This window comes from Rhinolophus ferrumequinum, chromosome 19 (assembly GCF_004115265.2).
Source record: "Rhinolophus ferrumequinum isolate MPI-CBG mRhiFer1 chromosome 19, mRhiFer1_v1.p, whole genome shotgun sequence".
NCBI lineage: Eukaryota > Metazoa > Chordata > Mammalia > Chiroptera > Rhinolophidae > Rhinolophus > Rhinolophus ferrumequinum.
Window position 1 is genome coordinate 44,083,403 of NC_046302.1, and position 71,831 is coordinate 44,155,233.

Here is a 71,831-nt window from a genome sequence, read left to right on the forward strand (position 1 = left end):
TCTTCCCATCAGTGCTCTAGGTAGCTAATTAGCTGTATTAAATCAGTCTCTTCCTGCTTAAAATACCTAGGTGGTTTCTGTTCCACAGTATTCTTAGAATGACACCAAGTTCTAGTTCATTTTCTTAAAAATCTACTTGGACTTATACTATCTGTATTAAACCCATTTTATTAGTTCTGTTTTTATTTTACTTATTTTAACATTTTTTATTCTGTATTAGGTAATACAAATGTTTGATTTCTTTGTCTTACTATTTCTGCTGGCAACTTATTGAAGCTGGCCCTTTTCCTCATGTGTCCTGTGATTTTGGAGTGTGGGTTCACATTTGCTGGGCTTTATTGTGGGACTCCTATAAGGTCTGGATACAATGTGTCTCTTCAGATTATATTTGCACTTGATTCTGCCAGTATTCAGAACCTTGGACCATTTTAATTTCTCACCTTGAAAGTCAAACCCTAGATCTGGGTAGACTGTTGACATGGATTCTCGTGGTATATTCCTATTCCCTCCCCTCACACCATTAATTTGTCTTTTATTTTGTAAGTGGATTATTTTTTCTAGTTCATCATTTTACTGAGAGAATAGTCCTTCGAGGTTCCTGATTAGTCTCATCCCAGTTACCTGGTCTGGGTCCAAGTTTTCATCTTCTGTCTACAAACTTAGATTTAATTATTTTGTTTTTCTTATTTATCATATTTCTCTCTCTTCCATATTACCACCACTTATAAATAAATTATTGAGTGGTGCAGAATTCACTCTCATCCTGTTACCCCACAGTATTATCTACTTTTTTTTTTTTTCCTGGAAGGAGATGGAATTTCCATATATAACCTTGTTCTCCTATAAGGTTGATTCATGTTAATGATGTTTCTCTTTCAGTTCTCAGAGTGCTGCTTTTGATATGCAGAGGTGCTAAAATCCTTTGAGAAAACTATAAACTTTCAAATGTTGTTTCTATCAGGAAAATGGAACCTCTGTAAATATTTTAAGCAAGAAGAGATTTAATATAGGGAATTAAATGGATACAAAATCATGGGGGAGCTGAAGGTGCGGGTTCTAGGCGTGGACTCCAGAAACAAATCTGAGAACTAGACAAAACCAGTCCACCAGGTAAGTTGTCTCTTTTGAAGCCCTTGGTGACACTGAATTCCAGACGCTGGAATCCATACGCTGTCACCACTGCCACTTCTTGACATCTAGAAGACTGGAGAACAGTTACCCACAACTGGCCCAGTAATCAGGAACCAGGAATCAACAAGGCTGCTCACTCTTGTCGCTGATGCATGCATCTCTTGGCACATGAGAATCTGGCAAGTGGACACTGGTATAGAAAAAAGCCTCACTTGTCCTCGTCCTTGAGAGCCAGCAGAAACAAACAAAAAGGAAAAATGGCCTCTGCCCCACAACTCTCAACAAGACTTCATCCAGTGGGTGTAACCTAATTTGCAGCCAGAAGACTAGGTGCAATCAATCGCTGGGATGCGTGTTTTCCTCAGCTTTCCAACCTCTAATTAAAAGCAAGGAAGAATGGAAATAAGCAAGCCAGTACACAGAATTTGTCAAATACATGTGTGTGTGTCTGTGTGTGCAAATGCACATATACCGTTTCCCCAAAAATAAGACCTAGCCGGACCATCAGCTCTAATGCATTTTTTGGAGCAAAAATTAATATAAGACCCTGTCTTGTATTTTATTATATTTATACTATATTTTAATATATAAGACTGGGTCTTATAAGAATATAATATAATATAATATTAATACCGGTCTTATATTAATTTTGGCTCCAAAAGATTCATTAGAGCTGATGGTCCGTCTAGGTCTTATTTTGGGGGAAACACGGAGTATAAATTACTACGTATTGGATTTTTTTTTTTTTTAATTTTATTGGGGAATATTGGGAACAGTGTGCTTCTCCAGGGCCCATCAACTCCAAGTCGTCGTCCTTCAATCTAGTTGTGGAGCTCAGCTCCAAGTCCAGTTTTCAATCTTTAGTTGCAGGGGGCGCAGCCCACCATCCCATGCGGGAATTGAACCAGCAACCTTGTTAATTGAGAGCTCGCACTCTAACCAACTGAGCCATCCAGCCACCCCTCCTGCAGCTCAGCGGCAGCTTGTCTTCAATCTAGTTGTGGAGGGCGCTGCTCACTGGCCCATGTGGGACTCAAACCGGCAACCCTGTTGCTTAGTGCTTGCGCTCTAACCAACTGAACCATCTGCCTGCCCCTACTATTGGATTTTTAAAAAGTGGTTACTACCATGTATTTGTGCCATAGTGGCAATTTCTTTTTGTCTCATATTACAAACTTGTAATAAATTTCACCCAGCATTTGATTTATCTAAAGTAATGTGGATACAGATCTACTGGGGTAGAAAAATTTGAGACGTTGATAGAATCTTTCATCTATAGACTTAGCCAGACTACAGTATTCTAGTTCAGTGTTAGCAAATCTTTGGTGTAACACCCTAGCACTGAATTGAATTAGGAGGTATACACTCCTAATATCTGGATATTTAGGGATACACCAGTTTGGCTTTAGCCTTGATATTCAGCCAAATTCAGTTATTTGGCTTTCGGATAGCTGAATAATCAAGTAATTCAATATTTGTGGCATCACTGAAATTGTGTATGAAATTACCTGGTTATGTAGGCTACCAGCAGATCTAATCATTGTTAATGATTCCAGTCATAAACATACGGCATTACATTTAGATTATTAGCATCTGGGTATTCACTTTCAAATAGAGGTAAGCATTCTAGATGAAACCAAATAAATCTCATGAGCTTTCTCAAATAATTCCATTCATCAAAGTATAAATTTGTAATTATTGCAAAATGAAATGTTGCAGTAATTGATCATGAAAGCTATTTTATGTAGAAAACAATGGTTAACACTCCTAATACTGCGTAGGGAAAGGGATTGACAGTTAATAGGAATATTGAGAGAGTAGATGCTTGATAACTTTATGATGAGGATGTGTGTGTGTGTGTATTCTTTTTGAGTCAAGAAAAAAATGTGTGGTTGTTTTGTGGCATTATTTTTGTAATAGATAACTGTAGGTACAAAAGTTGGTACCAAGTAGGGACCTATACAATAAAGAATCTAAAATAATATGGTATTGGCTTTTGAGCAGTAGAGAGTTGAGAAAACTGTTTGTAGAGGATGGAATCATGGTGAGGAAACTGTTTTATTAAGACGCTGCTATGAAACATTCTATACAGCTGCCAGTACTACCTTGGGAAACAAAATATGCCTAATGAACTTTTTTGGCTTTGGGCAAGGATAGTTCCAGGCAAAATGTAGACACCGCCACCTGGTGGCTTTTAGCGGCATAGGCTGAAGTACTACCAAAAAAGAGTTGAGTTTAAAAAAAAAAAGCTGATTGGGTTGTAAGCAGAAGTTAAAGGTAATATATGGAGAGCCAGAGCTACTAAATTAGAAAATAAAACTGTTGTCTTATCTCCAGCCACCCCAGCTATCAGTGTCAAAGTAAGATACGAGCACACGTCAAACATCAAGATTGTGACTATCAGATATTTTGATAAAACTTCTGAGTTAAGATAGTGCTGAGTGGATCTCAAGTGGATGAAAGCCTAAGGGTTTGGTCTCTCAGAAGCCTGATCCAAAAGTAGCAGTGAAAAAATCTAGAGAAGTGTATGTTGGTACCAATTATAGGTATGGCTGTGGAGTGTGTAATGGACCATAACCAGGTAAAGAAAGCTCAAAGTAGTAAAGAAAGGTACTAGCAAGAACACCAACTGCCTGACTAAAAGATCAGTGAAGCTATAAAAATGCCTGCTCTGGGTCCTTGACTTTCTTTGGATAGGAAGTAGCCTGAGAAATTTACTCAGCTGCAAACAAGGGTCATTTCTTCAGAAAAAACAAAGGAAAAGGATGGGGAAAGGAGGACATCTCAGGTAGTGTAACCAAAAGCTGTGGTGAAGAGGGAGTCAAGGAGCAACTCCCAGAGAGCAGGATTGGGGTTTAATCCGGGAACATTTCCCCATTGCCAAAATGGGAGGCCCAGTGTGATATCAGAATTGTTATGAACTAGTGACTGTGCTTCCAAGCTTTCCCTTTCCGATGGGACTGCTTATTGTGGTCATCCTGTTCCTTTTTTCTTATACTGTGTGTGTGTGTGTGTGTGTGTGTGTGTAGGCAGAGGGGAAGGTAACTTGTCTTTTTACTTCATAGGTCTCTGGATCAAGAGGAACTGCATTAGCACTTACCACATAGCACAACATTCTAGACTTAAAGGCTGACACTGGGTCCTGATGATACCAAGGCAGGCGTGGGGAAGTGGAGTGCTGACTAGCCCCTTGTCCCACTACCTTGTTTCACCTTGTTGACGCCAGGTGGGAATGGAGGCCCAGCTCCCCACTGAGCCCTGCCCACACACCAAAGGTGTATTAGTTTCCTACAGCTACTGTAACAAATTACCCCAAATGTGGTGGCTTAAAAAAAGTTTCATTCTCTCACTGTTCTGGGACCAGATGTCTGAAATCAAAGTGTCATTAAGACCACCCTCCTTCTGAGGATTCTAGGGGAGACTCATTGCTTTGTGTCTTCCAGCTTCTGGTGGCTCTACGTGTTCCTTGGTTTGTGGCTGTAGAACTCCCATCTTTGCCTCTGTCCTCACATGGCCTTCTCTTCTCCACCTGTGTCCCCACCGTCTATCTCTTATAAGGACATTTGTGATTAGATTTAGGGTCTACCCAGATAATCCAGGATCTCTTTTTTTTTTTTTTTCAGGATCTTATTTTGAGGCCCTTGACTTACATCTGCAAAGATCCTTTTTGCAAATAAGGGCACATTCAAGGTTCCAGGGATTTGACAGGGACATACCTTTTAGGGGCCACCATTCAACATACACAGGGAAACCACGGGTGCTAGGTGGGAATGGAGGCTCAGCATCCTGCTGGGCCTTGGTGACCCCAGGGATCAGGGGAGGGCAGTGGAGTTGGATGGTGACTAGCCCTTCTTTGCACTAACTAGTTCAGTTTTGTTGCTGCCAGGTGAGGTGGAAGCTCACTTTCCCACGGGACCCCACTGGTACTACCCCAGTAGGGATATCAGAGCACTGTGCTGGGTAGATGACAGAAAACCACCTCCCTGCTTGCTCAGCCTGCACCACCTGGAAGGTAATTAGAGTGCTGTCGGCTTTTGCCAGGTAGAGGATGGAAGATGAGCTCCCTGCTCAACCTTGCCGACACCACAGGGTGGGGTGTCAGAGCACCACCACCTGCTTCTGTGGGACAGGGACGAGGGGGGGGGGTCACCTCTCTGCTTTGTCCCACTGAAACCGGAGCAGGAGGTCGGTGTAATTTTTAGGTTGCTGTTCAGCTGGTGTAGGCTGGGTATCGTCAGAAAGATTTTTATTCTGTAGGCCACCCTTTTGTTAGCAGCCACTCCTATGGCTTGGAAGAACAGGCTTTTTTTTGAAGCTTTTGCTCTTTCTGCCTGTTGGTGGTTCCAGGTTGGAAGCTTCTGCAGCGCCCCGTCCGGAGCCTACCGGAGGCAATAAGGAAATGACTCACCACTATGTCATTTCTCAAGTGTCAAAGGTCCCAGGAAGTTTGCCTTCTTTCTACCTCTGCTTGTTTGTTGTGTTCTGTGCAGGGTCCTTGCGAGGAATGAGCTACTGCATGTTGGCCAGAAACCAGAATTGATTCATGACTCGTTCCATTTTAAATTCTAGATATCTTTGGTCATAATTCTAGTGGCATTCTTTTCAAGTTTTACGTTCATGTTTCCTACAATTATCAATCTAAACAGTAAGTGAAGGAAAAACAATTTAAAATGTATTTTTAACTTCAATTAATGTTGACCTGACCATACATGCTTTCTTATTGATTCTTTTGCAGAACAATTTCCAGGGAAAAAAGCAAAAGACAAAAGTGCATTAAGAACACTTGTTACTTAACATCATTCTTCTGTGGGATTAAAAACTATATTTAATGCTGTTCTTTTATACAACTACGGGTTCTTATTTTCACAAAGTACCTTCCGTAACCTGTACAAGAATCCTGCCCAGAATAGTTTAACAGCGTTGATGCATCTTGACTTAGAAGCAAACTGCAGCAGCTGCCACATATGCGTTCATGTGGCCTCATTTCTTCTTTGGGAATGATGAATGACCGCAGTGCTGATGTCTGTGTCCCGAGGCAGCTTTGTATGTCTTTATTCCATCTTTTGCATTGAGGATGAAGCTCACTAAATTGGAAGGCATGGTTGCTTCAACTATCGAAGGGGATAATTTTCCTCTCATTTCTGTCTGGACAAACATCACTAGTTTGGAATGTGCCGGGTTCCTGTGAACAAAGGAAGAGGTAAAAATATAAAGAGTTTTTAGACTTATCTGTTAAATGTACAAGCTAATAGAAAGCAGGAGTCTTGTCTTATTCACTTCTAAGTACCTCCACAGTACTCATGATAGGATACGTGGTTACTGAAGGAAGGAAGGAAAAAAAGGTGGAGTGATTTTCACTCATAAACATTTTACATAAAAATGTTAAGTAGTCAGATTATGTCTTAAAGTCTTCAGTTTAGTCTGCTTTTTCTTTTTGTCATATTGACTTTTTTTAAATTACAAAAGTAATATATGCTTATGAAAATTTAAATACACAATTTTTGTAATTATTGTACTTATTCTGTTCCCCAGAGATAATCTAGTTTTGACTATATCTTTTCAGACTATTATCTATGTATATACAGATAGCATACATATGTACTCCACATACACATTTTTGTTTTTACAAAAATGAGATATTTTTCTGTAACTAATCTTATTTTTTTATTTTGTTACTGTTAAAGTTGTACATATTTTTAAATTGATAATGTAATGGTGGGTTTCAAGTTGTTATGGTGTTTGGAGTCTACTGGATAGCTTTATAAGCGCACTATAACTATAACAATTTCTAAAAAGTGTTAATATTTAGAGTATGTCAAACATTGCACCCTCTTAATTTAATCCTGTGAAAAATTTTAATATCAATATTAAAATATGCAAGGTACCATATAGTTCCACAAAATGAGAGAGATGACCACTGTTCCAACAAACCACGTGAGCGTCCCTTTTCTTCCCCCCTCCTCTGCAGAGCTTAGACTATTCTTAGGGTGCTGCATATGGCTGAAGTGAGAATACTCGCTAGCAGTTTGCATGGTCTTAAATGTCTATTTGAGTTTACTAGGGCTTTACACACTTAAGAAAGCCTTTCCAGTGTTTACTGGAGACTACCTTTACTACTGATAATATGTTTTATAAGTTTACTACACGACTTGTTTACAAATGTTGGCTGTCCAAAATGTTGGGTTGCAAGGCAAGAGAAGGCACAGAAGAATCACTTTTTTGTCAGTGCCTTTTTCTGAAACAATGAATGAGACAATATCTTTTCTCCAGCAGGATGCTAGGCAGAGTTCCCACACTAGATGGAAGATCTGGATCAGAGCTTTTGTCCCGTTTTTTGCAGTGGTAAGGGAAAGTGGACAGGAAAGTGGTAAGGGAAAGTTTGCCTGTGAAGTCCAGTGTCAGCTGTGCAGCTTCCCTATCCGCATGCCTGCCAGCCCATTTCACCCCTCTGATTTGGAGTGGTAATCCTTCCCTTGTTTTGCTCTCTCCTGCTGTGGCCAATAAAGTCTTGGCCCTAGATTCACACACCATCGTCTTCTGCACTAATGACCCTGTCCCTTAATGCAAATGATTGTGAATTTCTAGTAGTTCTCTAATTTGGTGGTGAAAACATGAAGGAATGCAAGTCTAAAATGTGATTTTATTTTGATTACCTTGACTTAAATATTTTCTTTCTCATATTGAGAGGTTTGTATCTGACCAATATAAAGTTTTTACATCTGTTTTTATGTGCCAGCATCTTTTACTGAATATAAAATCATTTACAATAATTAAAACTTAAGGAATTTGTGAAAGGATACACACTCAATTAATGTATATGCATTTACAGAATGTATATTGTATGTTACCATTTTATTATCCCTAGGCTGGCCATCTGTAGGCAATGGCTCATCTCTGATTTCTCCATCTCTCCCCTTAATCTGAATTTACCTATTGGATGTCTCATTTCTGCAGGTATCTGTTCTCAGTAGTTAGTCTATTGGAAAGAATTCATTCAAAATAAAACATTCATTGCTGAGAAACGTAAGTGTATTATAATTCTAGGGAAATTTATTTTTAATTCACAAAAATTCTTTAATAAGTCACAGAAGTGACTGTAATGGAGAAATATGAAACACCAGGTTAGGGTTAACCAGTGTGTGTGATTAGTCCCAGAAACCTCTAATCATACTTTATAGGGAATTATCTTTTCTGGTTATACTTAAAATGAAAATACGTATAAAAATTATTTTAAAGATCACATTTAGGGGCATTTTTTTCCCCCAATAGAATATGCTGATATATATTTCTACCGATGAATTAGGAATCCTTTGGTTAACAAATCACAACTTGAACTAAAAAACTGTTAAAATAAATGCAAATAACACTTACTCTTGCAGCGGTGAACATACATAGCCACAAGCATGGTTATAACCACGGATATAATTTGACGACGGAGGATATGCTGGAAAATCCACACTTCTGGCTAAGTGATTTAAAAAAAAAATTAAAATGAAACCTATTTCACAAAGGTAAAAAATTCTATTTCCAGTAGCACATTTTTAAAAATGTATGACAAAGCTTTCAATTTAACCTATTATCAGCATTGACATTAATTTTATACATATGCATATGTTTGTACATATCAATGTGTACCAAGGTCAAAACTGAGAAAACACCAGTCTGAGCACAATTGTCCTCTCAAACTTTTTCATGCTAGTATTTCTAAAGATGCTATTACCTTTTCCATACAGGAAAAAATGTTAAAAGTATCATTTAATTTCTTTCTGAGATTTGAAGGAAAAGAAGAAATCATACAGAAAAAGGATTATTCTATTAGGGTTTATAGATTTTTTTTATTGTTAATAATTTTTAAAATAAAATATTTGATGTGTTTATTTGGTCGGTCAATATAGTTTAAGTGCTCTTTTCTGCTAGTTCCCTAACTTCAAAGTATAACTAAAAATCAGTAGAATTTGTTTTAGGAGTTATGCAGTATAACTGTATTGTATATGAATGTAGAAGGGAGGTCATTTGATTATGGTTAAGTTTATGATAATTATATACTCTTTCTAAAAAATATTTTAAAATATATTTATTCTGTGCAACTGAATCCTCTTGTCAAATAAGATGGATTTTCCTATTAATTTTAACATAAGCCATCAATTCTGTGGGAAGTACAGTGTTAAACACTCGCTTAAGCCTAGCTTAGAAGACAGATGTGGTTGAATGAATTTTCCATTTTCATGGCCTGTTTCATCATCTCAACAAAGCCTATTAGGTTGGCATAATTGTATTGCCAGAAGTGATATTAACATATATTTTCTCTGTTTAAAATGTGGAGATTATGTTTGTCTTTAAAACAAAATTTGTTATATTCTAAGAACAAATATGAGTCCTCTGGGAGGCATATTGGGTGGTAGCACAGATTTTGAAAAATCAGAAAGATTTGAGTTTTAATTCTGGCTCAGCTGCTTACTGCTACGTAACTTATTTTCTGTGAACTTCAGTTTACTTACTAAGTGAGATAAAGCATGCAAAACATTTAGCTCAAAGGAAGGTGCATAGTAAGCTAAACAAAAGCAAAAGAAACATTAAGAAGAAAACTATCAATATTTATTGATAATTCATTCAAAGAAATTGCTTAAAGCAATTTAAGTACTGAACACTGAATGAGTGAAAAATTACTACTATTTGTTCATTCTTAACTTCCATACTTCTTTTTTACCACTAAAAATGAGACAGAAATGGTCTGCTTTCAAAACACAGAAAATAACAGATCTATGATTCAGACAGTATTTTATGTTGTAGGCAGTGAATACATTTTTTTTAATCTGCCCTCATTTAAAAAAAAAATGAGACAACTAAATGACAACTACATGAAATATACAGAGGGTGCCCAAAACATGTATACACATTTTAAGAAAAGAAAAACTATTAGAATTGTAATTATACCGATAACAAAAGATGAATACAAGTCATGTTGGACCCCTGCAATGACAAGAGGTGCTCAAAGTGGTTACCATCAGCATAATTTTAATACAGTTTTTTCCTTTCTTAAAATGTGTATACACTTTTTTGGCACCCTCTGTATGAGACAACTATAAGAAAGTGACGAACATCAGTCCTCAGTGGTATGCTGCAACAAAGCTCACCATGTGCGTGAGTGCTATTAGCAGAGCTATGACTCCATCAGGACTCTGAAACTTAGTACTACAGACATACCAGAGTAACTGAAACCTTGTTGGGAAATAATAATGAATAACACATAACTGCCTCTATCCCCAAGTAGTTGACAGGAGGAATTCAGATAGTAATGGTGAGATTAAATTGAATTCTAGAGAAAACTAGGGCTCTGGGCCACTATCCTACCAAAATCCCTTCACCAGACTTATCTTGAGTTGTTGGGGTCCAAAGGTCTTTGTGGTATGAACTGGTTTGTTTTCAGTGAATAATGCAAGTTAGGAAATGGTTGCACATTGTATTTTTACAGAGGGAGACATATTTTGGGGGGCCAAGCATATAGCTAAATGTGCTAAAGAATTATCAGTATATTTATGTGAAGATTCGGGAATTGTATCAGTACTGAATATGCTCATTCTCTACAATTCAAATATAAAAAAAAAATCTAAAGATTACTTTTGTTTCTTAGTAGTTTTTAAATGTCTGCTCCAAAGTTTTAGCCAACAAGAGTGTTTGTACTCAGTGCTGCAGGCTATATGCTGCAAAAAGGCCAGTAGGAGCCGGTAATCATTGACTATGATACGCTAAACGGCATCTCCAGAGTTGGGTAAAACACCAGACTTGTCTACGTTATGCATGTATTTATTAATCTCACTAAGCAAATAAAAAAATAATTAATTGAAAATATATTTCTTATGAAATGTGAGTTAAAGGAAAAACATTTATTAATGACTCATACTATTATAATTCTGAAATATGGGCAAAATGTTTCAACTTACAGCTGATAACATTCATATTCCCTTCGTAGCGCTTGAAGTACACTAAGTCGATAAAGTCTCGGGGGGAAATTGAGCCCATAGCAAAACTTTGTGTGATGGTATGACATATGAATGTGTCCTGAAACAAATCAAACCATAAAGATTGCAGCAGTTATTTAATATCTCTTCTTTGTATTCTTCCCCAAAGAATTTCACTGCATAAAAGTCTGGCCACTATTTGGAAAAAGCAGGGCTTTGAAGTTTTAAACTTATCACCAAATCAGCTTGCATTTTCAGTGTTGAAGGATCATTAGACCGATAACTAAGTGCAGGGCAACAAAAGGAAAAACAAGTGGGACTACATCAAACTAAACAGCTTCTGCACAGCAAAGAAAAGCATCAACAAAATGAAACGACAACCAAGAGAATGGGGGAAACTATTTGTACATCATACAGCTGATAAAGGGACCCCAGATTTCCTGATTCCCAGTACAGTACCATTTCTACTACTCCACATTGGCGAGGTAATATATTCTGAAAAGTATATTGATTTAACACCTATGGTGTAAGGCCTAAAATTAAATGACCAGTATTATGTGCTGGCAAGACAACTGGTGGAATAAGGAGGAAAAGTTCCTCTCCAGAGTCTGTTCCCGCAGATAAGGACCCTTAGCCAAACAACCCTCCTTATCAACAGGATCAGGCACAGTTCCTACTTATCCCTGAGCAGTGGGTTTTCAGTCCCCTGCGAGCCTGGACAATTATTCTAAAACCAATAGCATCCACTTGCATGAATCGGGGTCACCTCAATCTACTGATACTATAAAGCCTGCCTCGTTGGTTATTCACTCTGTTCCTGAGTGCAACTCCCATGTCACACAGCATGGCATGGTGTGTCCCTGAGAGTCTAACCACGCTACTCCATGATTTTGCTGCCTCAGCATCCATTTGGTTGGGCCAAGCAGCCTGCCGTGGCCTTAAACGGACACTCGCCTCCTCAGGCAAGTACGTGCCCTAGATAACAGCCCAAACTCACAAGCAAATGCAGGTTCCTGATAGGACTTTCCAACAGCCCTGTGTTCAGCAGTCTCCCATGCCTCCCCCTTCTCCTTGTGAGCCCCTTAGATAAGCTCCTCCATGGAGCTTACCAAAACCCTGCCCTTTTTGGTTTGAATTGACAGATCAGGCCTTAACCCTGGAACCTCAAAGCACGCTACCCACAGACCCTAGGAAAGGCATGGCCTTAGGTCCTGCGTGTCTGCCTTGAGCTCCCTGGGTGGCCCCTTGAGGCTTGCTGTGTACTTCCTCCAGGACCTGTGAGTGACAAACTTCTCTATTTCAATTTCTCTTGTGGTCTTTTGTTGAAACATGGCTCACCATTCGGCACCCTATGCTCCACTTCACAAATGTTAATTTAACAAAGTCATAGAAGCCCTCTCCTGGGCTGTGATTAATCGTTAATAAGCTGCTGGTGATCTCACTCGTGGAGTGTTGGGTGTCATGTTTGCCCACCGCTTTAATCCTAGCGCAGGAATCCCTCCCTCACCAATGGGGTGAATGAGTCATTAAAATACACCCGATGATGAATATTCACAGGAAGGTAAGAAAACTCTTTCAGGGTAATGCTATTCAGAGATACTGTGGTATACTGTAAAGGGCCTGGAATTTGGAATCAGATCGGTATAAATCCTGGTCGTACCATGTACTGCCTGTGGTGACCTTGAGCAAGTCACATAGCTTCTCTGTTTTCAAGTTTTCTCATGCCAAGTCTAGTATTCTTTCCATTATTACAGCTGACTTGCAGCCAACAGCAGAAATATCTGAGATGCTAACAGAACTGTATAATTAGTATCACACAATCGTGAATGAAACAGTCCGATGTTTGGATTTTCATGTCATGGACCACGTGTCTCAAACTGAATGTTCAAATCCCAAGAGGATCATGATGATATGTTTCTTTTGTGGATAGGAACAGCAGCACATCTCTGTGAGATGAAACCTTCCCGGGCTTTTCTACAACCTCTCCTACTCCCAGACTTTACAATCAGTCTACTAAAAGGAGGTAAAAGTTAAGCTAAAGAATTCTAAACAAATAAGAAGGTGAGAGACTTATTTGTCTCATTCTTCCTCTCTCATTTCATTCATTTTTTTCCTCCTCCTGAGCTTTCTCTCTACCCTCACCTCATACTGATCTTTTCTTCTCCCCCCTTCTAAGGCCTACGTGCCTCTATGACTTTAACTTTCTACAACAATTACCCATATTTTCTTTTCTCTGTTTTTATTCTCCCTATCTGTTTAACTGAGATGATGTATTTGTTTCTAAAACCACAACCATCTACACGTTATTTCAGACTTTATCCTCACTCTTAAAAGTTACATGCTGTTTGTTTGTAAGTCCCTATAAGATGTGTCTACATTGTTCCTGTTATCTAATGTCTTATGAATAATATAAATCTACTGACTTCCATTAACAAGGCAGGCTTAGTCTTTTTTTTTTCCCCCACCTAATGTAGGAGAATCCATGAGTTCGTCTCCTCACAACCAAAGGCACACATCTCAAGAGAGCTGACCAGCTTCACTCTGTGGTATGCATTCAAAACAGAATGAGGCTAATTGGAATTAAACTCTTGAGTAATAAAAAGATGTCAACTCAATTTGAATCTATAAAATATGAAGTGTCTACATAATATAGGTTTAATAAACTCAAATCACTAAGATATAAAACTAAAACTAATACAGTAAAAGTCCAAAATTAACATATTACCGAATCAATCTTGTGTACCATATTGTACATTTTCAATGCTTTATCCCATGTAACTCTATTTTCAGGTTTGTAGAGGAAATCAGATAGTTTACATATTGGTTCTGGAATTACGCCTTCAACACGGTATCTATAGTTAACAAAATAAAGAAAATTCAAAATTTAACAAGTTTCATCTAAGTTGACTAATTTACCTAATAACAGTAAAGAAACCTTGAAGGTAATATCAGCAATTCAAAACACTAATACTCAATTGGAAGTGGCAAAGTTAATTTAAATATGCATTGCAATAATTAATATAAATTATTTAAAAATTCATTTTTCTGCAAATTTTTTTAATAATGTTTCTATAGTTGTCTTTCCAAAGGGGCTACTTTCACTTAGGATTTTTCTAAAATCTTTCTCATAAACACTTACCTGCTGTATTTATCATAGGTCAACAGTAACTGATGAGAAGTTTGTGTGCTTATGCAGTATCTTGTGGCCCTAATTCCTAATTTGAGGATGTAATGTGGTCTAAACCAGAGGTCAGCACACTTCTCAGTAGAGGCGAAATGGTAAATAATTTAGGCTTTGTGGGCTGCTCAGTCTATGTTGCAACTATTCAACTTTGCTAGTGTGGCAGTAAAGCAGCCATACACAGTATAGAATGAATGGGCATATCTCTGTTACAATTAAACTTTATTTTTAGACCCTGACTTTTGAATCTCATTTTTCACACGTCAGGATTTGGACAAATAACTAACATTTTTGTTTATCCATCAATGAAATTGGGTTTGCTTATCCATCAATGAAATTAAGACAATGTGAGAAAACTGGATTAAAACCCACTATTTAGCAGAAGATTGTTATATGCAAATGAAGTCTGAATAATATTGGCAAATGAAATCTGAATAATATTGGCTATTACTCTCTCTCTGTTAATCATTCTTTCCAAACTAAGGGAATAGGTTAAATAAAATCAAAATTTTAAACCTCTAAAAAGTTAAAATTTCTGGAGGAAGTGAGAAAAAAAACAAAACAAGTGCTATTGTTACGGAAAATAGTTGTCATATTTATGAAGAGTTCTTCCTCTGACCCTTTGTTTTTAGATTTGGTAAACAAATAAGGAATTCATTAGACTATTTATTCATTTCTCTTTAAAAGCTCAGTTGGTCTCTAATTTTCTCTATGAGATATCCTCAAATATTTTTAGTATGTCAGGTTTTCTTTCTTCAGACATAACTTGGCTGAGTTCAGGCATCCCCAGAGCCACAAACAAATTAGCAAAGGAATGATGTCTTATTGGCTCAAGAGACTCAAGTATAATCTCTGACCCATCACCAACTGAACAATAAGCTATTCTGACAACTATAAAATAAAATCATACTCATTGCTGGTGGTCTGGAAGAATGTGTGTATGCCCAAGGTTGTGCCTTCTGAGTAATGACCGGTGACACAACTTCCAAGCCACCAGTCCCTGGCTAAATGCAGGGCAAAACCATAAAAAACTCCTTGAACTGTGTGAAAACAGTCTCCAGAGAGGTAAGCAGGAGCTAGAATAGTGCCTTGCAGACCGTGATAGAGGGTTTGCATTTTATATCAGACGCAATGGGAAGGCATTAGAAGATTTGGGGCAAGGAAATGACAATCTGAATTATACATAAGAAGCCTACTTTGGTCATTGTGTGACGAATAGGATGTAGTTGGTAAGAATAGATACATGGAGTCCATTAGGAATTAGTGAAATGATCCAGACAGGAGATGGTGGCATGCACTAGGATGGGAGCAGGAAGATAATGAAAAATCACTTCTCTCTGTACATATCTAGTCAATTAGAGCTTCTATTAGAATCTGAGGTCATCCATTATCTTGGCCTATGTTTTACAAGCATGTTCTTGGTCAAAATATTTGGAAAAGTTTGATTTAAACAGGTTTCTTTAGGATTTCTCTGAACTTTAGAGTGAATCTCCAACAAGAGAATATAGTCTGGAGTGTTTTGAAAAAGTTATTTGACAATCATCCCATTTGCAGGATTACATTTATCAGATACTAGTTTGGCAAAGTGCATTTGACCATACTATCCATCCCAACGTGTATAACATTTTACACTCAGTTGTCCATTATAAATTCATATGCACGTTTCTTGCTTTGATTATTTACAACTCATTAAATAAAACCGTGAAGCTATGTTTTGAAGTACTGGAAAAAAATTAAGCTTCCCTACTTTTTTTCCCTTAATTTGACTGCGGTCTCTCTTTCTTCTCACTCCAGGCTGGGGGAGGTAAACTTTCCACTGAGGCAGATTGACCTGACCAACATGTTCAGATTGATTTCCTTTGTAAGAAGCTAAATATCTGCCATAGCTGATTTAGAATAATATAGATATTTTGAAAAACACAAACTGTTGCAATCATACTCTCCTTCTGTACATAAACATGGCAAATTCAGAAGAATCAGTGGGTTGTGCTTGAGAGAACAAGCATGCAAAATTGAGTTTCATGTATCTTTCATCGATCTTAATTTTTAAGCTGTGTTTGATATTCATTGGACTATAGCTCAATTATAAAAAAGAATTAAGAGTTTGCCTGAACCAGTGTGTAACAGACAGCCTCTAAAATGGCCCCCAGTGATCTCTACTTCCTGGTATTCACACACTTGTGTAATCCCCTTCCCCTGAGTTAGGGCTGGACCTAGCAATAAATTTTATGTATAAACTACATAACAAAATTATTCTTATAATAAACTGAATATTGTAAAAGTCATGGGAAGTCACTTCCAAGATCAGGTGGCAGAACAACTCTGGCCCTCTGTCTTGTTTGCTTTTTCTTGCTCTCTCCTAGAGCCCTCCCTCCGAGGCGAGCAAAGTGCCATGTTGTGACAGCCCTATGGAGAGGCCCATGTCAAGGAACTAAGGAAGGCTTCCAGCCTAGAGCCAGCAAGGAACTGAGGCCCTCAGTCCAACCAGCCCACGGGGAACCGAATCCTGCTAACCACCATGTAAGTGAGCTCAGAAGCAGAGCTGTATTCAGATGAGACCTACTTCCTTGAAGGCAGCCTTGTTAGAATAGTTGAAGCAGAGTCGCCAAGCTGATCTACACCTGATTTCCGACCCAGAGAAACCATGAGATAATATCTGTCTGTTAAGTCACTAAGATATAGGGTAAGACATTGTGCATCAATAAATAACTAGTATTCAGTGTATATAAATTTCACTTAAAATGTGAGTGCAGAAAGTTCCAGTGTTTTTCATCTGTTCAGTTTTGCATGTAAGAGTAAAATACCGCTGATAAAAAAATTTCAATAAAGCTTTAAAACAGCCTAATTGAGGCTATTCTTTGAATGGCTCTGGGCATTTTGTATAGCACTTTGCTAGTAAACACCCAGGAAGTATTTGTAGAATGAATAAATAACTTCCAAGGTTTATTTGATGTACAGGGTGCTGTCTACATTGATCTAATATGTGAGGGTCCGAAAAACTACAATATCCAAGTATATTCCCCTTATATGCTTGAAATTGACCTTACCTCAGCCTATTTTTGAAAGTGCCACTGTTAGACTCATTATTTAGATAAAGGTAGGGATGATCTTCCTGAAATTTATTAAAACGAATAGGAGAAAGCATACCAGCTCTGTCCTATAGTAAAATATTAGACTGAACACACAAACACAAGATAGGTAAATTTTAGTCAGATGAAAAATGGGCGAGAAACAACATAAAATGAAGTAGTTGAAAGAAGGAGTGGAATCTTAAAAAAAAAGAAATTGAATAATATTTGGTTTCCTTAATAACATGATGATCTTATGGCATTAGTGTGATATCATGAGCAATAAATAAATGAACAACTCTTAAAAATAAGGTTAAAAATGTCAGCACAGTTTCCCTTAGTGTATTTATATTTGAAATAACAGGGTCCTCAAAAATATCCTTAAAAGCAGCTTACAGAAAAATATAACATATATCAGAAAAAGAAATAAATTGGGGAAAGAAACTATTTTCAGTGGTTCATTTAATGGAAAAGTGAAGTGTTTAAAAGACCACAATATACTACTGTTAGCAAGAAAATACTAATCTATTTTTATAGTAATTATTTCTTGAAGTGGAAATTACCTATCCTAGTGAATTATTCAATAAAAGGGATTTTTTTCCTGATTGTCTTCAGGTTTAAAAATGATTAGATAGTACATAATTGCTCTATTTTATAAATATAATTTCAACCTAATAACTTTATTATTAATTTCTATTTCCTGATCACTAGCAAATAATGTGTTATCACTAATGAAGCAGAATTAAATTCTACATACATCAGTGCCACTGATTATGTCAAAACAATGATTGTAAGTAGGAAATTGTACTCACAGATTTCCGTAGAATTTTTTAGAAGGCTTGCTGGAAACAGTTACTTTTTTCTCAAAGGGGAACAAAAATCCACAAATAAATTAGCTATCAGATACAGAAAAAAAGGAAAAACAAAAAACAAAACAAAACGAAAATCCAAAGTAAAAATATATGTTTTTGTTGTAAAAAAAAAATTTTGAAAATATCTGCACAATGAATTGTTTCTTATTAAAAGACAAACTCTTGAAATATATTTAACTTGTTTTCTTACTGAAATTTTAACCACTTTCCAGCCTGTTGTATCTTGATTGTAACCTAAAATTTCTTGAGCAGTTTGCTGGGCAATTGCCTTATAGTCCATCTACCTGCAAAGTTTTAAAAACAAATAATGGGTAAAAATGTAATCATACAAAACATTTTAAAATGCTGTATTACATTTTGATACTATTTCTACAGTGCCCATAGTGAGTGGCAAAGGCAGGATTTGAATCCAGCTCTGTGTTGTCACGTTCTTTCCACCATACCAGCCAGCTTCCCCTAACTGAAAAGTGAATGATGGGCCAGAAGACCAATGAAATTCCAGCTTCCCGAACTCATTCACAGCAGAAACAATACCCTGCTCAACTGTTTTTACCATCCCTAACCCTGGGTAAGGGTTCAGTAAATGTGTTTAAACTAAACCACCACTCACCAGCAGCTATATTATTTTGGATAAATTGCTTAATTTTTGAACTTCAATTTTCACATCTAAATTGGGGATAATAATATCTATCTCATGGGGTCATTATAAGGATTAAGGGAGTGATCAAAAAAGTTAGTTTCTGTTCTTAAAATGGACATTTAAAGCTACCTTTAAAAAAACTCTCCATAGAGTTGCCTCAATAAACCTTCTTAAATTATCAGAACGTCTTCCTTAGCTTTCACCTAAAGCTCTTTAGGTTGGAACATAAATCTATTTTCTCTTGTTTAGTTCTCAGGAACGAATGACACTTAGTTATATCCATATTTGAAAAACTTTCTTAAACCATTATAACTCCTCTTTCCTCATAGATTCTTGGTTTCTTTACCTTTTCTAATAGATCTAGTCCAGGATTTTAATAACTATTGGGACTTTCCTCCAAATCCTCATGGAGATCTTCATACTTCTTAACCTGTGAAGGTACAAAATGGAAGTAGAATTATTTTGATCCATGAATTATGTCAATATATCTGATAATTTCCTTTATGTTTTCCCAGAGTCCTTTATTTACAATCTATGTCCTCATTAGGAAACATTTGCTATCTATACCCCAAGGTGGAAGAAAAGGTTAGTACCTAAGAGAAACGTTCAAGATACTGCCTGGGTGGAGTGTGCATAATAAAAGGTCTAACTTTTTAACTTCATGCCATTAACAATCCTTGCCAGGTCCCGACCTGGGCTTGTTCCAGCATAAATAACACAGTTCTTTATTTCCTATCAGAAATGTACTTGCTGTTGACTGAGCTAGGAATTGAATTGCACAGGTGATTGGAAAATAACCGCTAGAGTGTAAACTCCTGCAGGTACTTTGTCTTATTCATTTTCAAATCATCTAGCACTTAACTGCCACAATAAAGGAACCACTCAACTGAATTTTATAGCTTCTGGACTTTTTCGTTTGCTAAGAAAAAGGGGAAGGTTAAATTTAGTGGGCTAGAGAGGTTGAAAGACGAGTAATCAGCAAGACTACAGTTGTATTACCTGGTGATGTAACATCGGATGAGCTGGAACATATTCAGGTGGAGTAATCAAGGATAATCAAGGATAATCAAGGACCCATAGGGCCAGTGGAAAACAAACATAAACCAATATTGAGATGGCATCTTTTTTGGATACACCATTTGGTTGAAACTGTATTCTTCGCACCTCATATCCTGTCCCAGCCTTGTAGACAGGTTCACACATGTTGTTAGTGGGTCTTTACATCTGTTTGTATAATCTCCCACTTTCTGGGCTGCCTGACTGGATGCCCACTCCGTGCTGGGTCACTGCCATTCTTCCTGGGAATCAAGGTTCCCAAGAAGTTTGTTAAATCCCACCCCTGGCCAAACTCCCCTCCTCCAATTTCGCATCTACTTTGAGTGTGAGGGGCTGGCTGGAAGCCCAGGAGGGTCGAGCTCAGAGATAAAAATGGGGAAGGCACGGAGGAGGGAGGAGGGAAGGAAGAAAGCGTCGGGGGAGATGTCCCCCGCCCTTCTGGCCGAGATGGTGTCTTATCCTGGGAGGGGTGCTCTGAAAGCGGGGAGGCCGAGCTTGGAAGGACTGGGGAGATGGAAGTGGCTCTCGGCAACCGAAACGTCAGCCACAAGGGCCCCGAGTCTCCTTCCCCACCCGATCCCCTCACACAGTCCCAGGAGCCCGCCGGAGGCTCAGCGCAGACTGGCGGCAAATAGCGGTGACGGAAGTGGGGAGGGCGTGCGCGGCAGCGGCGCGGATATTGGCTAGAAACCCCACCCCAAAAAGATGGAAAGGGAGAAACTACACTCCCCAGCAGGCAGTGCGACCTCACGCCCCGCGACGTCCCCGCTCCCCTCCGGCCACCGCCCCTCGCCCCTCGCCCAGCTTGCCCCGCCGCGCCCGAGCGTCACGCATGCGCACCGCAAGCCCGCGCCATGTTGGGTCAGTTTGAAAGCCAGCGCGGGCGTCGCGCTCCGCTGTGACGGCGGAGGAAGCTGCGAGCAAGCGGAGCCCGGAGTTCGGCGGTGTCCAGGTCGGGCATGCTTTGTCGCGTCTCCAGTCGGGTAGCAGGCCCGGGCTTTCGGCGGGGAGTTGTGGAAGTGTGCACTTGTATTTCTTTTTGGATCTTCGCTGGTGAGTTCTGTCCGAAAAGGGGGGTGTGTTTTCTAGGGGCGTCCCATTCTCGGACAGCCCTAGAGAAAGGCTGAAAAGGAAGGATGGCGGGGAGGGAAGGGAAGACTGTCCTGACGGAGGAAACGTGTTTACATTCCCTGTAGAGAAAGGACAACTGTAGGGGTTGGGCTCCCGGGCCGTAGAGGGTCGCGGAGCGGGACGGAGGGGACCTGACTTGGACCTCGGGGGACTTGAGGCGTCGATTGTTACGGGCGGGGAGGGAGTGGGCTCGCACTTTTGGGGCCGTCACCTCGAAGGACTCCGTCGGCTCTCGGCGGCGCTAACTGCTGCAGCCTGATGAATGGTTTCTGAGAAGTCTGGGTCTGACTGTCGGGCTGCTAGGATCCCCAAGGGAGGGTGTGTCCTAGATGTGGGCGGCGGGTTCGAACCCCACGCCCGGGAGGGACCTGGATGCTCTGGAGCAGGCGCGCCAACAGTCTTCGTTTTCCCGGTTTAATTCTTTTTGCTGTAGACTAAACAAATGTTCGGTTTCATAACGTAAGCGACAGAGCTGTTCTTGCTAAGAGTGGTTCTTAAGTTCCTGTGAGCTCTTCCCATTGGTTATTTAACACTGAACATTCTGTTTTGAATGAAAGGTAGTTGAAATTGCTTGGCGGTCGTTTAACATTTTATTCGGAATGATGGATTTCCTTTGGGGAATACGAACGGTTACGGAAGAAACGGTAAGATATATGGGATTTGCTTCCGAATAATCCTGTGGGAGAAGGGTAGATAAAAAGTTTGGGTAAGTTGGTAATTGTTTAAAGCAGGATAATGGGTGCATAGGGGCTTGTTAAACTTTTTTCTACATTTGTATACTTTTGAAAACTTTCCAAAATACAAGCAGTTGTGGATTTTCTTTTTGCCTCCTGTGTGTTAAAATAACAATTATAACCTACTTACTGAGAACTGTAATCCAACAGCTTTGCCTTTTAGGTTTTTGTTTTTGAGGTTTTGTAAAATTAACATCTGTAACCTGTACTGTGTTTGAATAAGGGAGAAAACGTTTGGTCAAACTTATTATCCAAGCAATATTTGCTTGAGGCAATTTAAACATCATTAGAGAGTAGTGTAAAGAAAGAAAGGACAAAACTGATTTAATCTAGCACTCTTATTTATACATATTTTTTATTAAATTTATTGGGCAAGATTTGATTTAGTTTTAAAAGAATGTCATGTACTAAAGTAGTGCCTTTTCACTGTCGTATTTCTTTGGTTTTCAGATATAGATCCTATTGCAATATTAAGATAGACAGAAATTCTCTTAATTTTAATAATGGAAAACATTAAGATGTTACATTAAATTGGCTACATTAAGCCAATTTCCTAATTATTTGTCTCCTTTAAAAGAGAGGTGGGCTGAATGGGTTTAACATAAGAATTGAAAATAGTGAGGTACTGCCAAAAATGAAGGTCTGAAAATGATATTAACAATGTTATTTTAGGAAAACAGCATTTTGCTAGCTCATTTTATGGTATGACTTGTAGCTTCTTTATAGATAAATATTGTTTTGTTTTCTCAAGTCTTTTCCAGGGTGAAAGTGTTGGCTCAAGTTACATTTTGGCATTTACAACATTGAAAGTGGGTTTTCTTCTCCACTGCTCCTTTTTGTTTCTAATATCTCATTTGATGCCTTAAAAATTTTATTGAGCACCTACTATCTGCAGTGCATAGTAGTAGGCTTATGAATTAAAAAATATTCCGTATGAGGGAATATTAGGTATTGTGATGTCATAGAATATGTCACCATAAGTAAAGACTGTACATCAGTAGTTGTTAGGACTTAAAAAAAATGTGAGTACTATTCCCTTGGTAATTTCTATGTATATTCTCAGATAATTTTTCTATATATAATTTCATACAGTAGATGCTCACTAAATGTTTTCTAAATTAATGATGAAGGAACTCACAAAAAAACATACAAAATCTATAATGTGTATTGCCTAAAAAGGATTTATAGATAATAGATTTTACTCTTTAAAGAAAATGATAAAAAGTTTACACATTTAGTAATTTCTTTGCATATGGCTATTGTTCCTTTTACTTGGAACCTTAGACTTTTGTTTTTGTATTACAGTTGTTTCTAAAAGAAATGAATAGAAATAACCCATTTTGAAGAAGCCATGGCAAAATCAAATATAAAACACAGAGTTTGTTCTCGGGAATCTTCAGTATCTTCTCTGTTAGCAAGCTGCAGCCTGAGTGGTAGTAATTCCTCTAACCCTGATGGCTCTTTTCAGTATAAGGATAAACTGTACAGTTCTGCATCTCAGGCTCTACAGGCCTATATTGATGATTTTGATCTAAGCCGAATGTATCCTGGTGCGAACACTGGAAAGATTAACATTGATAACTGTTCTGCTGATATACCGGAATTCTCCAACAATATTTGTAAACCAAACAATGGTATGCTTTTATTCTTACTCTCTTTTTGTCCACAGATTTAAAGCATTTGAGAAATGTGTTATAGTCTTGGAAAACTAGATGCTTTTTTGTTGTTGTTGTTCTTTTGGGGTAAAAATGGCTTATAATATTGAGATCTGGATATTTTTCTTAAATGATTCTGTAATTCTCTGGTTCTCAGGAATTTTCAGCTAAGATCCCCTTTTGACCTTGGAGGGGAAGCTTATTACCTTGCTTTCCTGAAAATAAGACTGGGTCTTATATTAATTTTTGCTCCAGAAGACACATTAGGGCTTATGTTCAGGGGATGTCATCCTGAAAAATCATGCGAGGGCTTATTTTCGGGGGAACATGGTAATATAATTTATCCTGTTAGGATCAGCAGGTGGCTGATCCTAACCCTTAATACATTTTATTATAGTGTAATGGAAAGAGCATTGAACTGATGGTTCTAGCTTTCATTGACTAGCTGAATGACTTTAAACGAATCTCAGCCTTTCTGAGTTTATACTTTATCAATTCTAATTAATGGGATAGGACTGTATTAGTGTTCCTGATCTGTATTCTATGGGAAAATAATATTCACAAGATATTAAGAGTTTTTCCTTAATAAGGCTTCTATGAGGACAAGTTTGGAAAATGAATCATTGATAACCCAGTTACTGAGCACTTATGAATAGCCCTAGTATGGAAAAAATTTGCATTGGACTCTTAGAAGGATGTGGGCACTATATTCCAGAAGAGGAGAATTAGAACATGTGTTTTTCTCTGTGCTAATGCTATTGCAGAGTTATTAGGCAAAAAAGCAAATATTTTGCACCTAATTTAATCTCATATTTTTTTTCCTGTGTTGGAGCCAGTATTGAGTGACTATTACTAATGTGAGTGCATTAGTGCGTTGGGTATGTCTAGATGAAAAAACTTGAAGAAACAGTAAATTAAAGAATGTGGAAAAATTCAAGAGGTTGGAGAGAAAAGTGTAGAAGTTGGTTAAAACACATTGAGATGTGAGGACAAAAAAGCACACCCTATTTCATCAACCTATACCTTTTGTGCTTTTAATCAAAGCTTTAGTGAAAGTAAAGGGGAAGTGGCAAAAATGATTCTTAAATTCTTAATTCTCATTTACTATTGAATATTTTGAAATATTTTTATATGTGATATAGGAAGATAACAGAACTATGCTTTGTTTTTCAGCTGTTGAGACTTTTGATCACAAAAAAGGCTTGTCCATACCTTACAGATGGCCGACTATTAATGACATAGACTCCATTAGCCTAACAACTGACGATCTATTAAAACTTCCAGCAGATGGATCATTTTCTTTCACTTATGTTGGATCAGGTCACCGAATTAGCAAGAAAAGCAAGAAATGCACTAGAAGACTGAGTTCCTCAAACACTGGAAAGAATCAAAATATTCAAGAACCCTCTACTGCCATGGGCAAGGATAACTTAGTTACTCCAGTTGTATACACAAATATAAATGGAAAGCAATGTGGTAGGCTAAAAAACCCAAAACTTGTGAGTAAGACTAATAAATGCATTTCTGAACCATCTTTATCTTTTTCCAAGAAAACATCTTTCAAGGACAGTTCAGAACACAATCTTGAAAAGAATTACCCAAGATGGCTCACTGGCCAGAAGTCTGACCTTAATGTTTCAGGGATTACTAGTATACCTGAGTTCAAATACCCAGTCTGGCTCCACAATCAAGACTTGCTGCCTAACACAAGTAGTCAAAAGACTTATAAAATATTTAAAGAAGATCAGTGTCCCCCTAGACATAGTTATCAGGCACAAAGAACTTCTCGGCTTATGAACAAATTAGATTGTTTTGAATATTCTTTTGAACCCTCAAACATTTCACATTTTTTGAGTGATGATAAAGGATTAGTTAATGAATACAAATGTGATTCTACATGTAGCCAGTGTCAGTGTGAGAATCCACTTCTCCCAGGACAATCCAAAAAGCCATTCAGTGGTAATTGTTTTGTTTTGTTTTTAAAAACCAAAAAAAAAAAAAAAATGCTGGAAATTTGATCTAATATCTAGGAGCTTTTATGTTATATTCTTGATGTAATGATCAGAGGTGATACATCTTTTTTGAACTCTTAATGGTCATTTATGTAGCACTTTTGTGACTAGAAATGTCTTCTCTTTATTTGTTTAAAATGTCACATTTTGACATAATTTGCTGTTATAGATATGTATATATTCCAAATTATCTGAATTCTTGTTGCCTTTGTGAGATTTTGCTGTGCTTTGTGTTTACTTTTTTCTTAAAGAATTAATGTAGTTTTTTAAAATAGGTGACAAAATTGAATTGCTTATCCTGAAGGCCAAGAGAAATCTAGAGCATTGTACTGAAGAATTACCAAAGTCTTTGAAACAGGACGACAGTCCTTGTTCGTTAGATAAACTTGAAGCAGAGAGATCATGGGAAAATATTCCTGTTACTTTGTAAGTAAGTTATAATGGAAAAACTGTTTTCTAAATGAAAAATATGTGAACATCTAATTTAGTTTTTAAGTAACTAAATGATAATTAGTAATGGTAATAACATGGTAATTCTATAGAACATAGTGTTCAGTGTTGCTTTGCTTTATATTGCTTTTTTCATTTGTTACCACAAGATGGTGTAATGTTTCATAATCTTAGATAGTTATGTAACTTTTGTCTTTGTTACATGTTCCTTTTGTTGCACTGTAAAATATTGATATATGTTTCATGTGAGAAAATAGAAACAACAGCATCTATTTTGCAGATGGAGGAGTGCTGTGAAATTATTGTTACTTTCTTTTTACTTCTCCGTCTGTAATCTTTCCATATATTAAGAATTATCCATTTCTTTTCATTTATATTTTACTTTCTCTTTTAGTCATTATTTTCCTGAAATGATGGTCCATTTTTTAATGTGGTCCATTGTATACATTTTTATACTTCCTAAGATTTTCATTTGTGTGCTTACCCTTCCTATGACATAGTTTCTCAGAATAATCTAAAAAGTATTCACCGAGAAACCGAATGTGAGCATGAATTAAGGATTGGGAGTTTAGATAGGAAAGCTTTTTTTCTTAGTGATATTATTGTATCTAGACTCCTTAGAACTGCATTCTTGGTAACCTTGTATCCTACCTTACGTTCTGATATTTATTATCTTTAGTTTTCTAAACTTTTATTTTGTTAGAGATGGAGTTTATTAACTCATGGATTTTTCTTTTTTGATTACTCTCAATTGAATGTCTTTTTAAGTTTTTTTTTTTTTTTTTAATATGGACCTGACTATAATAACTGGTTTGCAATCCCAGTTCTGTCACTTCCTCGCTAAGACCTTGTGCAAGTTATGTCTACTTTGTACAACTTCTACTTTGTATAAGACCTTCCACTATGGGGTTGTTGTGAGGATTCAGCTGATTAGAGAATGTAAGGTACTTAGGACAGTTTTTGACAACTGAATGATCTCTTTTGTAAATTGTAATGGTGGTGGTCATTATCCAGAATATTTTTTTTTCTTTGTTTAGCTTCGTTTCTCAATTGTTGGTTCAATGATATATATTTTTAATGGGTTAATAATTATTATAGCTCATTTAATTCTGAAATTTATCTTTCTTGTTTTTTGAATTTCTTATTTGTTGGTTTGTGTATTTGTAAAGTACCATAGCTGCAATATTTTGCTTTTAGTTGGAACCAAAATGGGTGAGCAAATAGTATCAGGCATTTTAAGAGTAAAATTTTTGAATGCAGTCAATATATTTTGTAATTAGATAATATAACTTTTGACTAGTGTAATTATTATCATCAATGGTTTGACCCAGGACCTTGCAAACAGTAGTTTTTAGAAGGTTGAATTCATATAGGGATGGGTATGTTTGTATATAAAATCAGTGATGGATTGTGAGAAGAAGGAATAGACCTGGCCTCAGTGTGACATTGACAAATTATTATCAATCTGTCATAAAAATAAAAATCGACCTGGAAATGCACAAGGTAGTATACTAAAAGATTGAACACAACCACAGCCAGATAATTCATTTTTTGTTTGTGTAAGTTTCTGTAATGGAAAATTTCAAACAAATACAAAAGTAGAACAATAGTATAATGAATCCCTATGTACCCAGCACCTATCTTCAATGATCAAGTAAATTTTTTTGATGATGGTGGGTGGTTGTATAAACTCTTTTAGTAAAGAATGGGAGAAAAGACTACCTGGGAGCTATAAAAAAACTCAGTGAATTTCAAATCAAATCAATAATGAAATGCTGCTAATTATTAAGAAAAAATTATCATATTGATATATAAAAGAGAGCGATAGAATGAGGTTTTTCTCTGTGACTAATAGAATTTAGGTTTGGGGAAAATTCTTTCTTTTGCTGGGACTGCCTTTCTACCCCATGAACATCAAGAAAGAAATTAATATTTATGGAGCACTTACTAAACGTATCAGGTAATAGAGTTAATTTATGCAATACTTCTGTGATAAGTGGACTACAAATGTAGAAACTGGAGTTTGGATAATTAAGTTACGTAGGGTCATATAGTGAGTGGGATTGGGATTTGAACTCAGTTTTAATTTCAAAATTGATTCTTTTCCCTCTCTAATCTGTCCTCCATCTTAGTGTTAGTTCTGGAGAAGGATGTCTGTCTTATTGTTGTGATGTGGAAGAGCATATATAACTGCCATCGCAGTAGAAAATCTTATACGTTTGTGGGGGTTTTGTATATTATCATTGGGTAACTAACAGTGTTTAATTGGGCAAATGTACTGCTTATTTCAAACAAGTGAGCGTTTGGAGCTTATCCTATAGTTGAAGGCTTATTTGGTTAGTTGAAAACTAATGTCTTCAATTTCTTTATAGTTTTTCCTTAAAGTTTTCAAGGAGAAGCAAGGAGATGGGGAGGGTTAGTTTTGGTATCAGAACTAGGGAGAAGATGAGGGAGTTACCAAGCAACATGAATCATATCTATAATGGTCCTTTCTTTGTGATCATTTGTATTTAAATGATAACCATTCAGTTATATACAGTCTAATGTTTATAAATTGGGAATTTAATTGCTATCTTGTATCTTAAATTCTGTTTAGCAAATCTCCTGTTCCTGTTAACTCTGACGACGGTCCTCAACAAGCTTCAAGTGCAAAGTGTGCTGAAGGGTTCCCTGAAGACTTTTTAAATAATGATAATCAGGTGGGTGAAGTTCATTTTTTAAACTTATTAAAAGATTACTAATATATAGATATTAATTTCTAAGTTATCTATATACTACGAAATAAGAAATGACCCAAATTCCCCTCTTCCCCAACTCATCTAGGAAACTATCACTCGTAGAATTATTGATAATTTTATTTTAGTATTCTAAAGTAGAGGGGCCTGGGATTGAGCTCTATAGAGAGCTTAAATCATAGTTATAATGTTTTTTTTTTTTCTTTTCTGGAAAACATATAAAACAGACCATTACAGAGTAAATCATATTTTCCCATAGGGCAGTTGATTATTGAGAGTTGTGTTGCTAAGATAGAATTATAAATTTTAAATAATTTAAAATGGGAAAGTTAATGATATATAATTTGATTAAGAAATATAAGCCATGGTGTTAAATATTGAAATAACACTTTTGGGATCTTAACATCTGGAAGATTTGAGAGGGTGAATAGTCAAAATAAAAATTAGCTGAAAAATTTAATAAAATGTCTTGTTTCCCTCCATTGAAATGTACTAGAGGAAGTTGAGGCTGTCAGAATAGTTCTGACCTTAGACCTCCATATAAGAAACTATAGCAGATGCTGGGTAAGTGTAGCTTAATTATCAAATATTTATGTGACAAACATTTGAGTACCAAGCACTAGTCTAGAAATTATATTCCTAGTTGTGAATAAGAGACAGGAAATCCTTGTCTCGGCTTTTTTTTTCCTTTTTTTTCTTTCTTTTTCTTTTTTATTGGGTAACAGTGTGTTTTTTCCAGGGCCCATCAGCTCCAAGTTGTCCTTCAATCTAGTTGTGGAGGGCGCAGCTCAGCTTCAAGTCCAGTCGCTGTTTTTCAGTCTAGTTGCAGGGGACGCAGCCTACCATCCCATGCGGGAATTGAACCAGCGATGTTGTTGTTAAGAGCTTGCGCTCTAACCAATTGAGCCATCTGCCTGCCCCCCTCCCCTTTTTTAAAATTCCAGTTGGAGAGAGAAACTAAAATAGAACATTTAGTATATAAAGGAGTACTATAAGTATTATGAAGAAAAATTGATTGGGATAGAGAAATGAGGGTAGTTTTAGATAGGGTAGTCAGGAATGGCCTCTCTAATGAGGTGATATTTGAGCAAAAACCTAAAATGAGTGAATAAGCCAAGTATCCATGGGGAAATAACTTTACATATAGAGGTAATAGTAAGTGCAGAAACCTAAGACAGAAACGTATTTGGCATGTTCAGGGAATATCAGAGTCCAGTCAGTGTACCTTAGTCAGAAGGAACGAGGGTAAGAATGCTAAGAGGTCAGTGACGAGGAGCCAGATCATGTATGGTCTTGTGAGCTATGGAATGAAGACTGTACATTTTTGAGTGAGAAGTCACTGGAGGAATGAAATGATCAGATCTACATTTAAAATATAAAATGGTAGCTGTATAGAGCATAGACTGAAGAGGAGCTGGAGAAGGAGCCGAAAAGTTGAGAGGCTTTTGCAGTCTTTCAGGGTAGGGATTGTAGAAGCGTGGAATAACGGTACATTGGAGGTGGATGGAAATTGTTAGACTTGGGATGCGTTTTGAAGATAGACCTGCTATGATGGAGTTAGAGAGGATTCAAAAAATGAATCCAAGATGTTTGAGCCAAGCAACTAAAGGATTGGTTGGTGCCATTTCCTTAAATAAGGAGCACTGGTAGGGGAACAACTTTACTGAGTCTTTTTAGATTTGAGATGGATGAGTGTTAAATACCAACCAACCGGTCCCTTTCCCCTTGCTCATACACATCCATTTTCCCATGATCATACACACATAACCTCATTACCAGAGTGTTTTTATTTGTTTGTTTTTAATTTATGTATATAGAAAGTTGTGAAAAAGGTACAGATAGTTCCTGTTAATCGTTCTCCCAGCTTGCCTTATGTTAATAACATCTCACCATAATGATCACAGATGGAATTAGGAACAATACTTATTCTAATTTTACCAGTTTTTTTTATCAAGGTCTTGTTTCAGGATCCAATCCAGGATTCAGCGTTACATTTAGTTGTCATGTCTCCGTAACCTACTTCAGTCTGTTAAAATGCCTGTCTTTCCTTGTCTGTCATGACCTTGACACTTTTGAAGAGTACTGGTCAGTTGGCTGTTTTGTAGATAATTCCTCAATTTGGGTTTTGATGTCTAAAGTTTTCTCATGATTAGAATGAAGTTTATGCATTTTGGCAAGAATGCAGCAGAAATCATGCTATGCCCTTCTCAGTGCATCAGATCAGAGGGCTCATGATCAATTGAACTTGGTTTGGGCCACTGTAATAAATATGCCAGAGACTGGGTGGTGGCTTAAACAACAAACATTTCTCATGGTTCTGGAGGCTGAGAAGTCTAAGATTAAGGGGTCTGATGAGATTCTGCTTCCTAGTTTGAAGATGGCCATCTTCTCCATGTGTTCTCACATGGCAGACAGAAGAGAGGAAGCAAGCTCTCTTGTGTCTGTACTTATAAGGGCACAAATTCCATTCATGGTGGCTCCACCCTCATAACTTAATTACCTCGCAAACATCCCTCCTCCAAATACTGTCACATTGGGATTAGGCTTGAACATATGAATTTTAGAGGGACAAACATTCAGTCCATAGCAACATGTTAATACAATAATATAATAATATGAGATGTGATCAGAAAACATGGTGAATGTTGCTGCTGAGTGCCACGCAATGGAAAGGCAGGGATCTTCAACATGGGAAGTGGCACATTGAATCTTAGTAATAGTGTGTGACAAATTTCAGTTTGTTTGGTGCAGTCAGTCAGGTGTGAGCTATAGTTGAGAGAATGTGTGCTTTAAAGTATGCTCTAAATCATTGATCATGAACAATGTGTTAACATGAAATTTTGTTTTAAACTGCAAAAAAGTGCTAAAGAAACACACGAAATGTTAATATTAGTTTATGGTGATGCTGCAGTGACTATGAAGACGGTTTACAAGTGGTTCAAGTGATTTCCGTAATGGTTGCGAATTGATTGAAGACGAGGAGAGATCGGGTCATCCTTCAACATTAAAAACCCAGGAGAATGTTGAAAGAGTAAGCAAAATGATTTGATCAAACAGGCGATTGACTAGTAGGGACATTTCTGAGGAGCTGAAAATCTCATGGTTCCATTCAAAGCATTTTAACAGATTTGAACATGAGTGAGTGCGAAATTTGTTCCACACATTTCGACTGTGGAACAAAAGCAACATCATTTGTTAGTGTCATTGGAGTTAACATGATCATGCCACTTCAGATTCCAGCTTTTTGAGACATGTCATCACAAGAGATGAAACTTGGGTCTACGAGTATGGTTATGATCCTGAAACCAAGGTTCAGAGTTCTCAATGGAAATCACCCAGTTCTTCTCATGCGCAAAAACTCATCACTCAAGATCTAACATCTAGGTGATATTAATTGTGTTTTTTGACATTGATGGAATTGTGCAAGCTGAGTTTGTACCCAGAAACACTATGGTGAACTCTGAAAATTATAGGGGCCTATTAGAGCTCTTAAGAAACGTTATGCATAGAAAATGGCCAGAGAAATGGGCAAACAGTTTCATCTTCCCTCATGATAGTGTTCTGTGTCACACATCGCTGCTGGTACGGCAATTTCTGTCAAAAGCATTATGGTATGACTTCATCCAAGTTATTCACCAATTTGGCATCAAGCTACTTTTGGCTCTTCCCCAAAGTCAAAATGACCATGGGAGGTAAATGTTTTGAATCGATTCAGGATATCGAGGCAGCCATGACAGCACAACTAAAGACACTCACAAAAGAGGACTTCCAGAACCGCTTCAGAAAGTGGCAATAATGATGGGATAAGTGTGTTTGAAACAAGGGGGAATGTTTTGAGGGGGGGATTAAGGCAATGCGTCTTTTACTGTAATAAATTTTTTAAAATGTAAACATTCACTGTATTTTGTGATCACACCTCTTATATAAAGTTACAATAACATGTTAAAACTTGTTCTGTTGACCTTGAACACCTGGTATCTACTGGCTTTCTCTTTAGTAAAATTACAGTTTCCCCTTGTAATAGTAAACATCTTAAGGGACCTACTTAACACTATTCAAATGGTCTCAAACTTGAGATACTAAAGTTTGAGATCCACTGATTTTAGTATCCATTGGTGGATCTTGTCTTCTACATTATCAATTGAAATTCTTGTGTAATGAAGAGTTGTTCCTTCTCCCCCGTTTATTAAATTATATCAGGAGGGACTCATAGATAACTTTATTCTAGGTTGTAATACTGTATTATTACTTATTTATTGATCAAATTGTTGCAGTTTAGGCCATAAGGAGTTTTTTAGGTTGGCTCCTCACTGTGTCCTTACATGGCCTTTCCTCAAGCTCTCAGGTTTCTCTTCTTGCAAGGATACTAATCCTATGGTATCAAAGCCCCACCCTTATGACCTCGTTTAACCTTAATTACCTCCTTACAGCCCTGCCTTCAAATACAGGCACATTTGAGGTTAGGGCTTCAACATGAATTCTGGGGACACAATTCAATCCTTAGCATCATATCAGAAGAATCATATTTGTCCTCTGTGACTGGCTTATTTCACTTAGCATAGTGTCTTCAAGGTTCATCCATGTATCATTTGTCAAAATTTCCTTCCTTTCTTAGACTGAATTGTATATATATACCATGTTTCGTTTATGCAGACATCTGATGGACACTTGGGTTACTTCCACCTTTTGCTATTGTGAATAATGCTGCTATGACATGGGGATACAAATATCAGTTTGAGTCTTTGCCTTCACTTCTTTGGGTATATAATCAGAAATGGAATTGCAGGGTCATATGGTAATTCTGTGCTTAGTTTTTGAGGGATTGCCATAGTATTTTCTATAGCAGCTGCATCATTTTACATTCCCACATCATTTGTTTCTTACACCCTGTTCATAGAGCTGTGGAGAGTGGCTTTAAAATCTTTTTAGCCACTATGCTTACCTTTGAATCTCTTCACCAGTGAGAGCCCACTTCTAATATTCTTATGCTAGTCAACAACTTCTAGATTTGAAGTTTAAATAGTACACACTTTACACTGCCTGTGCTGAAATATGTTAAATTACAGACATCTTAAGCTTAATTGTCACTTTGTGGATAGTTGTCAGAACATAGCAACTCATTTGAAAGATGTAAAAATTATAGGTTGATAAGGCTTTTAAAAAAGAAGGTTAAAAATATCCCTTACAGATTCTCTTAAAAGAATTCGGACTACCTTTTTTGGCTAAGTGCTATTTATTGCCTTCTTTGGATGCAGGAAAGACCAGTGATAATTGAGGTATGAGTGTTTTTTGGGGTAGCAAGTAATGTGTAGCCAGCACTGAAGAAGTGGAAAAGCAGCATTCTCTTTGTGAAAACATTTAAAAGTGTGCAGAGAATACTGTATTTGAAATTCTAGTCCTTGCTTGGCTGATAATCAGCTTTATCTACACACCTGAAAAGAGGATGTTGGCTTATCTACTCTTTGGGAACCTTTCAGTTCTTTCTGAAAAGCTATGATTTTAAACATACTAAATGGATGCAATTGCAAATGTGAACATGTACTATTTGTTTTAAAAGAGCAAACAAAGACTAGAAAGAATATACCAACCTGTTTATAATGATTGGCTCTAAGTAACTTCATCTGGGGACTGGGTAAGGGGAGGCGATGAGTTACATACAATTTTGATTTTTTTTTTTTTTTTTAAGGAGGGCGCAGTTCACAGGGGATCGAACTAGCAACCTTGGTGTTATTAGCACCGTGCTCTAATCAACTGGCCACCCCCAATTTTGATTTTTTAAAACACTTTATTGACATGTATTGTTTTCATTTTTGCATTAATTTTATAATGGGGGAAATAATACAAAATACAATGTTTTGCCCCCAAATTTGGATGGTTAATCACTCATCTGTTTTAACCTTAGAACTGTACCCTTTCTGGAGGAAAGCATCATGGTCCTGTTGAAGCCCTAAAACAAATGTTATTTAATCTTCAAGCAGTACAAGAAAGTTTTAATCAGAATAAAACCACAGAGCCAAAAGGAGAAATTAAGCAAGTAAGCACAAACTTGATTTATGAATTGAAATCTGTGAAGAGATAAGATTTTTTTTCTAGATCATTTTTAGTTAGATCTCTGTTTTTATGTTAAGTGTGCCACACAACACATACTGTAGAGTTGTACTACTTTTCTCCGAATTGAGAAAAATTGTACTGTTTTACTCAAATTGAATACTATTAGGTTTCTGTAGTTGTATAGCCCTGAATGGATTGTTTTATTTAGCTTATGATTAGAAATACAACATCTTATTGAGATATGATGGTATTATACAACTACAGTATGAAAGGATTGTCAGAATTGTTTTTTTAACGCCCTACAAAATTATTCTATATAGTCTAACATATTTATAATTGGGGAGATCTGGAAAACCTTTTCAATGTTAGACGTCTCCATATACCTTTGTCATCTGAAATTAAATTTTGTTACCATGTGTTCATTGACTTCTGAATACAATTATGTAAAGTTTTATCTTAAAGCAATTGTATTTTTGTATATTTCCTACGAATTTGGAAATCTTTCTGTTTTGGGCTGCTATACTGTAGGGGTTGAATTTTCTTCACAGTAGCATAGTATTTATGAATATAGAGTTTATATTCTCCCAAGTCTGATTGTAAATTCAAATTCTGCCACTTACTTGCAAGTGCAATATTTGTATCTCTTTAAGTTTGAATTTTCTCTTCTGTAAAACGAGGTTGTTGAGAAATTGAGATAAATTATGTAAAGTGCTTATTATAGTGTTTGGCACCTGATAAAAACTTAATAAATACCTTATTGTTAAAATAATTATTTTCTAATAAAAACTTACTAAAACTTAAATAACAATACTTAAATTATTTAAAAATAATACCTTAAAAATACTTAATAAATGTTTTTATTGTTATTGTTTCTTTTGTTATTGTTATTCAGTAGAGCTTTATGAAATTCCGTTTTATTACAGATGAGTAGGTCAGCTCTTGGGAACTATCATAGCCCACTCATTTGAGTTGTATTTCTTAATTTTTCTCTTTATATTCTAATGATCATAACATTGACATACAGCATGTAATCTATCCTTTTTTTCCTTTTAAACATTATTGAGTTATAACCTAGTTCAGTAAAGTCATAATTTTAAGTCTAAGATTTGATTTTTTGACATACATTTAGAACCATACTTTAGGACAATTGAAAGATGAATCTAAATGGCAGTTGTATTTTTAGAAGAAAGAGAAAAATATTTACTGCTTCACTGAAAATTATTTGCTAGAATTATTTCATTGAAAATGAAGATATTTTTTAATGTTCTTTTAAATCACATTAAATAGCATTTAAGTTTATAATTATATAATATTTTCAGTATTTTGTTGTATTTGGTATTTTTAATAATAGGTGTCAGAAGATGATTTCTCCAAATTACAATTGAAGGAAAACATGGTTCCTATTACTAGGTCACTGCAAAAGTAAGTATTCTCGACTAATTTCTGAAAATATTGTGGATACAAATCCATTTTAGCCATCCCTTTGATTAAAATCAGAAGGTTACAGGATGGAATTAAGTAATTCCAAGGATAGAGTAGGTATATTTAAGTTTCTTGAAACGTATTGTTTAGTTCTGAAGTTTTCTGTTAGACCCATGCTCTTTCCTATTTAAAATGTTCTTAGGACCTAATGAGATAACCTTAGACGTCTAAAATATAATGAATGTGAATGTCCTAAAGAGATTAGATTCTCTTTTCATTTCTCAAAAATAGCAATAATTTGAGATAGTATTATAGTGGATATCCTGGAAGAACAACTTGTTCATGAAATGTGTTTTCATATATTTCCTCTAGAATAAATATAATAATTATAAATATCATTATTTGACATATTTCCACAGAAATCTTAGTTACTATTTCTTAGTTACATTATCTAAAGTTAAAAAATGGGGAAGAATACAAGTCTTTCCTTATTGGCAGAAGGGAGGGGTGTTATGGGTTTGGTTGTATGAATTTGAAGTTCCCTCAGTAGATGGTGTATTGAGCTTAGGAAATGCTAAGATTAAATTTTTTCACTTTTGTAACACCATTTCACTTGGCTGTAAGTGGGGCTAAACAAATCATGTCTACCTTTTTGTCCTTTCAGAATTTGCTTAGGATTCTGTTATCTAAGGAAGCAGTGGAAAAGTGAAACATTAGACATGTAAACTTACGAGTAATTGTCATGGTATATACATATACATACACACACACACACACACATATATGTAGTTTTCATAGTTTAAAATCATATCTGTATGATTTTTCCCTCACCACTTAATTTATAATCTGTGTAGAAATAATGGATAGTTTGCCATAGTGGTTGGGTGTAGTGCCCCATACCTAGTAGGACTCAGTAAATAATGATAGTAACTAACATTTATTGAACATTTACCAAGTGTCAATGTTCTAAGTGTTTTTTAATGTAATTCATGTGCTCGTAACCCTATGAGGTTAAGTACTACTATTATAATACAGATCAAGTAATGAAAAACAATCAAGTAATAAAGTAATTTTTGCAAGGTTGCAGACTGCATTTTGCCGTGTATAATGTGCACCTTTTCCTCCAAATTTATGAGGGAAAAATAAGGATGCACATTATACGTGGGTAGTACTAATTCCGTATCTATATAAATGTTTTTAATTCTTTTATTTATGCTTATGAATTAAAAGTGTAACTCTAGAAATCAGTAATGACATCTATATGCAAAATAATACCCTGGAATACAATAATAGCTTTTGTTGAATTTACGACAAACTTGCAATCAAAATAATCTCGGCCAACAATTCAACAAAATGAAATGAAGAGCAATGTATTATTGTCCACAGAGTGACTCTTGACTTGATTTTACCATAAGGTGAACAGCGCGACATTTCGTACACTTTAGGCGGGAGCTAGCAATCTAGCTGATATTTTTACAAAAATTGTGGAAAATCTTTTGGAAAATTAAAATGAAAGATCCTTTTTTCCCTGAAAGTTTGGGCCAAAAACGTGGGTGCGCATTATACACAGGAGTGCTTTATACACAAAATACGATAGCTATAGTAGTAACAGGTAGGACTAGGATTCATACCAGACAGTCTGATTCTATAAGCTGTTTTGCTAACACTTATTAGTGGTAGTGATGCATGATCCATTTAGACTACCGTGTTTCCCCAAAAATAAGACCTAGTCGGACCATCAGCTCTAATGCGTTTGGGAGCAAAAATTTATATAAGACCTGGTGTCTATATATAAGATGCAGTTTTATAAGATGCAGTTTTATATTAAGACTGGGTCTTATATTAATTTTTGCTCCAAAAGATGCATTAGAGCTGATGGTCCGGCGAGGTCTTATTTTCAGGCAAGCATGGTAGATGCAGAGCCTCAGTTAATTATTTAGGATAAACATCTCATTCTGCTATAAAATTTAAAGTGGATGACCTCAAGCTTTCCATTGCTCTTAAAAGCATTGAAACTGAACTTGTATCACAGACTTAAATGTGTTTGTTAAAGTATATATCCTGGAAGATATTTTTCTTGGTGAAAATGAACACTGGGCCTTAAGTAATTAAATGTCCAAAAAATTTGATACTGATTGTAGACGCTTTTACCATTTGCCAGAATTTTTTAATAGTAGTAACTTTTTTCTAGTTTAGATAATCAATTGTCTTGCCTGTGTATAGAATGCCATTTTCAGACAGGAAGATTCATATTTTATTAGATGGCTTTTAGCGTTGATTCTGTTAGATTAGCTGAAGCAATCTTAACTTGACTTTTACTTTACATTTCAAATTATCAGTAAGACATTTGTACTGTCATGACGTAAGTTTAGGCATACAAAAGCATGTTAGTACATTTTTTCATTATTTTCAGTCTGTAGATTGAGATTTTGTAAAGGACAATTTAAAGTCATTTCAGTCTCAGAATTCCTCTTTCTAGACTGCAAAATGTTCTGGGTAGGTTTATGACCACCTTTTCGTATTTTAAAATAAATAGAGTCAGTTTCTTCAAAAGTTAGATTATTCCTTAAGTGCTTGCTTTAATGACCTTTCCTAGGGTGCAAGTCCTATTATGTCTCTCCCCATTTCTAAAATGACAGTTTTTGTTTTGAACAGTTTGGATTGCTAAACAGTTTTAAAATATCTTTCATTACCCTTGGGAAACTCGAAGCTCTTATTACGGGTTCTGTTTCCTCCCTTGGACACTCAGTTTTCTTATATTCTCCCATTAAAAATAACTGTTCTCTATACTTCATTGGACCTGAAATATAAATGACTGACAACAGCTTAAAATGTTATTTTTTTCCAGAGGGATTTTGTTTTTAGTCGGAATCAAAACTATAATTGTTCTGCATCCCTATAATACTTAACTTTGTTTTATGCATTTATATATTAAAACCTCAATAAAAATTTATTAACTGAAATATCCATAAGAGAAATCTGTCATCTTTAAGTGTATGAAAAAAAATTGTAGTTTTTGAGCAAGGGTCTTTTCTAGAATCTTTTATTATTTCATCTAAGCCATCAGCCAAGGCTGGTTTGAAGAATGAGCAGTAGTATATTGATTGTATACAATAAAGGTAAGCAATAGTAGACGATTGCAGAATCATCCAAAAATAATTTGTATTTGGCTTTGTAATGTGTTGTATATATAATTTGGAAATGAAGGTGTAAGATTTTGTAATTCTCAATATTAAAGGCCATGCTTTGAAGACAAAACTTGATAGCTAGAAAGTTGCCGTTTTTTTATTAGTTTTTTTTTTCCTGCTTAATTTTCTGGTCTTCATTCTATAGTAGAGAGAGAGAAAATTACCTCTCAGACTTGCAAAACAACCTAAAGGAAAGATTTTACTTTGTTCTAATGTACTCAGACTTTGCTTCATAGAGTGGTAGGCAGTTTGTTTTGAAAAGTTTTTCATTCAGTTCTTCCTGAGTACTAAGCTGAATATAGACCAGTAAATAGTATTTAAAGAGAGGAGTCAGTATAGTAGTACTGAAAGGAAACCAAAGGCAAAATATTAATGAGTAAATTAAAATATAGTTTAAATTGCTTTCATATATTCAGTCTATTACTGAGTTTCTGTGAGTGGATTTGTATTTACTCTAGTGCTCATCAATAAATTATCAAAATAAGAAATGAGTTTCTTTTATTTCACTTTTTAAGGTAAATGACTACTCAGTGTTGTAGCATAACTCTTAAATTGATGTTTTCCCCATTAGCCTGTTTTTTTCACTTTTGTAGAGAAGAAAATCAAGAATAATTTCCGTCTACAATTTTATCCTCCACTTCTCCCTACATATATTTTTGAAATAGCAGCCACTTTTGATAGCCTCTTCTCTAAGTAGATTGTTTTATTTTCAGTAAGGCAGGTAAAGGTTAAATGAAAGGAACTGCCAGCTGATTGTGTAGCAAGGTAGGAGGACTGAAGTTTCATTTCTGCTTAGCTTTTTTTCCCTTCCCATCATTCCACAACTGACCCTTCCCCTCCTCTCTCTTTTCTCCCTGACATTGTTTTTTAAAGGCATAAAATAAACTACATCGAATTGGAAGGGAAAATAGTTATATTGAATTATAGTTATGAAAATATTAAAATAAATTTCTGATTAGTATGTGGTTATTAATTCGTTTAAAATAACACAGTACATTTAAGATACAGGTAATTTTAAATATATTTTGTAAAAACATAATTTGTATGAAGGCCTTGTACAGCTTGAATAAAAACATTAACCATGGTGTGGGCTTTTACTTACTTTTCATATGTTGATCAGCAGACAATTAGAGAAAGGGAATATTGGAAAGAATTGATGTCTGAGTCACCAGTGAGACCTCGCTATTTAGTGGATGAATAACTAGGCTTAAAGTTGTCTGATAGTTGGTCAGTTATGTCATATAAACTTTTGGACTGTAGACGGAAAGACTTAGATTACATATGTCCTAGCAGTGGGTTTAATATCTATTATAATTTAGAGCTATAGTATAAGTATAAAAGAACTTTGAGATTCCTGCAATGACTATAATATGATATGAAAATATCTCTGGTTTCTATGGCATATGAGGTCATAGATTTTGGTCTGTTGCTTACATTCATAATGGAAGGAAACGCTAATTTACAGATAGCATTTACTGAAAATAAAGATGAGGATTTTTTTCCTCTTCATTCAGTTTCATAGACCCTCTAAATCCAAAGGATCTGTGGTCCTTGGAGTTGTAAACATGAGATTCTAGCCACTTGCCTTTTCTTTCTCTTGAATCACAGGTAGTTAAACAACAAACCTGAAAAGAAAAAGGAAGATGAGTTTCCAAGTATATTTACAAATTATCTTTTTTCTCATAAGTATGTGTCTCTAGGAAGAAAATAGTTCTGTAGGTAAAGAGCTATTACTGTATGATGTAGAAATGATAGGGTGTAGTTAGTTTTACCCCTGATTATTTAGTAATTGGGTGAGTTGTCATTTAGTTAATGGAGATGAGAATCTCAAAAATTAATTGAAGTTGCCAAAAGGGTGGCAGAATCCAGATTCTTACTACGTTTGAATAGAAGTGTCCAAGAAAGAAATCGGAAATAGATATAATGCAGTAATTAACACTTCCGTGTTTCCCTGAAAATAAGACCTAGCCAGACAATTAGCTCTAATGCGTCTTTTGGAGCAAAAATTAATATAAGACCCGTCTTATTTTACTATAAGACCAGGTATAATATAATATAAATACAAGACCAGGTCTTATATTAATTTTTGCTCATACAGTAATAGCTCTTTACCTACAGAACTATTTTCTTCCTAGAGACACATACTTATGAGAAAAAAGATAATTTGTAAATATACTTGGAAACTCATCTTCCTTTTTCTTTTCAGGTTTGTTGTTTAACTACCTGTGATTCAAGAGAAAGAAAAGGCAAGTGGCTAAACTCTCATGTTTACAACTCAGCGTTAGAGCTGAGTGTCCAGCTAAGTCTTATTTTTGGGGAAACACAGTACTAGTTTTTTCCACCTCTTTATCCTGGGTAAAGTGAAAGATGTATTTTATTTAATATACATTTGTTGAATCTGTGTTAGAGTAGGGTGTTATAGTTACTACCTTTCAGCTTACCTTAGAAATAAACCATTAGAGATTACTGCACACATTGTTACATTATTTCTGTTTTTCTTGGTCTCTTAGTAGAGATCTGAAATATGATTGATTGAAATTTTTTGAGTGGCCCTGAAGGATCTGTAGGGTAGGGGAGAAGAAAAACTGGAACAGTCTTTTTAGAGAAAGACTAGAAAGTTAAGGGTCTCTCTCTCCCTGTTTTGTTTGAAGGATGATTGAATTTTCTCCAGTGATATCTGACAAAGTTTTAATTTATTTTAGAGAAAAACCAGGTTGTTGTTGTTATACTACATTATTCAACATAATTGTCATTTGTTTTCTCCATGCTCAATTTCCTCAGAACTGTAACTGATCTTTCAGTGCTATTTTTAATTTTGCTATCTTGAATGCACATGTTAAATGTGAACTATGTACTTTATTTCTTAAATGATATACACAGTATACAAAAAGAAAAGCTATCATTTCACAGATCTGTTGTGAAAATTACATGAAAAAAATATTTTAAATGTGATATAAATGATACCTATTATTGTTGCTTATTGATCTTACTTGGCAAATTTTGAAAAAACAAAACAAAACAACTTGAATGTCAGCAATATAATTTTTACAGTAAATGTTTATAGAATTTTTAGATGAATTATTTTAACCCTCAATTATTCAAATCTTAAAGTTTTAGAAGAAAACATTCTCCAAGTTTGATACTTAAGTTATTCTATAAATTCATTCCTCATACTAATTTTGAAAATAAACAATGTAATCACCATATTTTCTGTCTGCATTGCCTATTCAGTATTTAATATTGGTTTATAATGTATTGTATACTTTTTAATGAAGGGCTTTGCATCATTTATCTCGCCTGAGAGACCTGGTTGATGATACCAGTGGAAAACAGTCACCGAAAATGTGAAGAGGAAAATAAAAGTCTAACCAATAAATAGTCACGACAGAACAAAAATGTGTTTTTCTTCCTATTGCTTAAACTGACAAAATAATAAGCCATACATTATTCTGATTGGTTCAAGTATTATACATTTAAAAAACAAACAAACTTGAAAATGTCTGTAGGTTTTGTGACCTATCCTCATTTTGTGCCAAAATACCAGAATGTGAACTGGAAGGACTTACACCATGTCCTACAGTCTGACTTTGGACTTCAGGTCAGCAAATGTCTAATATTCAAAGATGGACGATTTCTGTTCTTGAAGCTCACATGGACTTAACCTTCAGTCCTCATCGTTTTATCACCTGGTTCTGGATCATCAAGAAACTCGCACTGGTTTCTAGCCAAAAGCTCTTAAGTGAAATAGACTTTTGATACAGTTAGCATCCACTTTTGAGGAGCTTAAAGGACTATCAAAATTGTTATGGTGTATCTTATCGATACAGAAGTATGTAAAGTTTCATAAATCAAATATTTAAGATATGTTGTGTTTGCAGATAACAATTATGGGGCGGTTCAATGCTAAAAGAAATACGGTTTTATGTTGTAAAATCCAGGAGAACCTCATTTAATTAATGCTCTGATTTTGATTTTCTGTAAGATAATCTTGATAATACTTGACAGTTTACAAAACATTTGGGGAGGGGATATTTGAGAATTTAATATTTTAATATTAGATTATTTCCCAGATTTTAATTTTGGGGTTAGCTCGAACTAGTAAAAACTATGAGATCAGTGACCAATTAATTGCTTTATGAAATTTTGTAACTAAAAGAAAGTGAATATGGGAAATCAGAAAGCAACACTATTTTGAAGCTATTTTGTTAAGAGCTGGACTAACTTTAAAGCAATCTGTAGTCTAAAGTTTGTCTCTACCTGAAAGTGAACAGAGCTCTATAATTTTGCAGTTTCTACCAAGTGAATTTCTAGTAAGCAGGAAACATGTTTATCAGAAAGCTAAAAGTTGTAAAGTGTGACTAATGAAGCATATTAAAAAGCCTGATGAAATTAAAGAATATCTGTTTATATATGCAAATACTACAAATTAACACTTTACCCAAATGGCAACATCTTTGCTAAGTAGCTTTATTGTCAAATAGGAATTTCTAAGTATATTGGGTCAAAGAATTTGCTTTTTCCCCCCATCCAAATTGAAAGCACTATATGAGAACTTTGTTATAGAATTTGCATGTCAAAAAACGTAGAGTGAACCTGTTTTTTTTCCTTGGACAGTGAGTCAAGAGTCGTCATACTGTTCTTTTTGTCCAGTTTGAGTCACTACAATAAGTTTGTTTTGTTTTCTCTGTGGAGGTATTTCTGCCAGTGACACTCTATTTTCTTACTGTGGTCTTCTGCTTCACAGCTAATAGTTTGTATATAATCAAACAAAACTTTACTTTGATGATTAAAATAAGGCTAGCTATTAAAAATGCAGATTTTAAGTGGGTGAACATCAGGTGAATCTGGGTTGATCGCTCTCCAGGCTTAGTGAAATCCACTATTAGACAGATTCTAAAGAAGGCGGAGAAGATAAAGATATCAGTTAATAAACTTCTAGTTACATATTATATGTTGATCAGATAATAATACGTAGTATACTTAGAAAGCATCTCCAAAGGGATTATGCTGTAATGGCTCTGAATAGCACTGATTTATAAGAACATTTTTAAGAATATATCTCCATACTAAAGAAGACAAGCCTGCTCTAAAAATTTATGTTACAACTAATGTCTTAAGAAATTTGATTATATTTACCAAAGGAGTATTTTCCTGTTGTTAAATGTAAACCTTTAGTCTTTTACCTAAAAAGGGAATAAACTTTTCAAATGATTAATTTTAACCTTTTTAAAAAAATACATAGAGTCAACTAAGAAAAAAACCTAAATGATAAATGTTTAAGAAATTAAAGAATTGATGTAATTAAATGTTACATATTTCAGTATTTTTTATTTTGAGATTTTCAGGGGGAAAAAAGACTACAGTATTGAGACTGCTGAATTGGGAATTTAAAGCAGATAATGAGAACAGTTAGATTTTAAAAATTGCATTGTGAATATAAAATTGTATCCTTTTAGATATATTGAGAAATAGAAAAAATATTTTAATAAGATTTAAAATTTTTAATTGGGTATGAAAAACATTTAACAAACCTAATTCCAAAAATTATTTGATACCAAGGGATAAAAGTGTGGTGTATATGTGAAAATTCAAAACTCAAGTATATTTTCTTTATTATCAATAAGAACTGTAAGTTTTTTTTCTGTGAAAATTCATTTCATCTTCATAAAGATTTCTGACCAAATTGAGGAATTTTGTCTTTTGGGGTTTGAGTTTAGGTCTCGTTATTTCTTGTTGAAATTAATAAATGTGGATTTTTTTGTATTTTGTATTTAATGTTTATGATAATATCATATTGTTATGCCAAAATTATATATAGTTATACCAAAACGTTGCCTGAAGGTGAATCATGAAAAGATTCTTTTCCCCCACCTGTGTTTTGAATACATGAAACCACACGTAGATTTGAATTTTTGTTTCATTTTTCCTGTTGTACTTTTCACTGTGTCTCAAAACCTATTTGCTGGAAGTGCTGCATGAAGTGAACTTGCCAAAAGTCAAGTAGCATGAAAAGGAGACAAAAGAAGCCAAAAAGCCAATAAAATTGATATTTTCTGAACAACTGAAGTTCCTTAAAATGTGAAAGACTGTATATCATTTCATTCCCCTATTAGTTGGATGTTTCATACATGATGATTTGTTGTGTTGGATTGTAGTGCCTATCATATAGGGTCAACTTAGGCCTAAACTTGAACACATATATAGCAGATTATATGGTCAGATATTTTTCCTATGATATTTATAATTCTTCCTTTCCTACTACTCTGCTTCCTGTCTTCTTTGTAGTCATCTGTGGTTAAGAGTATTTTCCTTTTTTGAACCAAAAAAACCCTTAGCTTTTTACCCTCCCAGTTTAGTCTTTATTGTTCTTACCCTAGACCTGACCTGTCTAACAACCTTTCTCACAATGTAGCAAATTTTATCACAATGTAACAAATGCAATAACTTTTATACATCTTTCATCGCTTTAACAGAATAGTCCATTTGCCTCCTAATATCTATTTCAACCTTAAACACTCCTCCCCTCACTTTCAGTCCTTCCACTGAAGACAGGTTGACTGGTCTTTGCAAGGCACTGTTGTACACCACCACTGTCACCTTACTGATTTATTTCAGCAGATTGGCTGTAGCTAAATTGCTTTACTCAGTTTCTCCCAAACTTTCTAGGAGTATTCTCATCTTTGTGCGTATTATTTCCCATACTTGAAACACTCAGTTTTTTTTTTTTTTTTCATTTTGGTTATCTAAAGCTTACTCTCCCTTTTTGTTTTTTAAAGCTCTGACCCAATACTCTATTTCCTTTTTCAAATATTCTAACTTTCCAAACTCTGGTAGGTTGGTTTTCCTTTTTCTTTCCCCTGTCATTCATTTAGCTATTTGTTTTTTAATTTATTTTTGGAATAGTTATTTTTGCTGTTGCTATTTATCAAATAAGATCAACATTTGTGTAAGTATTTTGGATGACTTAGCTGTAAACTTTCTAACCCCTTGAGCCCTCAAAACTAAGATTTTTGAACTTTTGTATATTTTGCATTTCATCAGATACAAACTATTTTACAGATCTAGAACTAAGTGTAGGAAAACTTTCAGTGGCTGATTTTCATTGTGTTGCTTCTTTGAGCCTGGCTTGATGGGAAACAGTCTGTGTCCAAGCTAGAAACAAACCCCACATTAATTTTAAACAAAGGAAGTTTAATACAAAAAAGTTTTAAACTATGACAAAAGAGGTAAGGTATGAGAGAACTCAATAGGGTGCCCCTGAGCTGAGGGACAGTATCTAAGAAACGACAGACTTGGAAGAGAGGTCCTCAGATTTGGGTTCAGACCCTGTTGAAGCAGTAGATACAGCCCACTGGATGGCAGAGAAATGGACTTGTTTTTCCAGACCAACGTTGGTCTTTGGTCACCAGGCAAGCAGAAAGCCACCCTCTGAGGTTCAGAGAAGATGCAGCTGGCCACTGAATGAGTGGGCGGACATGCAAAGGGAGTGGACATCCCAGGGCTGTCAGGGTACTTGGAGCACGAGGCGTTGTGTGGGATCGAAGGAAGGTGATCACCAGCCTGGGTCTGGTCTGTGAGGTTGCCAAGTAGAGCCATACATTCTGGAATTCTGACTTGATTCTGACTCATACTCAAAATAAGTTAAACCCACCTTCTTTACTGGTGGTGCAGCTGCCAGAAAGCAGCAGGAGAGCCCCTTCACGGTAAATTTGGAGCTGAGAGACTGTAATTTGAAAACTGACACAGAAACTGATGAGATTCTGGAAAGGTTTTGGTGGGATAGATCATCATAAGGAAAATACAAAAACGCCCCACCTGTCTACGTCTACCCTCCATGTTCTGCAGCATATTTCATAGCCTATCCAAACCAGGAAGTGGGCATGAAGGTAAGATACCAAAAGTGTTAGGTCACTTAGAAACCAGGCACAGTGAGAAACCTTGGGCCATTTTCAAAATCTAAGGAATTTGATAACTTTGTAAAATAGTTCTGAACTAGGAATCGGACACTATTATAAGTGTTTTGGAATTGTATGAATGATACCCTGAATCAGAATATCAGAGATAGCATGCATTCTTTCCATTGCTTTTCATCAAGGTGGCCATTTGCTTTTATAGGACTGTTTCTAGAAATGGAATTTTTCCCGTATTTGTGTTGTTTGCTTAGTTTTTGCCTCAAGCCATGGTTTGCTTTTCTGTTCCACATATTGCTCTTAATGTTGCCTTTCAAGACAATCTCACATGCACATTTCAGTCTTCCTAATATTGAAACCAACAAAAGTAATGCTCCTTCCATCTTTCAGGTTAAGTGTTTCTAGCTTCTAAATTACTTATTTGGACAAAGTCTTAATGTTTTTTCATTCTTGTCTCGTTCGCTCTTTGGATTCTCTCTAGGTTTCAATGTTTTGGTGTTTAAATGTCCATCTTTATTTTACAGATGATCCAGAGCCCTGATTAACAGCAAAACTAGAGTATACACTTTGTTTTGTGTTTTCTTTTTTTAAACTGAGATAAATTGATATAATTTTAGGTGTACACACAACAATGATTTGATAGTTGTGTATATTGTTCAGTGATCACCACAATAAGTCTAGTTAACATCCATCCACTTTTTTATTGCTATCTTATAGCTTTTTTTTTCAGCTTTGTTGAGATATAATTGACAAAATTGTAAGAGATTTACAGTGTATATCACTATGATTTGATACACAGCACACTGAAAATATTCCCTTCCTTAATATATCCATCACCTCATATTTTTCTTTCTTGGTGATTAGTTTTCATTTCTTAAAAATGTAGTACCAGGTGTCCAAAATGCATAGAGTAAAATGGGACTTTACATTTTATTTAATAATTTACTACTCCACTCACCTAGCATTTATTTGGTTCCTAGCAGTGTGCTAGATATGTGTGGAGCTGGATGGAGGAGAAGGGAGTATAGGGGTAGGAGAGGTGATGACGAATGAGAAGGCATGACGCATCATGAACTCAATGTGGGGATACAGAAATGGATATAGTTGCACTACAACCAAGTAAGTATTGTTTCAGGGAAATGAAGACAGAGCAACTGCCATCAAGGCACAGAAGATGGAGCAGCTAAGTGGCCTGGGAAAAAAATCAGGAATAATTTTACTCAGAAGGGAATGCTTGAGTTGGTCTAGGAAAATGAACAAGTTTGCCTTCAAAGAAATTGAAAGGGTATCTATAATAGGCAGAGGATAATATGTGCAAAGACTTGAGCGGTAAAAAGGTCTGATACAGAATATATTGAGTGGGGAAGGGTATGTTGTGTGTGGTAGTGGAAGAAGCCTCTTTAGTATCTGGCAGATTTTGTAATTCCACCATTTATCAGCTCTTTATTGTGAACAAGCTACTTGACCTTGCCCGAGTCTTGTTTTGTTTTCCCTCCCATTTTTAATTGCTGCTTTGAAATTTTGTTTAGAGGATTAAATGGTATGTAATGCTTGGCACATATGGCCTCAGTAAATAACTAGCTGCAAATATAATACATCTGGTTGGGAGGCACTAGGAATAAAACAAGGCTGCTTCTACCCTGGTGCCTCCCAATTCAGATCACACTATACCAAGAATTACCCTTTAAAACCATGTCCCATAATGTCACATCTCTTCTCAATATTTCCACTGGCTTCCCATCTCAGAGTAAATGTAAATCTCCTACTATAGCCTAAAAAGCCCTGCGTGGTGTGCCAGCACCTCTCCTCTCACCCTCTCCAACCCCAAACCAGAACATTTCCTCCCAGCCCATTTGCTTTCCCAGCCGCCACATTGGCCTTGAGGTTCTCAGATAACTGCAAACATGCTTCTGCCTCCAGGCCTTTGCTATTTCCTCTGTCTGGACCATCTCCTCAAATGCCCAATGATTCACTCTGTCTGAGGCCTCTCCTAACCCCCACCACTCTCCATGTCGTTCTTCTTTACCCCTTTACTCCTACTTTGTTTTTTTTCACTTAATATTGAAGGCAGGGACTATTCACTGTTTTAGTGAACTAGAATAGTGCCTAGTAGTAATTTAAAGTGCTACATAAATTATTCTCTGAATGAGGCTGAGAAAGTGGTTTGGCGGCCCATCTAAATCACTTAGTATGGCTCAGCTAAGAATTTTGTATTTTGTAGGCAAAAGGGGACCAACGGTTCTAATGCAGCCTAAGTGAATGTTAGCTTTCTTTTTTGGTTACTCCTTGCATTTATTTGTTTCAGTCAAGTTGAGCTCTTCCAAATACTAAAACCAATCCTTTTCCTTCCTTCCAGTAGTTAGTCCTTAAAAACTACTAACCATAGCATTAGTGCATTTTGTTAGTAAGTTCTTTAGGTAGTAAAGAAAGCTAGAATGTAAGCCTTATTTAGTTTTTATTTAGAGGTATAGAGCTACTTTTACTGGGGTTCCTATTACATTTTAGTGTAAAATAAGTTCCCAGAACGTAGGTTTTATAATAATGTTTGAAGAGCTATTGATTTGCCTTAGATTGCAGTAGTGGATGCTATTTGATTTACTGAATGATTAACTTTCATTCAGGGTTTTTGCACAAGAGTATGAACAGAAGACAACAAACAAGCTCAAAGAAGTCTCTTGGAAGGGGACTCTGAAGCTCTAATGAGAGTGGAATATTGTGCATAATTTGGTTTGGCCAAGGCTGGAAAGAACATGACAACACCCCTGACTAATAATTCAACACCCCTCCAAATCATTTAAGTCCACAATTTTTTTTAAAGAGACCTAGGGGAAATATGAAAAATTTTTGTTCAGAAACATATTACTGCAAGTTAAAGCATAATCGATATTCTACTAAATGAACAAAATGAAGCAAATGTTTTCCAATTTCTGCTGTTTTGTGTGTGTCTGTATGATGTTCGGAGATTTCTAAAATTTAAGTGTTTTCCCCTCTTATTAACTGGGGTGCCTTGGTCAAGTTACAGCTTTAAATTTTAATTCATGAAGCAGAGATAATGGTACCTGCTTCACACAGTTGTAGGGATTAAATGAGGTAATGCTTGTAAAGTGCTGGCTTAGCACACTGCCTGGCACGTAGTGTGTCAGTACTTGTTTTCAGAATTTCAGCTGATTATAATTGTTAACATTTAGCTGCCTGGATGTGGATTTTTTGCAGAAATAGGTACAGGTCAGTGTTTGTAAGGACTGTTTAAAATATTTTCCCAGTAGAGGGCACTGTCTACTTTGGCAGAAACTGCCTGATTGGTTTACTACCCCTTAATCTGCCTTTGAGCTCAGGCCCTTGCATTCCTTTTCCAGTTACATCTCCTTTTATTATTATTATTATTTTCTTAAAAGATTTTATTGGGGAAGGGGAACAGGACTTTATTGGGGAAGTCAGCTCCAGGTCCAGTTGCCATTACTAGTTGCTGGGGGCACAGCCCACCATCCCTTGCAGGAGTCGAACCGGCAACCTTGTGGTTGAGAGGACGCACTCCAACCAACTGATCCATCAGGGAGCTCAGCGGCAGCTCAACTTAAGGTGCCGTTTCAATCTTAGTTGCAGGGGGTGGAGCCCACCATCCCTTGTGGGACTCAAGGAATTGAACCGGCAACCTTGTGGTTGAGAGCCCATTGGCCCATTTGGGAATCGAACCGGCAGCCTTCGGGGTTAGGAGTACGGAGCTCCAACCGCCTGAGCCACCAGGCCGGCCCTCCAGTTACAACTCTTAAAGGCTGTGCTGGAATATGTTAAATGCTCTTTCTTCTCCTTTCCCACACCAAGGTATAATGTGTGTATAATGTTTGGAGGAGGGAGAAGCATCCCTTTCCATTCTGTAGACCAGATACAATTTTTTAGATTTAAAGCATTGTGATTCGGACCCCATTTTGCTTCCTTCTCTTCAGCACGCTTGAGCCCCAGATTCTGTGAGACAACTACTGGACTTGCATTGCACCAGGTCTCGCCTTGTTACTCTCCCCACACTCGCATAATGGAAGGTGTTAGGGCCTTGGCACATGCTTTTGCCATTGTTAAGGGGTGGCCCTTGAAAGAATCATTAGCTTTGGGTCTTCAGCAAGACATTGTGAGCTGGGCGTGGAGGTTCAAGGGAAGCACCTGGTTGCTTCTCATCCTTGAGGCCTCTTTTCCATACATATGATTAAAGCAAGCAGTAGACTAATGGCTGTAGCCTCCCTGACATCTCTCATTTTAAGTTGGGGAAAAGAAGGTGTGAGGTGAGGAAAGAAAAAAGGTAGCAAGGGGCAACAAAAGGTGAAATACAAACTGATAAATCACTATTTTGAACTAACAGATCCTGCTTAGGTTAATCTTTTGATGGATGAGTAGAAGTTTCAGATTCCTACCTGGTGACCACACCCACAAAGTGACTGCAGGGGATAACACCCATGTCCTAGTCTTATTGTGACTTACTGTTTTCTTGTTTCAGTTTGTATACAGTGGAAAGTCAACATGAGGGCCTAGTTGCTATGTCAGGCCTCCACTTAGCCATAGCCACAAAGAGGAGCCCCCAAATATGAGAGGGTAAGTAGGATATAGAGAGAAGGGGTGAGGAGTAGAGTGGAGGATCTGCCAGGATGGCTAGAAGGCTAGGGATTCTCTAATGCCCAGTGGAGATAGAAGGGGGGCTCTCTTTTGAGTCATCTTTGAATTTAGATTCCTGAATTGTAAAACTAGAAGCTGGGGTCCCAGCAGCCCAGTTCTCAGTTTAGAAATGTCTAGATTTTATAGCATAGATTTTCTTTCATACCATTCTTAGGATTCATCGTCTCAGACTCAAATGAAGAAATCCAAACTCTTACCATTAACTGTGTAGCAGGGGCCTCTCTGGCTACTGGAAGGCTTGCTTCTCAAGAATGACCCAAACCAGGGCTCTGGTTCAATAATTTGAACAGTATCTTGTCCAAGGACCACATATCCTGATTTCCAATAAAAAAGGGGGACGGGTAGGAATGCTTTTAATGTTGGCAGAGTTGAAGTAAAGGATGAAATTAGAGATTTAAACTAAGGGGTTTCCCAAAAGCTACTAACAATTAAAAGTGAGCAACCACTGGTTCTACGAGAACTACACAATCTAATAGGAAAAAATCATACTTTTAATAAATCAAGATACACCCTACTGGGAAGAGAAGCCAATAAATGGTGATTAACTGGTTCTTACCATACGCCTTTCTGGATGATCCTAGATCCTGAATCTGCGAGTGAAGAGAAATATCAGTATTCTAGAGCAGGGGCGGGCAAACTATGACCCACAGGTTGAATTTGCCTGCTGCTGGCTTTTGTACAGCCCGCAAGCTAAGAATGTTTTTACATTTTTAAATGATGGAATAAAATTTAAAAGGTGGATAACAATTTATGACAATCATAAAATAATACAATCTACATCAACATTACTAGACTACACACGCATTACAATATTTCTCAACTCACAGCAAAGTGAGTCAATTAGGAAAAATAAATTTTCATCACAGCAGAATTTCTTGACAAAAATGAAAAATGAAAAGGCTGAAGGCACAGTAAGTTTTGAGTGTCTCATTTGTTAGTCAAGTTTAAAAAAAGTACCGATAGTGGGTTATTTAAATTGCGATTGATTGCAGTAACTGAAGGAACGTGTCCAGAGAAAACAAACGTGTTTAAGACTACTAGCCTTTGGGGAGAAGAGTTGACCAAAGAGTGGATGACATTGAGAGTAACATCAGTAGTCAATTAAAAATCAGGGCAAATTATTTCAATTTTTTCCCCTTGATTCTTGATGAATCCAAACTATGTTTCTGATACCACTACGTTATTTTATTAATTCAAAAGTCAATGCCGACTTTGAAGTGAAAAAAGAATTAGCCTCTATGAACAGTTTGCATATTACAACTAAAGGGTAAATATTTCAAAGAAGTTGAGAAAAATTAATCAGTAAATGTGAAGTGGAATCTGTTAAATGTATTACAGCTTACACTGATAAAAGTATTTGTGAAGCAGAAAAAAAACCCAGTTCACAAATTTATAAATCTTGTGAAAGTATAAGATGTTTAAAGCTTATTCATGGTATTATGTCTTATCAGGCGCTTTGCAGAAAATATTTGAGTCTACTGTGTGTTGCTGAAACAGTCATGTCAATGGTGAACTTCATTTGCTCTTGTGGACTTAACCTTCATCAGTTCTGTGAATTTTTGTCAGAAATAGAAGCTGACTCTTCTGTCTTCCCCTACCACACATCAGTTTGATGGCTCAGCAGTGGTGATGTTTTATTGTGATTTTTTTTTAACCTTAGGACCAAAATTGAAAATTTTTCTTAATGAGAACAACAAGCCTCAACTATAATGGAATGCTGAATGGCTTTGGAAATTAGCTTTTGAGGCAGACTTCATGACATTTCTTAATGAATTCAACCTAAAATTGCAAGGCAAAACATCAATTATATATACAAATCTTAAATTGTGGTAAAGTCATTTTGATGGTAACTACAATTGCTAGTATCTTAAGTAATGTCAAACACTTCCCATGCTTTCAAGTGTTAAAACAAGAATCCAGATCTCCCTCTGGAGTGGATTTATTTTCCAAGCTCAAACTAGTTTCAGTGCATTTTTTTGGACCTCCATGTATATATAGAGGAGATTTCCAAATTTAAAAATCCACTTGATTGTGCAACTGAAGAGCTTTCACCTTACCTTCATTTGGAAGTGATTAATGATATGTTTAAAAAGGCAAATTTCAAAAACAGAATTTAATAGAATTTTATAAATGCTTTCCAAATGATGAATGTGGGGACAAAACCAGGAGTGCAGTTTCCAGGCTCTTTACCTCATGTGGAAAGGTGCTGGCTCAGGTAGTAAATGGCTATCAACTGTGATTGGATGGCCATCAGCTGTGGCTAGTTGGCCGTCAGCTGTAACCAGTGAGCCATTGGCCACTGATATAACTGCCGTGTCTACACTAGCAGAAAATGGGGGTTAGCAAGAAGATGGTGGCTGAGCTAGCAAGCTCGGATTGCAGTTAGCAAGTAGGGTTGGTTTACAGAGAAGTGGACAGCAGGTTGCGAATAGTGTGGCTCCTGCTTCCTGTGTCTCCAACTCAGCCGCCAGCGAGAATATAGTGATATGACTCCCCTATCTATGGCTCCGTGGGTGTTCCTTTTTGGCCTCACCATGTCCTGTGTTCTTATGTGGGGAGCGGGACCAGAAATCCCACATGACACCCTGCATGACAGTAACCCTCTATGTACTGGGCAGAAATATACATTGAATACCTATAGTCCTGTGGGGACTCAATTGCCACCTAAAACCTAAATTCCTGGAAGTAATTTAAACTGCAATTTCAAACTAGCATACCTGATTCTTTTGGCCACTTTAAATGAATAAGATATATATCGATACAAGGATTTAAGAAATATTTTTAGAGTTATGGTTAAACCTAAAACATCAATACCATGACTTCAATTCATTTCTGTATTAGATCCTATACTTTCCAAAAGTTATTGTCATACTTCTTTTGATAGCCTTCTAAGGTTTTAATATTTTGATTATTACCCAGATTTTATCACTTTCATGTGCTGTTGCCGGAACTAAGTATCAACAATTATTGGTTGAGATATTGGACCTGCTTATAGGAACATGAGATGGCATAGATTTTTTTTAATTGCATCATGAGTTTTACATTTTATATCATGAGACTTTAAGTACTTATCCTTCATACAGATTTTAACTTTTGAATCTTGTCATTCGTCCCAGAAATAATTTGATCTTTAAATTTTCCATAGCCAGTAGTGCCTGAGCCATTTTCCCCATTATTATATTTTATTGACCTGGTGTGTTAGTGTTTTTAAAACACATACATTCCTTAAAGAATTTTATTATAGTAGGACCATCTAGAATTTTTTTTTTTTCCTCCTACGAGCTAAGGATTGGCTTTAGAATTATCAGTTCTCTTTAGAAACTTAGCTAATCCATCCTTTTGGAACACACATTTGAACCCTTCTTCTCCATGGAATTGTGTATACCCACAGGTACTGATTAACTGTTGAGCTCCTCTTCCTTCCAGTTATTATATGTGACCTTTGCTGTTTCTCAGTCCTTCCTGGAATGGGTACAATTTCTGCTTTCCCCAGGATTACTCAGCTCACACACTGTTCCCTTCCCTATGTTTGCTGTGGTGTTTACACAGAAATAAGTATATACCTATAACTTATAAATAGATATATGATAAATGTTGGGTTGGTGCAAAAGTAATTGTGGTTCAAAAGGTTAAAAATTGCAAAAACCGCAATTACTTTTGCACCCACCTAATAGAAGAAATAAGATTCCTATAGATTAATACTCTTCTACTTATTAAAATCTATTCATTCTTTTATATTACAGTTACTTTTATCAACACTTTGTTACTTTTTATCCTTTGAATATCTTTATGAACTTACGAGTAGAGTCTTTTACAGGTAAAATATATTCCAATTAGCAACAATAAAAAGATTATTTGAGGTTCAAATAATCACAACGTGGCTTGTGGGGGCCTTTGAAAGCCTCCTTGGTGTTGACATTCTTGAAAGCATCATCGCTTCCTGGAAACAACAGGATGTTCCAAACCCTCCTGACTTCTTCTCGTCATAAAATATAGTCATCGCCTCCTTCCCAGGAACCAGTTCTTGTTCCTCATAGCAGAGGACTGTGTGAGTGACCAAAGTCTGCATGCTAGAGCACAAGAGAGTGGATTGAGGGCAAAAGTGCAGCTGCTACAGGTGTTATTGTTGGTAGTGACAGAGCTGGACATGTCTACAACTTCACATTGATATTGCTTATTTATTTAACTCATATTACTATACCATATTTTATTTTATTTTTGCTTATTTTTTGTATTGGGTAACTGTGTGTTTTTTCCAGGACCCATCAGCTCCAAGTCAAGTCGTTGTCCTTCAATCTAGTTGTGGAGGGCACAGCTCAGCTCCAAGTCCAATCGCCGTTTTCAATCTTAGTTGCAGGGGTCACAGCCCACCATCCCATGCGGGAATTGAACTGGCAGCCTTGTTGAGAGCTAGTGCTCTAACCCACTGAGCTGTCTGGCGCCCCCATAATTTATTTTTTTAAAAAACAGTTTCTGTATATGATTTCATGGATCACTTACAGATTTTTCTCTTATCTAACAGCATTCTAGAAAGGGTAAGATAAAGGGAAAGTGATGAAGGCTGGATGCGTTGGTCACTAATTGGTAATGGTTTGGGGGAAGTTGATGTGGTTGTATTGAATATAAAGATTAGGTAAGAGTCAATCGTTTATTCATTTAGGCCTACTAAGTGTCAGGCTTTATGCTAAGCTTTAATGATGATGTGTCTGCTCTATGTAGGTTACAATCTGGAAGTGAAGGCATTCATGTAATACATAACTTTACAGTTAACTGAAATGATGACTTCAAATGAAGCATACAGGGTATCCTGAGACTGTTTATTATAGGAACACTTAACTTCGTCTGGGGGTATTAGAGTGTTTAGATAGACGGGAGGAAGGAAATAGCACTTGGTAGGTGGCTGGTAAAGAGCAGTGAACCATGTTTAGAAGGTAGTTGCTGTAGTTAGAGCTATTTATGGACCCACACAGACAGGAGATGAAATTGTAACTATTGTTGGTTTTAAATAAATTATTTTTTTTCCAAAGCTTTGTGAATTAAAAAAAAAAAAGATGAAGGTTCAAAGTTTACAAACTGTGTTAGTTCAGACTAAGAATGCAAAAGAGGTGAGAATGTGCCACTGTAGTGCCTGGCTGTCATAATGCTGTGTTTGTCAGCAAATATGCAGTGACTGTTTAAAACACGTTCCCCCACATGTGTATGATTGCCTCTGCGGTGCGGGATTCATTCCCCATGGTCTCACATCACAGTCTGGGGTCATTAGTGGGCCAGGCATTGAAATGAAAGAGAGGTTTTTGGGGTACGTTTATTTCCCCCCTCAGGTCAGCTATGAAAAATGGAAAATTTCAGTGTTTGTTTTTTTTTAAATTTAAATGTAAATCTTTTCAACTACAGTTGACATTCAATGGTATATTACTTTCATCACTTTATTTCTCAAGAGTAAGAATCGTGGTGTATGTTTTCTGGTTTTCCTCTTAGCCTCTCAGCACACTGCTTGTCATAGTACAGCACTTGATGTGTATCGGTTGGTTGGTTTGTTGTCATGGTTTTGGCTAAGGGTGTCCGGGGACAAACCCTGGCATGTAGCGATTTACTTGGTTGCCTCATTCTTAACACTGAGTTTTTGCTTTTGCCTGTTAAAAATTTCAGTCTGTGGTAAGCAGGTTCAGGAGAGGACGTCAAAGGAAGAGATTGTTTTAGGTGTGTGAGGCCACGTGAAGTATAAAGTATACTTTATAGTTACCTGGCTTTGAGTAGATTGATCATCTGTCAGAAGGACTACCTAAAAACTCTCAAATTTATGTAAAGGATAGATCTTAACACATGTTTCTGCACTGGACCAAAAGTAGATAGGATAGGTGAAGGTGGAAGAAAGTGATCTGGAATCATTGTCAGGAGTGTGAGAAATCTAGTGTATTTATGTATATTTATTTCTCTCTGAAGTGTATGTATATTTATTTCTCTCTGAAGGCCTATCGACTGGCTAATCCCTTCAATTTTATGGTGAGTGTAAAAGTTTTCTAAAGCATTTTCTCCAATATCTCTTTAAATTTTTATGAAAACCTTCTGAGATGGATTGTTGGAAAGGGCTTATGAATTTTACCCATTTACCCGAGGAGTAAGTTAAACACACAGAATTTATATTCCTTGTCTATGGGCACATAGCTTGTCACCAATAAAGCTGAAACTAGCATAAAACTCCCTTTTCTACGAAATTTTACCAAACTCCAGACAAGGACTATTTGATTCCCTTATTAAAATTGTTCCCTTCCCCTGCTTTCTTCCCCCCCATAGCACTTACCACTTTGTAATTTAGTATTTACGTTACCACTTCTTGTTTGTTTATTTGTTCCAACTCTTCTACTAGAGTGTAAGCTGCACATGGGCAGGGAATTTTTGTCTGTTGTGTTTATTGATATATCTCAAGCATCTAGACCAGTGCCTGGCACCCAGTGTTTGTTGAATGAATTGTACGTGAGTGGTGACAGATGTTTTCTGCACTTGGACTCAACTGGTTTTGTTGTTCATGTCTAAGGCTCAGTGGCCTTCCTGGAGTTATCCTTCTCTTCTGATATGCTGTGGACTGGCACTATAAATTACATATGAAGCACTTACTTTGGGAAATAAATAGCTGGAGTGTTGACGATCTTGAATTATGTCAATGGACTCAAAAAAAAAAAGGGAGATGGGAGTGTTGAGGAACAAATAGTTGAATGTTATTTCTCAAAATAATTATATCCTCAGTTCAAGTGGGTAGAGCTAAACAGTCTTCAGGGTCCTTTAATCTAGCCTTAATTTTATACACGCGAGGAAACTGACTTAAGGTTAAGGAACTAGTCTGAGATGAGACTGCTCAGAGCTGAATGTATAGAATATTTTCATTTTCTTCACAAGTTCAGCGCTCCTTCCCAGTGTTTCTGACACTTATTTTAGAAGCCCATACCAACCTAACACCCATAGTGTTAGAGTTCTTCCTAAGAACATTCTAAAATGGATAGCAGTGGGATGTGGGAGTGGTGGGAATATTTACTGAGCCTCTTCCCACACAGATCTGGAATTTAAATGTATGGCATTGATTCTGAGCTAATAAATACTTAAAATAATTCTCTATGTTTTATCTGTGGGGCCAGTAAGGTGATTTCCTCATCTTGTTATCCGGGAACCATAAAACACAATGTTTTTCCTATTTGATTTTCCTTGTGTATTTGTTAACTGGAATGAATCATTATGTTGTAAATTCTTTGAGGCAAGGAGCTATGTCTTCTGTGATTTTTCCGTAACTCTCCTCAGTGTCTGGTATGTTATCTTCTCATATACCTCTGTTATCCAGTGGTCATCTGAAAGTTGAGTAATAGATAAGAAACATTTGTATAATGAGAGTATTGGTCGGTCTTGTTACTGGTAGACATTTCAAAGGAAGTAATTAGAAGGAATTGGCCAACATGGTCTCATCAGCGTTGTCCACCTGAATGATGACAGAAGGCAGGTAACAGCGATCGGGGAGGCTGGGGAAATGTTCCTACAGGAACTTAGATACACTTCCTTTTCTCCCTACCAACATGGCATAAAGGAAGGAATGAGTTGGCTCAGTTATTCTTTTGTGATTGGATGTGTTCTAGGAAAATAAATTCAAGTCATTCAATGAAGAATTATACCTTCATATATATTCAGTTTATCCCTTAGATAAATATTAGAATTATTAATAGCAGCTGTTAGCACTTGCCAAATTTATTATTAGCATACTCCTAGCCCTCGTGATGGCATAAACATTTCAAATAAACCTGGCAGCACACCTTAGTGGATGTAAGGGTTAGAAAGGGTGTAAATACACTTATTTTAGTTTATGGTAAAAAATAGACAGCCCAAATATAAAGTGGTGCAATAAAACAGAACTTTGTTACTTGTTTATGTGAGAGTTGGAGGTGGGTGTTCTTGGTTGTCAGGTGAATTTCCTCTGCATAATGAACTGGGGACCTTGGCTCCTTTGTTCTGGTGGCTCTACCCCCATATGCCCTCCCCCAGGACATCACTGTATCCAGCTGGTGAAAGGGGGAGGGGACATGGAGGGGAGTTACTCTCTGTCTTAGCTTGGAAATGGTGCACATCATTTCTGCTCATATTTCATTGACTGACCCTCGGTTTTACGGCCACATCTAACTGTGAGGGTTGTTGGGAAAGATAAACTAGTCGTGTGCCCAAGAAAAAGGGGTAATGATGTTTTTCAGGATTTTCCTTCTCTCCTCCCCTCCTTACCTCGCTTCCCCTTCCCTCCTCCTTCCTCGTTCTTCCTTTTCTTTTTTTCTTTCTCTCTCTTCCCTTTAACTTTTTATTTTGAGATAATTTTAGACATTAGACCTTAGACTTGCAAGGATAGTTCCTGAATACATTTCTCCCAGCTTCTCCTTATATTACCATCTACGTAACCATAGAACAGTTTGTTTTTTTTTTTTTTAGATTTTATTGGGGAAAGGGAACGGGACTTTTATTGGGGAACAGTGTGTACTTCCAGGACTTTTTTCCAAGTCAAGTTGTTGTCCTTTCAATCTTAGTTGTGGAGGGTGCCATTCAGCTTCAAGTTGTTGTCCTTTCAGTCTTAGTTGTAGAGGGCGCAGCTCAGCTCCAGGTCCAGTTGCCATTGCTAGTTGTAGGGGGCGCAGCCCACCATCCCTTGTGGGAGTCAAACCGGCAACCTTGTGGTTGAAAGGACGTGCTCCACCCAACTGAGCCATCCAGGAGCTCAGCGGCCGCTCAGCTCAAGGTGCTGTGTTCAATCTTAGTTGCAGGGGGCAGAGCCCACCATCCCTTGTGGGACTCCAGGCGTTGAACCGGCAACCTTATGGTTGAGAGCCCACTGGCCCATGTGGGAATCGAACCGGCAGCCTTCGGAGTTAGGAGCACAGAGCTCCAACCGCCTGAGCCACCAGGTCGGCCCTAGAACAGTTTTTAAAACCTGGCACAGTACTATTAACTAAACTACAGACCTTATTCAGATTTTACTAGTTTTTTCTATAATGTCATTTTTCTGATTCAGGATCCAATCCACTTAGTTTCCTTAGTCTCCTCTAATCTGTGACAGGTCCTGTCTTTTCTTGCCTTGTATGACCTTGTCACTTTTGAAAAGTCAGTGGTTACTGGTCAGTAATTTGGTAAAGCGTCCCTTGATTTGGGTTGGATGTTTTCTCATGATTAGATTGAGGTCGTGCATTATTGAGAAGGCTACCATAGACTGGAGGTGACCTGCCCTTTTCGGTGCATCATGTTGGAGAGTACGTGGTATCAGTATATATTGTGGGTGACGCTAACCTTGATCGCTTGGTGAGGGTGGTGTGGACAGCATTCTCCATATAAAATCACTACTTTTCCTCGGTAATTATCTAATGTTTGGGAGACATACTTCAAGAATATGGAAATATTCTGTTTTCAGCTTAACCATTCAAACTGTGATTTAGCACCCATCAAGGGATCTTGCCTGCTACAATTATAGTTCTGATATTCTAATGGTGATTTTCTGTTTCTTTCACTAAAGAAAAATAGATTTTTGGTGGATATCCAGTGGTTACATAGATATGAGGGATTCCTGCTGTCTTCTCAGCACCACCTGTTTTAAAGATGAAAGTGATGATGGTTTAAATGGTGTTGAATGGTGAGAGGGTATATTAGATGACAAAGGGGTGAAAAGATAAGGGACGTACTGCCCCAGCTTTGTAGTACCTAGATATGGTCTAGATAGGAAGCTTCCCAGAAAAGCAGGAAGGAAACCTGGGTTTTCGTTACAATTCTATTAGCTTAACACATGTAGGTCTTTTAATTCTAATTTTCTAATTTGTAAAATAAGGGCAATTCTATAAATCATTCAAGGTAATGTGTGAGGACATAGTACTTTGAATTACTAGGAGGGGTAATAAGTGGGTTATGAATTCAGGGTGTCTTTATCCCATATCACAATATGTGTATTATTAAAGTAGCAAGTCTACTTGTGCTTATTAAAAAGGAACAGGCTAACGTTTATTGGGCGTTTACTATATGCAGGCGCGATGCTACGTGCTTTACAGGTATGAACTTATTTAATTCTCTCACCTGTATGAGGGCTACATTATTAGCCCCATTATCTAGATGAAGAACTTGAGGCACGGGGAGGTTACATAACGCCCCAGGTCACACAGCTGATAAGTGGCAAAGTTAGGATCCAAACCATGGTGGTCTGGCTTCAGAGTTTGTGCTCTTAACCACTCCACTATGAACACGTGCCCTCACCAAGGCTAGCCAGACATCAGTCCTGCCAGTGGCTATGACCAGTAGCACGGTCACTGGCAGGACTGATGTTTATGTAGCTGGCACTCTCTGGTGTGGCCACACCAACCAACTCCTTCCGTTCTGCGTGCTCGGTGCCTGTGCCTCATACGTTGTTAAATATTTGGGTATAAACCTGGTCACTGATGGATGAATAAATATGTTTGTATTTTCTAATCATGTTTGAATTGAGCAAGGATTGTATTTGTCAGCCTAAGTGAACCTCAGGAAATATTTTCAGGTATTCGTAGTTATGATTGGAGGCACAATAGCTTAAACATTTTGAAGTGAAAAGTATTGGGCATGTATTTGTTAGTTTTTCTTACCCATTTTGAGGCATGAACCCCTGTTTGTCTCTGGCTACAACATATAAGTAGAACTTTTCTTGTTTAGAAGTGAAGTGTCATTTAAATAAATGCTAAACGTAGCGCCCAGATACTGCTGTTGGCAGAGGGCTGTGTTTTTCTACTTCCAAGAAAAACAGCAAAACACAAAATTGTATAAAACTTGCTTTGAAAGTTCATATAGTACCATTTGCTGGTAAAACTGAAGAAAAGTATCACACTCTATTTCATTGAGTCTCAGAGACCGTTCATTGTAAAACACATTCCAGCTAACAAATGCACAAGGAAAATTATGTTTTATGGTACCCTGATAAGAAGCTGAGGAAATCATCTTACTGGCCCCACAGATAAACAGTCATTTTAAGTATTTTATTACCTCAAAATCAATGCCATACATTTAATTTTCAGGTCTTTGTGGGGAAAGACTAAATTGATACGATGCACTGCTGTGTCTCAGATTTGATGAGATATGGTTCGAAAGCCATAAAGTTAACTCCCTGACACTTAATAGAGCATAGATTAACCTGCAGCTTTGTCAGCACCTGAGCTGCTGGGCTCAGATCGAGTTTATGTTTTTGCCACATGGTCTGTCCCAGAGCTGCTTATAGACAGGCCAGAAATCTGGAATTAACTGTGATTGGCTAAGTGTGCCTACCCAGTGAAGCCGTGTTAGCACTCAAAATCTCTGCCAAAATTATAACTCCAGAGAAGCCTTGCTTTGTCTTCCCATCTCAGACAGTCACTCCCTTCTCTATCTCTTCAGGTCCTTGTACATCTATCATAGCACAGCACTTTTTTAGATAATTTACTTTCTGTTTCTCCTCCTAGATTATAAGCTATGGAAAGTCCTCTTGATGTTGTACAGAAGTCGCATACAGCCTGGAATAGTAGCCACGCTGAATGAATATTGAAGGAATAAAAGTAGAAAGATAGAAAGGAAAGAACTTTGGATTTGTGGATTTATAGTAGTAGTTTATAGATTACTCAGGCCACGACCCATTACCAGGAAATATGATGCAAATGAATTTTAAATAAATATTTAACTTTCAGGTAGCGTATTCATTAAACCACATAGGAAGATCAGACACGTTATTTAGAGGCAGGACTGATTTATGTAAAAAAGGACGGTACTTGACTAAGTACCCACCCTGAAACTCTGCTGAGAACCAGTGTCACAGAAGAATCTTTAGATAAAGGGTGCTTTGCTCTGACATTAAACCTAGCTGTGTGATTTGGGGCAATTCCCTTACCTCTCCATCTTCAGTCTCCTCATCCACCCAATGGGAATAATCATAGTACCTGCTAGGATCACTATCAGAATTCAATCATATAATGTATGTGCAGCACTTAACACAGTGTCTGGAGCATAAGTGAGAGAAGGAAATAAATAGTAGCTGTTACTATTATTATCTGTGGATGCGTCATCAGGGAGCCAAATTGGGGACCACAGGAAATGTTTTATTGGCCTCTGATTTGGCAATTATTTGTAGGGTTTTTTTTTTTTTTGAACCAAGATTATAATTTAAGAGACAGCTTCCTTATTTCCTTAACTTCCAGCTCTATATAAGTGCTCCCTCACTTAAGACTTTTCATTCTTCTCTTCTCAGGGATCTCCTCGTTTGCTAAAGCTACATTTCTCCATTTTTCTTTTTCGGTGAATTGCTTTCCCCTTTTTGCCAATGGACAACGCAGCATTTGAAATGCATGAAGGTGCAACACAGAATATTTCACCTGTGGAGAAGACGAACACCATTTTCAGAATGGTAAGGTGGGGGTTTACGTCTTGAGATGCATTCCCCCCAAAACCCTTATGCAGAGCTCAGGAAAGAATCCCTCTTAGACCAGCCTTCCCCCAGTGACCCTCTTTCAGCAAGGTCGCATCTCTTGCTCTAAATATTTCCTGATTTGCCTTCTTGCTCCTAAGATCTTAACTCACACCTCTTTTAGCTCTTTCATGGCCCAACTCTCTATTAAGTGTAAATCGTAGTATTAATGAGTTATTTATTGTTTTACATAATACCCCTGTACAATGTTAAACTGAATATGTTGATAAATAGTTACGCTATACAACGTATACCGTTTAAGAATGTGAAAGTCTTAAGAATATTTATGTTACAGTCATTAGTGGTCCAAGATATACCTTCTCAGAGAGGAAGGCCAGGAACTCAGAGGGCAGGGGAACAAGAGACTTTGACATCAGTGCTTACTGATATCCTTTTAATGGTCAGAGGATTGAGGGCAAATTGGTCCAAAGATTAGGGTGTGTATTGTTTAGGCAGCTTTCAATAATGTGGATGGAAACTCACAGCAATGATGCTATTGTTTTTAGCATATGTTTGTGATGTGAAACCAGGAAACGGTAACATAGAAATACATGGAAATATTGTGCTCAGACTTGGTAGATGGGTTAGTCGCTCCTATGGAGGGAGGGTAGTTTAATGAAGCATTTAAATGAAGGAGGGAGGAAGAGAGACTGAGACCTGTCCAGTCAGTCGTATATAGCACGCTACTTATTTCCATGCATGTACCTGTGCATGTAAGTGGATATGTTCATTCTGGAACAAGAAAGTTCTTAGAAAATGCTCTTTATAACCGCTTTAATTTTCAGGGGAAGAAACTGGTAAATGGGGCTAACTGACTGAATTGGAATGCATTTTATGTACATAACTGGCTACTTCATTTTCTGCTAACTTGTTATGTGCCCCAGTTCCTCCTATATTTATTTTTATCCTTGTTTATTTGGATATCAGCAAAGCATATGGGTGTGTGTGTGTGTATTTATTTACACTCGTATTTATGCATGTACTATTTTACTGAGTGTATTTTTCCTACAAATGCATCACTTTTTTTAAATCAAAGAGAAAATAAACCAAACTGACAAAGAAGGCAATATTTTTTAATGCATGAAGAGTAGAGAATAATGGCTTCATAATTTCTCCTAGGAAAAGAAGAGGCCGTGGTCACTGATGAGTATTTTCCTGGTGTGTCTCTTGGCCTGTACCGTTACCACAGCAGTCGGGGTACTGATTCTCTCCCTGGTTTATATCAACAACTCTCAGCCACATTTAGAACCCAAACTGCAAGCAACTACAATTCCGATACTGCAAAAAGATGTTGATCCAAAATTCCAGTTTCTTAATCATTTACCTAAATCCAAGGTATGACTCCGACATATTAGGAATCATCTATTCTAAGTGGCAATTACAAAACAAAGTTTCCACTGTGTTTTTTTTTTTTTTTTTTTTTTTACTAAGCTTTGTTCTCTTTTCATTAAAAGGAATCACCTGTGGGCTACCTGGATGAGGAAGGGAAGGGAGGGATAGAGAAGAGGGAAAGTTGGGTTGATATTGGCCCCAGGCAGAAATTTTCTTTAGTAGATAGTTGTATGTCTGGCTGGAGGGGAGAATTGCAGGTGGGCAAATGGAAAACCCTCTATTCTCTTGTTAAGACAGGCATTCTTTTTTATGTCTAACCGGGACTAGACTGATAGCATTGCTTGTGCTACTATTGTCGTTCCTGGAGTCTCACAGACCTGTTCTTCCTTTTCCTTTTTGGAACTCTATTGTTCACTTCACCACCATTGCCTTTTCTGTGTTGCCTTCCGCTTACTCTATAGGCTGTGGTGGCCTCTTTGTCCTCAGGAGATTGCCTCCGTGGTGATGGTTGCTTGCTTACGACTTTTCAGGTGTTTGAGTTCTCTGGTGGTGCCATCCAATGGGCCCGGTACAGGAACAATGTCAAAGACTATCTCAGCATTGAAGAAGAGGCCTTCGGGAGCAGTTTGAACAGTCAGAGATCACAGATGACTCTGGGAACCCTGAGAATAAAAAGCAACGGCCTCCGGGCCCCTCATTGGCACTTCAATGCTAACGAGCACGGCTATCTTGTACAGGTATAACAAGTTTCCCACGCTGCACTTAAGCATTAATGTTGGTGTGTCCTCAGGCTATTATTTTAGTTGTCGCAAAACCTACTTAGGTGATGGACAACACCCAGGCTTTGGCGATGTATTTAGGCAGATTAGTTAGCAGTGCCTTGAAGCATTAACCTGTTTGTTTTAGTTATCCTTGGCACCACTTTGAATTTTCTTCAGTATGAAATCATTTTTCATGTAGTATTGTTGAAATAAGATCACTGTTTCATACTTGGAGCCAAAGCTAAAGCTGGTGGCTCTGATCTAATGATCAAAGAGATGGCAGCTTCCCTCTAAGGAGAAAAGCAGAGACTGGAATAACAAACTAAGTTGCAGATGTTCAGCTAGGAGTCCCTAAGGTCAGGCCAATTGGATGCCCTTTTGTGGTTCAGACCTTTCAGAATTTTCTGGAAGTCAAGTGAAATAGAGCTGGAGGTGAAATGAATGTACTTACTTGAATTTCAAATAAGTCATTAATTCTGAAAGGTATTTCTTGGTTGCTTTCTGTATTTCAGACTGGAGAACCAGTAGTGACTAAGCCCTCATAGAGCTTTCAGAGTTGGTCTTACCATAGTGATCTTGTTACTAGACCAGCCATTTTTATGTGACACATTTCTGTTGTTAATAAAACTCCTTTTTTTTTTAATTCTTGACAATTCATTCAATTTTAGACTGTACAACCAGAAGAGAGGTTAGAGTTTCATCTATATGATACCAAAGTTTTCTTATTTCTCGTGAGAGAATAGTCTCAGAAAGATTAAGTGACTTTTCTGAAGATAAACTGTAGTTGTTGGCTATACTTAGACAAAGTCCATGTGTTTTGACTTCTTGTCTTGTTCCACATGTGTAAAATACGTAACAGGATAATCTTCAAAAGGTTAGTTTCCATGGCCCTGGTTGAGAAGTGGCAAAGTGATAAGCAGGAAGAAAGACAGTTAAATCGTCTTTCCTGGAGGGGGCCCCCTAAAAAACAAACAGCAAGCCAGGAAATTAGTCTGGAGCATGTTCCAGTAGGTAACAGGCCTGGGATCCAGCTCAGCTTGGGTAGGCTGTTCTGGAAGTCCAGAGAGAGTTTATGCTCTGAGCTGTTACATGTGGGCTAGAAGGTGGTCAAAAGGTACAGACTTCCAGTTATAAAATAAATAGGTCAAGGAGATGGAATCTACACAGTGACTGTAGTTAATAATACTGTATGGTTTATTTGAAAGTGACTAAAGAAGAAAAAAACAACTAAAAGATAAAAAAAATGTAAAAAGAAAAATATGCAACAACAGCAAACAAAGAAAGAAAGTAGATCTTAAAGGTTCTCATCATACAAAAAATTTATAATTATGTGTGGTGATGGATGTGATCATTTCACAATGGATACAAATACTGAATCTTTATGTTGTACACCTGAAACTAATATAATATTGTATGTCAATTACATCTTAATTAAAAACATATAAAATAAGTTAACTATAAAAAAAGAATGTGGGTGAGAATATTCTCTAGATCGCAGGAAAATTGTGGGATCACTGACTCTCACAATCAGGCTAGGGAACCAAACAATAGGATGTGAAGGAAGTCCCTCCACAGTACGTCACCCGTGATGATTGCCTTTGCTTCTGAGTATCTTCTAGATAACTTGATTAAATAATTTTAACTAGGTAATTTGACTAGATAATTAAGTTTTAGAGATCTGTTGTATAACATTGTGTCTCTGACTAATAATACTGTATTGTACACCTAAACCTTTGTTAAGTGGGTAGATCTCATTTTAAGTGTTCTTACCACAATTAAAAAAAAAGTGTAGACTTTGGAGCTGGACTGCTTAGATCCAAATCCCAGCTTTGCCACTGATGAGCTGAGTAACCTTGGGAAATTATGTATTCTGTCCGGTCTTAGTTTCCTCATCTGCAAAATGACAATAGTAATAGGATTAGGAATAATTGAGTTAATCAGATAAAATACTTAGAAGAATACCTGGACACACCGTAAAAGCATTAAGTGCTATTATTATTTAAATTGTATGCAGACTTTTTCTTATCTGGAAAATAAATACACATCTATATGCATACACACAAAACATGTGTGTCTATGCAACCGCATATAAATAGACACATGTGCCTGCAGTCTTTTTAAGGGGGCAAAAACTGGTTGTTGGGGGGCAAAAAAACTTATTCTTTTTATGTATAAAGCATAGACATATGTAGAGTACACAAGCAGTATGTGTATAGAGTGTACAGATCCACAGTACATCTGTAGTATTAAAATTTCATAGAAAAAAGGACTAAAATGGCACCTTAGGAGGGAGGTAATAAACACAAGGTTGAGAAACATTGCCGTAAAGCGATGTTGGATGTGCTTTTCTGTTTATGTTTCAGGGGACAGCATGGATTGGGGTGGTTGATGATGGTCACGTAGTTACCACGTACAATGTTACAGCGGGCCAAGTGATCTTCTTCCCGAAGAATACACTGCACTGGATAAAGAATGTGGGGAATGAAGACTGCTTTTTCTTGCTCTTCTTTTCCACACATGATGAACTTCAGACGCTGGATCTTGATGATGTGTTTTTTTCTACACCTGAGGACATCGCTTCCAGGTCTCTCAAGGTCTGTACTGAAAAGTGAATCCCACCATGAGGCTGTGCATTACAGAGGCACAAAGAGGGCTTGAGTATTTGTGTTTCTAGGACATCGGCCAATAGGGTAACAGCTGGAAAATGGACTCAAACACAAACCTTGTGTTCCTATTAGAAATATAAAACTTGTTGTAATCGTTTGCGCTGTATTTTCCTTTATGAAGGACTTCTATAGGAAACTATAATGAATTTGGTGGAAAGGTTATGATATAGTTAATACAAATTGCTATAACTTAAATGTCTGAAAAGCCATAAGCTAGTACAGGGAGAAGTTTGCTACAAATAATGTAATTGAGCTTTCTTACTCTGATGCAGAGAATCCTACAGGTTTCCTGAACAACAGCTACTTTGGGTCTGTTTAAATATTAATATTATCATTGGAGGGATTGCTGATAATGCTGGGTGCAGGGGGTCAGAGGTGGATGCTGACAATACAAGGGGGTGATCAGATGAATCGGTGATGGTCCATGATTGGCTGTGGGAAGGGGATCCATGGTCAATTTAGAAATCTGTCTAGTAAGGTATTGAGATCTATTTAGCAGCAGATCCTGGTCAAATGTTATCGGGAGAAAGAGAAGAATTGAGTCGTTAGGGAGAGCATCTGTAAACATGGGAACCAATGCATGTTTTTGTAGGAGTTTTTATTGACCATAAAACACCAACACATTTAAAACCAAAATTCATTGAAAACTTGGAGGATTTTCGTAATTATCACAAGTCTTAGGCTAATGGAGGCCAGCTCCTTTGACTGGGCCACTGAAAACCACACTGGTGCTGACACTACCCTATCCTCAGCTACCCACCCTCCTATTGCTAAAATCTGCAGACTGTTTCACAAATATCTGATGTGGTTTCTCATGTGTTTCAGCCTGAAGGTGGAGTTAATTTCATTAGAACATTCCATAAGCAAAAAGAGGATCAGGGGGTCAACCTTCCCCCCAACTTGGCAGAACTGGTTATGAATGCTAGTTACACACAGTCTCCAGACAGCCTTGTGTGGAGATACTTTTATGACCTTAAAGGTATAGTATGTTATTTTGTGAAGCCTTTTTAGTTAATTAACTATTTATGTATGTTATTATATAGCATATATATAGTTATTATATACATATATAGTACTGGATTAAGATGTAAGGTAGTTTTTTTTTTTTTTTTTCCGGTGGGTCCAGAGAAGTTTAAAAAATACAGTTCTCAACAGAGTAGGAAATGTTGAGAAAAGACTGGGAAACAAAAGAGAATGTGGCAAAAGATTTCAAAATGTGAGGGTGTGTGTTGGGTCTGGGGGATGGGATGGTAGGAGAAGAGGCTGATGGGAGAGGAGGGGTCCTATCGTGCTGGTTTTATGTGAATGAGTTTATACTTTATCTTGATGGAAAAGAGGAGCAACTAAGGGGTCTTAAATAGAAAAATGACACATGAGGCATTTATTTATTATTTGAGATATAATTGACATACATTATGTGAATTTCAGGTGTACAACATAACCCTCAATATTTATATATATTGTGAAATGATTACTGCAATTAAGTTAACATTGTCACCATACATACGGAACTTATTTTTCTTGTAATGAGAACTTTTAAGATCTACTCTCTTAGCAACTTTCAAATATGCAATACAGTATTAGTAACGAATTAACGATAGTCACCATGCTGTACATTACATCCCTATGGCTTATTTATTTTATAACTGGAAGTTTGTATCTTTTGCCTTTCTTCACCCATATACCCCCGACCTCTGCCAACCACCAATCTGTTCTCTGTCTATGAGCTTTTCTGTTTTTTTTTTTTTTTTTTAGATTCCACATTTAAATGAGATCATACAGTATTTGTCTTTCTCTGTCTAACTCATTTCACTTAGCATAATGCCCTCAAGGTTCATCCATGTTGTCACAACTGATAAGATTTCATTCTTTTTTATGGCTGAATAATGCTCCATTGGATCATTTCCTTTATCCATTCATCTGTCAGTGGCCACTAAGATATGTTTCCATATCTTAGCTATTGTAAATAATGTTGCAGTGAACATGGGGGTACAGATATTTTTCTGAGTTTGTGTTAGTTTTGTTTTTTGAAGTGACGACCAATCCTGCTGAACTGTGGAGAATGGATTGGAAGGGGTCAGATGAGAAGCAGAGATATGAGTGGCGGCTTTCACAGTCCTCAAATAGGGGATGATGGTGGCCTGTACTATGACATTTGTAAGAGGGAGAGACCTGTTACGAAGCAAAGAGAATTTAACAAAGTAGGGATGACAGTATTTAGGATTACTCTCAAGTTTTCTAGCATGGTCCCCTGAATTGAATAGTCTGTCTTAAAGAGGTTACTTTATGTTAGAATTTTCAGGAGAGCTTGGAAGATAGGATAGTATCTGACCATCTCAGCTCAATATCTTGTGGGCACATAGCATCTGGTGTTCGCAGTTCCTACCACATAAGCTTTTTGTGACTGTAGAAGAGCAATGTCCTTTACTGGGACTACATTAGACTCTCCTTTTGTAGTACAACTTTGAAGTATTTTATCTTACTTTGGTTTTTAAACTTCATCTAACCCAGGTTCAAAAGAATATCGATTTCCAGGAGGAATAATACAACTGGCACAATACTGGAAAAATGGAAGTGAACTAAGCAACAACGAAAAAATTTTTAGTGAATTCTTGAATCAGGTAATTGAGAAAAAAATGTTTTGATGATTATTAAGGTGGATGAAATATGAGCTTTTGATCAGATTCAGCCTTCTTTTGGACAAAGAGAAAAGGAAAGATCTAGTTGAACATTGGTTGATTTGATCAATGTAAACTAT

General features: G+C 36.8%; 3 protein-coding genes and 1 long non-coding RNA gene across 8 annotated transcripts in view; 3 read left to right on the forward strand and 1 right to left on the reverse strand.

Annotated features, from left to right (window-relative positions):
* Nucleotides 1–5,709: 5,709 nt before the first annotated feature.
* Nucleotides 5,710–20,767, reverse strand: STARD6 (StAR related lipid transfer domain containing 6). Of its 2 annotated transcripts, XM_033087689.1 has the most exons (10): nt 20,748–20,767; nt 19,988–20,149; nt 19,851–19,873; nt 19,198–19,281; nt 18,402–18,495; nt 18,152–18,201; nt 13,816–13,942; nt 11,073–11,190; nt 8,503–8,596; nt 5,710–6,313 (listed from the first exon to the last, which is right to left on the reverse strand). In XM_033087689.1, the coding sequence occupies exons 5-10, from the start codon at nt 18,489–18,491 to the stop codon at nt 6,112–6,114; spliced, it is 681 nt and encodes a 226-aa protein (XP_032943580.1). In that variant the 5' UTR covers nt 18,492–18,495; nt 19,198–19,281; nt 19,851–19,873; nt 19,988–20,149; nt 20,748–20,767; the 3' UTR covers nt 5,710–6,111. The 2 variants fall into 2 exon arrangements, with proteins under 2 accessions (XP_032943580.1, XP_032943579.1); XM_033087688.1 differs by lacking the exons at nt 19,988–20,149; nt 20,748–20,767 and having other exon boundaries at nt 5,711–6,313; nt 19,851–19,914.
* LOC117011911 (uncharacterized) lies at nt 12,158–16,908 on the forward strand. Its single transcript, XR_004421074.1, has 3 exons — nt 12,158–12,367; nt 13,021–13,151; nt 16,635–16,908. It is a non-coding gene; the product is annotated as an uncharacterized LOC117011911 (long non-coding RNA).
* Nucleotides 20,768–20,827: 60 nt separating the features above from the next.
* C19H18orf54 (chromosome 19 C18orf54 homolog) lies at nt 20,828–45,334 on the forward strand. Of its 4 annotated transcripts, none has more exons than XM_033087684.1 (9): nt 20,828–20,960; nt 21,596–21,682; nt 23,078–23,406; nt 24,601–25,386; nt 25,715–25,865; nt 28,486–28,588; nt 34,527–34,658; nt 36,027–36,097; nt 42,561–45,334. In XM_033087684.1, exons 3-9 carry the CDS (start codon nt 23,124–23,126, stop codon nt 42,631–42,633), a joined length of 1,599 nt encoding a protein of 532 aa, XP_032943575.1. In that variant the 5' UTR covers nt 20,828–20,960; nt 21,596–21,682; nt 23,078–23,123; the 3' UTR covers nt 42,634–45,334. The 4 variants fall into 4 exon arrangements, with proteins under 4 accessions (XP_032943575.1, XP_032943578.1, XP_032943576.1 ...); XM_033087687.1 differs by having other exon boundaries at nt 24,601–24,846; XM_033087685.1 differs by lacking the exon at nt 42,561–45,334 and adding an exon at nt 41,492–42,033.
* Nucleotides 45,335–64,126: 18,792 nt separating this feature from the next.
* The window catches only part of LOC117011983 (uncharacterized), a 12,824-nt gene continuing 5,119 nt past the window's right edge, over nt 64,127–71,831 (forward strand). The window contains exons 1-6 of the mRNA XM_033087880.1: nt 64,127–64,254; nt 65,434–65,649; nt 66,177–66,383; nt 68,771–69,001; nt 69,899–70,052; nt 71,585–71,694. Coding sequence (XP_032943771.1) covers nt 64,171–64,254; nt 65,434–65,649; nt 66,177–66,383; nt 68,771–69,001; nt 69,899–70,052; nt 71,585–71,694 — 1,002 coding nt within the window. The 5' untranslated portion in view covers nt 64,127–64,170. The remainder of the gene's footprint in view (nt 64,255–65,433; nt 65,650–66,176; nt 66,384–68,770; nt 69,002–69,898; nt 70,053–71,584; nt 71,695–71,831) is intronic.

Bases quoted from the DNA above. Each gene is read 5' to 3' on its own strand.
- C19H18orf54 (XM_033087684.1), top strand. From the start codon at position 23,124: ATGGCAAAATCAAATATAAAACACAGAGTTTGTTCTCGGGAATCTTCA. The intron at 25,387-25,714 runs GTAATTGTTTTG...TTTTTAAAATAG, and splicing joins ATCCAAAAAGCCATTCAGTG to GTGACAAAATTGAATTGCTT. The intron at 28,589-34,526 runs GTGGGTGAAGTT...TTTTAACCTTAG, and splicing joins TTTTAAATAATGATAATCAG to AACTGTACCCTTTCTGGAGG.
- STARD6 (XM_033087689.1), bottom strand. From the start codon at position 18,491: ATGGACTATAAGGCAATTGCCCAGCAAACTGCTCAAGAAATTTTAGGT. The intron at 13,943-18,151 runs GTGAGTACAATT...TGTTAACTATAG, and splicing joins AAAAAATTCTACGGAAATCT to ATACCGTGTTGAAGGCGTAA. The intron at 8,597-11,072 runs GTAAGTTGAAAC...TAAATCACTTAG, and splicing joins GAATATGAATGTTATCAGCT to CCAGAAGTGTGGATTTTCCA.